Below are 68,667 nucleotides of genomic sequence, written 5' to 3'. Positions count from 1 at the left end.
GTTCTCACCCGTTGGGACTCTGCCCGATCCCGCAGCACGTGTGATCAGGAAACACGCCGTACCCTCTCTTTTGACGGGAAATGTGCGAAACACAATGTCTCCGATGTCCTGCCTTTGGAGGCCTGATCTGGGAGCCAGAGCGTGAACTACAAAGATGTCCAGGCGTACGGGTGCGTGTTTCAAGAGCCCCGGCCGTCAGTGCTTTTCAGTGAAAGTGATCGGTGAGTTATCTCTCTGTTTTCTCTACAGAGACTACTACCAAATCTGCAGGAACGAGAACTCTGGGGCCACAGGGTTGGGGCCGGGGTACGGGAGAGGAACCTCGCCTCCGCCACATGCTGCCGTGCGGTCTAATTCTTTAGTCGTGCATCTCGGAAGCGGGAAAAATACATGTGCCCGTCTCGTGGGTTTGCTGAGGGGTCGATGAGGCGATCATGTTGGGTTCGGCTCTATCTGGCACACAGCAAGGACGCAGGGGTCGTCACTATTTTTGTGCATGGACCTTTTGGAGAATCGGAGGCGGGGGGTTGCTATGCAGCCTCCGGTCCCCTTCCTGAGGAGCCCGCGGCTCGCTGTTGGGGGACTGTCTGTCCCTCGTTGCGGGAAGATGTGGCTCATCAGGAAGTCCACCCCTCCAGAGACCCTGGGTTTCTCTGCGTCTTTCTACTGGTCCCCACGGCCCCAGAACATGTAAGGGGCTGGCCTGGGACCTAGCGGGCCAGGCCGACTCTGTCCCAGGACTCTGAATTTTGGGCAGCAAAACAAGACAGGAGAAGCATCTGGAAACCATCCATCCCCACCGGTGGCAACCTGACGTTGCCCTGAGATCTCGTTCTGATGCCTACTCTGCTCTGATGCCAGGTTTTCCAGTCTGTGTTGATTACGGAGGCTCTTCCGCATCTTTCCCGCTATTTCTATTTACTACTTAACTTGGCCACAGTGGGGGTCTGCTGTCTGCAACCACGGACACAAGAACCATCAGAAAGAGCGTTGCGCGTACGGACCCTCCGGTTAGTAAACGCGGGGAACTGAGAACAGAGACCCCATCCCCACCCCGCCCGGCCGAGATCGTGAGGCCCGTAAAGCTTAAGCCACGGGTCTGTTCCAGCCTCCATCCTGGAAGGGGGTCCTGCAACGTGTTCAGGTGGCTGTCTGCGGCTATGACGGTGCCCCCGTGGCACCCAGGACACGAAGGAGGTAGGGGTGGAGGAGAAACGTAAAGGCCAGAAGCCAGTCTGTGGGGGATTCATCCAATCAGATGCGGACCATTGTAAGGGGAAGAACCCGTTCTCAGGGCTTTGAAAATTCGGCAAACCACCAGAAAAGCAGGACAGATGTCATCAGAGCGGTTGCCAAGCACTTCAGAGTTCTCAGTGGGTATGGGTTCTCTTCTCGAGTCCACCTTGTAAATGCAATGCTTCAGTGCACACGCCGACTGGGTTTTTCCTTTGAAAGAGCTGAGCACAGGGGCGCCTCGGTGGCTCAGTCGGTCAAGCGTCCGACTTCGGCTCAGGTCGTGATCTCACGGCTTGTGAGTTCGAGCCCCGCGTCGGGCTCTGTGTCTCCCTCTCTCTCTGCGTCTCCTCTGCTCGTGCTCTCTCTCTCTCTCAAAAATAAACATTACAAAAATAAAAAGCAAGATAAAATAAAGAGCTGAGCACAAGGCGGGGATGGGCTCTCCTCACAAAGCCGCTCAAGTCCTCTGCTGTGGGTACAATGACATTCTCAAGACTCCAAGCTACATTTTGGAGCTGAAAGCATGGATTGCAAACAAAAAGAAAAGATTTTTCAAATTTGGAGGCATATTTTGGAATATTTCCCCCCAAAGAGTGAGAATTTATAAACTTCTGATTTAAATGGGTAAGAAGGGGACCTTCTTTGGTTATCTCTAGTCTTGTTTATTTGTGAACAATTAAGAGAAAGTTCAGATTAAAATTAATGGACGACATGGGGCGCCCAGATGGCTCTGTTGGTTGAACGTCCAACTCTTGATTTCGGCTCAGGTCATGATCTCTTGGTCACGGGCTTGACCCCAATGACAGTCTCCGTGCAGGGTGTGGAGGCTGCTTGAGATTCTCTCCCTCTCTCTTTCAAAAATTAATTTAAAAAAAATTAACGGACTATGAGACAGAAGGGGTAAAGATAAATATTGAAGTCAACAGCCATTAGTTTGCAACTGAGAACTGAATTTAACCCAAAGTAATTCACCAAGAGGGACAGATCCTTTTGGAAAAGAAGAAATCAAGAGCCTACTGGATTTCTGATAATCCGGTTAATGATAATCTCCTAATACACTGGGAAATATTTACATTTTGTGCCGATTTAACATCAGCGACAGCAGCTGAAAGTCGTAAGTCACCACTACAGCAAGGAAAGTGAGAAGAAAACTGTCAACGAGCATCATCCATTTCAGATTAACCGCCATACAAGAAAACTGGACGTGCCCTGAAACTTTACTATCCGTGCATGAAAAACAGGACAGAAGATCTTCCCAGAGTTGATAACAGTCCTAAAAATGTGCAGAACCTTACCAAGAATGAGTTATGAAACTACAAAAAATCTCTTAACTATTAATAACACAAGACAATTTTGGGGGTCGCCTGAGTGGCTCAGGCGGTTAAGCGTCCGACTTCGGCTCAGGTCATGATCTCACCGTTCCCAATTCCCGAGTTTGAGCCCTGCGTCGTGCCCTGTGCTGACAGCTCGGAGCCTGGAGCCTGCTTCAGAATCTATGTCTCCCTCTCTCTCTGCCCCTCCCCTACTCGTGGGCACATGTGGGCAAGCTTTCTCTCTCTCTCTCTCTCAAAAATAAACATTAAAAAATAATCAAAAATATAACACAAGACAATTTTTGATCAACCATGCTAAAAAAAAAAAAACCACTGAGCTATCTCTCAGTTCTCTTTCTGGAAATCTTTCAAAACGGTGGACATATGAAAAAGCTATCGAAGAGCATGCAGCAAAAAATGGGTAGAAAAAAACAATGCATCTGTTTTTCTGTGTTTCGCATTATTTGTGGTACTTGTCGCCTTTAAAAATCGACAGTTTGCTGTGATTTCTCTTCCCGCTTGAAATACATACTCATCGTTGGATCTAACTTTGGATTTACGATTTTGTGTTCTTTCTCAGAAGGGGCGTCCCCCTGTCGTTGATAAGCTTTGGTCCCCACAAAATCTGTCCCTGGATGGAGGACAGAGGAATTCCCCAACTCCAGGACGGTGAGCAAGGGGGTGGTCACAGAGCCACTGCCAGAGACCCCCCCCCCCCACCCAGAGAGTAGATGGGAGCCCCGGGACCACAGGGCAGGGGGGCTGCTTCTGGCAGGACAGGATACCTCAGGACAATTCAAATCTCTGATTTCTTGATGTGAGATCCGGACTGAAATTTAGGGACCCTCTAGGTCAGTGCTGAAAGAAATCTTTTTTTTTTTTTTTTTGGTAGCCGGGAGGCCGAGACTGACTTGGGGGAACCACAGAAAAACAAAACTCACGATGCACCCTGGCAACTGGCTGAATCAGAACATCCGTCGGATTCACACTTCACGGGTCTGTTATTCAGCCAAAGGGCAGGTGCTGACCTCGAAAGGCCAAACTCTGTGAAACCACCCACGGGCTTCTCCCGCCAAAAGGTTTCCCTCCTCCCCCGTCTGGGGAGGCCTCCAACCTCCCCAGGCCTCTGTTGCAGGAAATCATAATCCTCCCGCCTCCCCGGCGTGGTCACCCCTGCCTTGGACCAGCCCCCGACCTGAGCCAGGCCGGGACTCCATACTCTGTATGAGTCAACTTCCGGCTGATCTGCGTAGGAATGGGTCTGGGGGAGCGCTTAACCGAGGAGGGCACAGAGCCCCTCAAGACCCAGTGGGATGTGGCCGTGCGCATGGGCCGGTGCCACACCCTGCTTCGGATGCTGTGTCTCCTTCTCTCTCTGCCCCTCCCCTGCTCGCGTTCGGTCTCTCTCTCACTCTGTCTCTCTTGCACAGATAAATCAACATTAAAAAACTTCTTCCATAAACAAAGGGAAAAGAACACTTCAGACCTACCTTCCTAGCAACTTTCAAGCTCACGATACGGTACGGTTAACTCCGTCACCACACGGGCATCACACCCCCAGGACTTACTCGTCTTGTAGCTGGACGCCTGGGCCCCTTGACCAACACCCCGCAGCCCCCAGAGCCACCAGTCTCCGCTCCGCTCCGCTCCTGGGAGTTCAACGCGTCTGGATTCCACGTGTAAGTGCGGCCACACAGCACTTGGCTTTCTGTGCCTGACTCACTTCGCACAATGTCTTCCAGGTTCGAACACGTCGCAAACGGTAGGATTTCCTTCTTTTCGTGGCCGAACAATACTCCCCATGCACCCCATTTTTAAAACGCATTCGTTGAGGCGCCCGGGGGGCTCAGTCGGTTGAGCCTCCGACTCTTGGTTTCAGCTCAGGTCATGATCTCACGGTTCCAAGGTTCAAGCCCCGCGTGGGGCTCCCCACGGCCAGTGCAGAGTCTGCTGGGGATTGTTTCTGCCTCTCTACCTGTCCCTCCCCAGCTCGCACTCTCTCTCTCTTTCTCAAAATAGATACACAAACTTCAAAAAAGTTCAAATCAAATAAGATCCGTTCATCTCCCCACGGACACCTGAGATGTTTCCACGTCTCGGCTGCTACAAATCACACGACCACGAACGTGGGTGCAGGCACCAATCTGAGATGCTGATCTCATTCCCCTCGGGCACATTCCCAGAAGTGGGCTTGCTGGATCGTAGGAAGTCCTAGGAGTTGTAATGTTTTGAGGAACCTCCTCGTGGTTTTCCTCAGTGGTGGCTCCTGATGAGTGGGCAGGCGGGGGGAGGATAATGTGGCATCTTCAGCCACGGAAGCCAGAGGGGCCCCTTCCTGCAAACACTTCACTTCCTCGCCTCACACAACTAGGGGGTGTACACATGGCCCTCACTGGGTTCAATGGTGTCCCCCCAAAAATTCACGTTCACCTAGAACCTCAAAATGCAATCTCATTTGAAAATGGGGTAAGAAGAGGTCACACCAGATCGGGATGGGCCCTAAACCCAATGACTGACGTCTTTACAAGAAGGTCGAGTGAAGAGTCACAGAGACACAGAAAGGAGAGGCAGAGCCTGGGGTGATGCGACCACAGCCAAGGACGTTGAGGACAGCTGGCGGGGGGCGGGGGGAGCCACCAGCAGCCGGGACAGAGGCTTCGAGCAGATTCTTGCCCAGGGCCTCCAGAGGGAACCACCCTTCCGTCACCTTGGTTTCAGACTTCTGGCTTCCAGAACCACAAGAAAATGAATTCCCGGCATTTAAAGCCCCGGATTTGTGGTCCTACACTGTGGCCGCCCCAGGGCACTGACACGGGACCTCAGGACGCCCAGTTAACCTCAGAGAGAAGGCCCCTTGGGCCACTCCCACCCTGCTCTCCGGGAGCCAATAATTCGGCAATTCCCTGACCTGCTTCTAATCAGTGTCTTTCTGTTTGTTTTCTCTCCTTTTTTCCTGAAGTCAGACAGGGCTGATTAGGACTATCTCTTATCCTTGTCATTGAAGTAACTGCCTAAGTAAAGACACCTGAGGCTGCGGGAACAGAACTGAAAGTCAAAATGGACAAAAGGGAAAAGCAATGTAGTGGTTCGGTATAACTAAAAACTTGAGAACATATCGTGGCTTCAGGCACGGCTGGATCCAGGTGTCATCGGGACCTCGACACACCAGCTGGGCACTTCACTCCCTGCCCACTCGTTGCTGGCATAATGGGTCTCCCTTCTCAGACCTCCCTTCTGCCTTGTCCAGCAACCCCAGAAGGAGAGACCTTTCACCACAGAACTCCCGGAACTGACCCTTCTTGGATGAATTAGATTCTAGTTCTACTGGACTGGAAAGATACCCCTCTTCCCAAAGTAACTACACGGCCAAGAGAATGGGATATGCAGACCGTCCCAGCTGGGAGAGTGTTACACTCAGAGGGACCAGATGCGAGGCCGGGGTTCCCCGCTGACAAACACCCAGATCTGGTCTTGGTGAGAGCGCTCAGACCGGGCCGGCCACACCTGGGATCCGGCGGGGCGCCAACCCCCTTAAAAGCGGGGTTGCCTTGTGGAGTATACACGGTCCATCACCTCCTGGGGTGCAAATCAAAGCCAGCTCTCGGCCCTCCCACGGACACCGCAGGCCGTGAGGCCCCACCGCTCCCCAGCTCTTGGCTTCCCCGGACCTGCATCCGGCTCGGCCCCCCATTCGCTCTTCCGGGGTGGGGCTGAGCTGAAGCTAACCTTCCCGTCGGATGTCGAAGAATGTGACTAACTGCCCAGACCATCGGTCGACGCGCTGCCCCCGAAAAATCAGGATGTCCCAGCGAGTGCAACGGCGCCCTTCACGCGCGCGAGCAGAAGGGGGTGGCCGTTCGCCCAGAGAAGGACAATGGCCGGTGGGAATTCGGTGTAGCCCTGCAGTCACCCGGGGCCACCCGCCCCCCTGCATTCCGGATTGTGGGGGGGTAGCTGCTATAAAAGTCACTGCTGTATTTATGAGTTGGCGAGTTCCCTTGGGACTTGATTTCTGTTTTCGCCGATAGGGCTCATCTGGCCTGTCCCGTCCCCAGGTCACAGCTGAGGGGACAGATGGCTCTTACAGCTGGGACAGTGCCCAGCTCCTCCGGCAGGAAGAGATCACAGAGGGACTCCCCCAGGCTTGGTAGGACTCCCGCCTCTACTGGGTTCACCGCCCACCATGGGCTCAGACCACCGGACTCTCAGCCCCCCTCAATTGCTGACCCCAAAGAGAAAGGACCTCTCTCCACACGGCTTTATTATTCCTATTTTCAGATGGTTCAGCTTCCGGGATGCTGGCTTGGCTCTTGCGGGGGCCTTCCTGGAAACGCCCAGAAGCCTCTGAAATCCTGACCTTCCCCACCCATTTTTCCAAGGCTCTGTTATGGGGTGCAATGCCCAGGTTGGAGTCCTAACCCCAGTACTTGAGAAAGGGACCACGTTTTGAGATAGGGCCTTGAAGGAGACGGCACCCTGATCAGGGCAGGGGTCCTTATGACAAGAGATCAGGACACAGACAGGCACAGACCGGCGACCCCGTGAGGACACAAAGGTGAGGACAGCCACCCACACACAGAGACGCCTCAGGAGGACCCGTGTAAACTAGACCAAGCACATCTCTTCCCCAATTAAAACCCGCAGGCCGGGGCGCCTGGGGGGCTCAGTCGGTTAAGCGTCTGACTTGGGCCAGGTCATGATCCCAAGGTTCGTGAGTTCGAGCCCCGCATTGGGCTCTGGGCGGACAGCTTGGAGCCTGGAGCCCGCCTGGGATTCTGTGTCTCCCTCTCTCTCTGCCCCTCCCCGGCTCGCGCCCTGTCTCTCTCTGTCTCAAAAATAAATAAACATTAAAAAAAAAAATTTTTTTTAAGGCTTGAAATGTACTGTCTCACGGTTCTGGAGGCCAGAAGTCTGAGGTGAGGGTGACGGCAGGACCGTGTGCCCTCCTCAGCACTAGGAACGGACCCGTCCAGCGTCTCTCTGACTTCTGGGGTCTGCCTGCACGTTTCGGTGCTCTCAGCTTGTAGGCACACCGCTTCAGCCCTCCGTGTTCACGTCGTCCTCCCTCTGGCGTGGGTGTGGCTCCAAATTTCTTCTTGGTCTAAGGACGCGGGCCACAGTGGATCAGGGCCCACCCTCATGACCTCATCTGCACTTGGTCACATCTGCAAAGACCCTATTTCCAAAAAAGGTCACATTCGGAGGTCCTGGGCGTTAGGCCTCCCAGCGTTTCTTCTTTGGGGGGGGGGACACGATTCAGCCCATAACAGACGTGCACATCTTGGGGGGCCATGATTGTGCCTCCTCCCCCCTCCCACCCCAAGGACTGTCCACCATTTGAAGGCACGAGACAGGTGCCTCTCACGGCACCACCTGGCCCGATTCTCACAGGGAAGTGACAGAACCAGGGGAGTGAGGCTCGGACCCACCTGAAGGGTGAGCCAGGGTCACTTAGCCAAAGCTAGACCAGGGGCAGAATGACACAGGGTCCCAGGGCTCTGGCTTCCAGGCTTTGGTGTGAAGGAACTTCAGAGAACCAGAAAAACCCACAGACCGGAGCCCGACAGCCTTGGTCAGCCAACGCGCACACACACACACACACACACACACACACACACACACACACGCAGGCCCCGGGCCGCAGCCCTACCGCGTCCCCGAGGGCTCAGTGCTGCACTTTCCTGGGCACAGGGACCCCCACTCTGGTCCTCCAGGCCCCCACAAAGCCAGCCTCCCCTGGGCAGGAGCTGATAGGGGCTGCAGCTCAGGGCAGGCCCGCCTCCCCGGGCCTCCAGACTGTGCACCTCGCACCCCTCTTCCCGCTTCTGGGAGGATAGGGAGCCTGGTCCCAGCGATGGGACTTCCGGGAGCATCAGGAGACCGAGCTGGTCCCCCTGGCCAGGGGAGCAGCACGGACAGCGGCTCGTGGGTGGCCGGCACCCTCGTCCGAGGACGGGACTCTGGCGGCAGCAGGGGGAGGTGGCAGGACTCAGCGGGAGGCAGGGGTGCGCGGTGGTTAGGAACCCACGGCCGGCCCGGCCTCCGCTCTGCCCTCGGCCACTCGCTCATTCCCTGGGTGACCCTGGCCGCTCCTCTGACCTTGCTTCCGTCCCTCTTCCCTTCCGCCCACGGGGACAGCCACTCGTGGCACGCCTGGGCACGGGCTGGCCCAAGCTGTCCGTGCGTGGGAGGGGCCCAAGCTGAGAGCGGACGGCCGTCCCTCCTCAGTCTGCTTCTATCTCGAAGACGCAGTAAGCTTCTGTTTATTCAAAGAAAAGACAAAATGGAGGCGGGGGGGCGGGGGGGTCTTTTCCTTCATCTGCTTCGATGGAAGGGAAAAAACGGATTAATGGGGGGGAAAAAAAGCCGATTTCAGGCAATGTTTGTTCTCCTTTTAGACTCTGCTACTTCACGAACACAAACAACGGAGGAGCTAAGATTCCTTCCACCCCACAGGCTTTCCCGAGGTGGCTGTTTGCGTTGGAAAGCGGAGAGGTGTGGAGCCGGCTTCCCAGGCCCAGCACGGGTGGGGGGCCGAGAACATTCCCCCACGGCCAGCCTCAGGGCCAGGAGGGGGGTCTCCGGGCAGGTGACCCGCAATCTGTGTCCTTCCGGTTCATCCGAGGGACGCCCTCCACGGCTTGTGTGAGGCTCTGTGCCGCTCTGACCGTGCTCTCACGGGGCAGCGGCCGCCACACAAGGCATTCCGTGGTTCACTGCGGGAGCATCGCCGTGTCAGGTTCAAGGTGAGGACGGCAGCCCAGGGCCCCAGCTGGCCCAGCCCGGATGGGGGGAATCTGCCGGCCGGGGCCGCGGGATCTGGCGTTAGCAGCAGCTAATCAGCACAGTCCGCAGATCAGAGGTGAGAGCACCCCCTATTCCCTCGGGGTGACGACTGGTGCAGAGGGGTGCACGGGCTGGATGGCACCCCCAAAAGACCTGTCCGCATCCCACGCCCCAGCTCCTGTGAACAGGCCTTATTTAGACAAAGGATCTTTGCTGCTGGAATCTAGTCAGGAATCTCACGAGGAGACTGGCCAGGATCATGGGGAGGACCCGCAACCTGGACAGGTGTCTTTCTGAGAGAGACACAGGACAGAGACCCAGAGGAGGGAAGAGACCATGTGACCACAGAGGCCCAGGCTGCAGTGACGAAGCCACAAAGCAAGGAACGCCTGGAGGCCCCAGGAGCCCCCAGGGGAAGCAGAGAGGGAAGACCCCAGAGATCTACATCCGGCCACGAGCAGCTCGCCCTCGGCTCACCGCCAGAGCCTCGGGCAGCCTCCTCCTTGCCGGGTGGGTCGCCGCTGCATGAGTCACACCGAGGCCTCCTCTGGGGTCACATTCTTCCAACGGTTCTCCCGGAGCCCTTCACCCCCAGCCCCCATTAGCCCCAAAGGGGCCAGAATGCACCCGCAGCAGCTACCTCCTCCCAGGAAATTCCTTCCCTGATTGCCTCCCCCAGTCCTCCCTCTGACCCCAGACTGCCTCATCCCCCTGAGGACCCGAGGGCGCGGCAGCCTCCGGAGTGGGGAGGGGACCCCAGGCCCCACGCGGGCATGCGGCCGGTGTGGTGGCTCGGGCCTGCACGCAGAGGACCTGTGGGGGGGCAGGGGTTTCATGCCCTGCAGCTGCCTTCTCGAAACTCGTCACGATGTTGTCTTGAATTTGTGTTTGTCAAAGGGAACTCCAATAGGACAGTGTGACGTCCGCCAGGGACGCAGGGCTGCGGCTCCAGGGGTCCTGTCTCCCACTGCCCATGGGGCCTTTCGCTCTGTTCTCTACGTCTCTTAATCCCCCTTTAAACTGTCTGCCTCACGGATCCGGCGACAGTAACACCTGGTGTCCCTCCGGGGCTTGGCTAACAAACCGAATCCTTCCGTCAGACCCCGACCAGGAACCCTTCCTGCCCTGTTTACAGATGAGGAAACCGAGGCAGGAGGGGTTCTGTGACTTCCTGCGGGGACACCAGCTAAGGAGCAGAGCCAGGGTGTAAACCCAGGTGGCTTGGCCCCGTGGTCCCCGAGGTCCCCACCTCTCTGCACTCTCACTCACCATCGGGGAGCGGTGACATTTGGTGCCAAGTGACACGGTGTTTCACGAGGACACCGGGCGACCCTCCCTCATTGTGCCCACCCAGGATTCCACGTTCACTGCCTGCCCCCTTCCTGCGTCGTTCAGGGCACATCAGGGCACAAGGCCCATCCTTGCCCATGACCACCAGCATCCAGGACCGGCATGGGGACCCTCCAACGGCTTCTCACTGTCACAGCCCAGGAAGATGATGGTTCGGCCACTGTGCCTGCCACTTGATGGCTGGAAATGTCCCCCTTTACACGTTCTGGCTCCCCTGGGCACCCCAGTCTGGAGCTCTGTGCTCGAGGGAGGGGCCCAAAGAGCAAAAATGGCAACTCATTGGTGTGTGTGTGTGTTTATTTTTGAGAGAGAGAGAGAGAATTTGCAGAAGGGGCAGAGAGAGAGGGAGACAGAATCCGAAGCAGGCTCCAGGCTCCGAGCCGTCAGCACAGAGCCCGACGCGGGGCTGGAACCCACAAGCCGTGAGATATGACCCGAGCCGAAGTCGGACGCTTAACCGACTGAGCCACCCGGGCGCGCCCCATCTTCTTGCGGAACATTCTAAAGCAAATCCCAGATACGGTATCATTTCCCTCCTCATCTGATGACTTCTATTTGAATGCACCACCTACCCCCCCCCCCGTGCTAATTCCCTCTAAGCACACAACACACAACACGCAGCTTCCCGGCCTGAGGGACAGATGGCGGGGCGCTCCCCCCGCCCCCCGTGAGGGCCACACGGCCCCTGACAACCCCCGTCCGGCTGCACGCCTTCCTCAGAGAGCCACCTGCCGCGGGCCTCCGCGCACAGAGGAGCTCACCCGCGGGGCCCGGCAGGCGCCCGGCGCCCTGGCCGCGTTCCCCTGCGTGGGTGCCATGGCGGACAAAGGCGCAGTGGCCCGGCCGCTGAGCTTCCCCGTGCAGAGGGGCGCTGCGGGCACGTCGGTCCTCCACCCGGCCGCGGCCGACCTCGTCTTCCTCGGGCCTGACCATCCTGAACGCCGGCCCCCAGGCGGCCCCCGCGAGCCACGAGGGGTGTCAGGCACCTGGCCTACGGCACACAGGCCTGAGCCCGCTGGAGTTCACCGGCACCCAGCCCTGCCTCTCAGTCCTCGTCCCCACCCGTGACAAGCACGGGGCGGGCCACCCTCCGGCTGCTGCCCCTCCTGCCGACCACGCTGGCCTTGTCCTTCCACGGCGCGCCCAGAAACGCCCACCTGTGGCAGGGCTCCGCGTGGACACCATCCTCCACGTCTTCACGCGGGGCAGCTCCGGGACCGTCACGATCCCGTCCAGCACGGTCTTCGTCGTCCAGACTCAAAGGAGCTCCTGGCAGCGACCGCGGCCCACGCCGCCGTTCGCGGTCATCCCGGCCTCTGTCCTGGTGTTCCTCACCCGCGCCCTCCCCGCCCCTCGGCATCTACTGGCTCGACCCGCCCCCCACCCCCAACCCGGCGGACGAAGACTGTGTTCCGCCACCCGGAGTGCCTGTCCTCGGCCGCGAGCCACAGCGCCCAGCCTGTCATCTACTTCCTGATGGGCGGTCCGGGCGGCGCGAGCCCGCGTGAGCTCCTGGGGACCGTGCTCCGCAGGGCGCGGAGCGGGGAGCCTGTGCTGGAGCGCGGACGCCCTCCCCCAGCACCAACCAGGTCCGAGCCGAGAGCGGGGCCTCCGGACGCCCCTGCCCCGGGGCTGCCCCTGCCCCGGGGCCGCCCGCTGACGCTGGCCATTCACAGCTCTGCCCCACGGCTCCCCGCCCGGCTCCTGCCCTTCCCCGACTCTGAGCGCCCAGTGGCCGCTTAACTGGCAAACGGCCAGTATGAGCCGGGTCCTGCGGGCGAGGGCAGGACACAGAGGAGGCGGGCAAGCCACCCAGGCACGTTTATACAGAGTAATCTTGACACCAGTCAGGTGTGGGAGGCAGGCATTCCACAGCCTTGGGCAGCCGCCGGGTGCCCACCCTTCAGATGCTGAATCTGATGTTGCGAGAGAGGTCCCGCGGGTCCTGGGCAAGAAGATGAGCAGCTAGGCCACGGCGGGGGGTGTGGGGGGAGGCCAGGAAGGGGCAAGGAAGGGGGGCGAGGAAGGGGCAAGGCATCAACCGGTTAGGAGGTGGTTCCGCATTTCAATGGCCTCAGGGCCTTACTGCGCACACAGCAGCTGAAAGCCCAGCCCGCACGGTGACCAGATAGGGCGGCCACCCCGTGCCCAGCCACATGGGCAGCACCTTCCACACTGGCAGGAGGCTGTGCGGGGCCGTGGGCCGTGGGCAAGAGAGGGTGTGGCTACAGAGTCACCAGGTAGGTGGTGCGGGACGGGCGGAGAAGGGCACCCCGGAAGACAGGACCTGATGGGAGCAGCGTTTCTAGGAGACCTGGCCCGGGCGGGAGGGTGCTGGGAGGGGAGGGGGCATCCAGGGCCACGGGATCCGTCGGGACCATGGGCCTCTGCACCAGCCCCATTCACCCAGAGACCTGCATGCCAGAACAGGGAGCAGGGGTGGGCAGAGCCCCCCAAGTGACTGCCATTCTGCTGCGTCAGTGCCCCCCAGGAGACACACCCCAACCCTGCACAGACCACGCATATGGTAGGCATTCAACATGTCTGACCCAGTGAGAATAACACTACCGGCTTGCAAGATGCGGGACACCCTCGCTTCCTTCACACTCTCCTTTGGGCCCTTTCCCACCTCCTGCACACACTCCTGGGCAGTGACAGTCATGGCCACGGCCTGCAAGGTGTCCCTGACTCAGGGACTTACTCCAGTCCACCAAGCATCCGCCTCAGGGCCTTTGCACTTGCTGTGCCCGCTGCCGAGAACACCCCTCCCCAAGCCGTGCACAGAGCTCTCTTCCTCAGTTTCCACGGGTCACTGTTTAAACATCAACTCTTCAGAGAGGCCTCTCCTGATCACCTGACATAAAACAATGTGATACATAGGGCACCTGGGTGGCTCAGTCAAGCGTTTGACTCTTGATTTCAGCTTAGGTCATGATCTCATGGTTAGTGGGTTCGAGCTCCACCTGGGGCTCTGTGCTGACAGTCTGGGTGGGGCCTGCTTGGGATTCGGGATTCTCTGTCTCCCTCTCTCACTGTCCTCCCCCACTGGCTCACACTGTCTCTCTCTCAAAAATAAATATTTTTAAAACTGTGATACACATACACTCCCAATCTGCCTCATTTCCCTGGTACGTTCACCACTGACCGATATGTTATGTGTTTACGTGTTCACCAAGAGGGCAGAGGCCATGACCATTTTGATCACTGCTGTGCTCCAGGCCTAGGATGATGCCTGGAAGACAGGGGCCCAGGACATGTTTGTGGGATGCCCACTGGTAGGCACACTGTGGGAGTCCAGACAAGGGACAGGGAGAAAGCCACAGCGGTGAGGCAGAGTGGTAATCCAGATAGCTCAAGTCCACAGTTCACCTCCCAGAGGGCCCTCCTCAAATGAAACCCCTAAGCATCCTCCCCCACACCTGGGTGGGAGGATCGTTCCTGTGGGCACACGTGTGTGACTGTGTCAATGAGAGAGGAAGGAATGTGTCTACCTGCTGGTGTTGCCATCCGTGAGCGTGAGTGTGTCTACAGTACAAAACCCACACGTTCCTCAGCTAGTGCCAGCCACTGGTCTCCAACTATTTCATGCATCTGTGATTTTTTTTTCTCCCTTCTGCAGGGCAAACTCCCCAAGAGGAGGGCCTGACTCTTCAGCCTTGCCCAAGGCTGCTGGCCAAGACTGAAGTCCATCAAAAACAAAACAAAACAAAACAAAAACACAACACCTGACTTCCAGAATGAAAAAACAAGTCCATGCATGAGCTGCTACCTAACTTTATCAATTTTGAGATGATGTTATTAGGAGCATACAGCTTTAGGAGTGTTATGTCATCCAGGGGAGTTGGTGCTTTGGTGATAAATTATGAAGTTATCATCCTCGATCCTAGTCATGTTATTCCTTACAATCTATTTTATCTGATATTAACTTGGCTCCACCAGGCTTCTTTTGGTTGGTGCTTGTTTCTTCTTGCCTCCTTTGACTTTCAACCTCTCTGTGTTCCTATCTGTTAGCTATATCACTTGTAAACCACTGGGAATTGAGTTGAGTTGCACCTTTGCACTACAGTGAGCAGGCCTGTGCCCTGGTTCTACCATCCCACCAGGAGTCAGTCATAAAGAGCTCACTGAGCTGTTGTAGTGATCGAGGGAAAGGACTGGCTTTGGCCCTGGCTCCATCACCACTGTCCTGGGTGCCCTTGGGCCCATCTTGCACCCTCTCTGAGCTGTCTTCCCATCTGTATAATGGGAACAATCCACCCTCTACCAGTCTTCAATGTGGAAAGGACACACAGGTCCTGCATCCATCCATCACTGGGCACTGAGAAGCATTATTCCAAAGGCGAAATCCTGGGCCCCTCCAATGAGGGGTCTGTAGTGGGTTATACAGCCGTCTAACCAGCCCAGCCCTGCCTGAGCCATCCCAGGCCCTCTCTATCCTGTCCCGGGTCCAGGTAGGGTCAGGTAAAAGATGTCAACCCTCCAGAAGACTTGCAGGCTCCCAGAGGATGAGCTCGCATCCCAAATAAGGCCATGACTTACTTGGCTCTTGCATGGTCTATGTGTCATTTTGTGTGGCAGGGCTGTACTCATTCTTGATTGGGAAATTCCACTTCAAACGTGGAGAGCTCAGGGCTTGCTCAGGGAGAGTAAACAGAGGGCAGTCAGGACAGCCAGAGGCACCCGGATGACCAGGAGAGGTCAAGGTGACCGAGGGAGGCCAGGATGACGGGGCAGCCAGGATGACAGTACACAACCTCCCTGCCAGTCCACTCTGTTGCCAAGATCCCCTGCCCCCAGAGGCTCCTTTCACCTCCTTTTTGCCAAAGGGAACATTTTTGCCTTTTCCAGATCTGGCGCACTGCAGTCTGACTGGGGCAGAGCCAGGAGCACGCGGAAGAGGGAAATGCAGAGAGAAAAGGACAAATGGCCTGTCATCTCACTAAGCCTTCCTCCCTCCCCAAACTCCTCTCCCTTCTCAAGCAGTGATGGGGGAGCGGGGAGAAGAAAAGAAACGGCCACTTAAGAGAGCCCCTAGACCCTGCAATGAGGACGCATAAGCATCTCGGGCCCCACGAGAGAGGCACACGGGCCGCCCGGGCACAGGGACCACCTCGCGGAGCGCCCAGCCCTCCAAGTGACCCGAGGCTGCCTCTCCCCCGGGCCAGGGTGTCGGCCCTGCACAAACAAAACCTGGTCAGAGTGAGGGACGCTGTTTACCAGCGTCCTGTGCAAACCCCACGCCTGCCACTCGGCCCCGCCCCGGCCCCGCCCAGACAAGCCCCGCCCCAATCCCAGCACCCGCCCTATCAGGTCCCTCTGTGTAAGCCACGCCCCGGGCTCCACCCGGCTCCACTCACACGCAAGCTCCAGCCCCGCCCGCCCCAAGCCCCTCCCAGCCCCACCCCCAGCCCCCACTTTGCCAAGTGGCTCCCGGAGCAAAGCCCCAAGTACACCACACCCAGGCTCCTGCTGTGCCTGGTCCCCACCCTCCGCCTCCTAAAAAGGATTCCCCAGCAGGGCTGGAGAGTCCTGTCCGGGGTAGAGACGCAGGGCTTGAAGCTGCCTCCTGCTAGAGCCCCCTTCGTGCCAACTGCCTCCAGTCACATCCCCACGCGGGATCCCCTGGCCTCTGGGCCTTGGATCCTAGGGGCGCCTGAGACCAGCCTCCCCCTTCCCAGCCTGGTCGGGGGGGGGGGGGGGGGGCGGTGTGCTCAGTAAGGCTCCAAAGCATGACGACTACAGCACTCCCCTCCCTCCCCCATCCCCAGCTGCGACACTGACCCAAGACTTCCCATTCCAGGGAATTTCTCCCAGGGAAAGATTCCACTACATCAACCCTATGGGGCCACAGGGAAAAGGACATGAGAGAAAGCAGGTGAAGGACGGCGTAATGCCAGGCACGTGAGACACTCGCCACGTGGTTGTTAAGCAGCAGTCAGGAGCCCTCACTGGGGGCCAGGGACGGTTCTAGGCACCGCCCGGTACTCAACAGCACCGGCAGGTGTTAGGAGCACCCTCCTCGTACGGCTGAGGCAGCTGGGGTGGGGGGGTGAGGGTTGAGTGGCCTGTCACCAAACCAGGGGGCGGCAGAAGTGGACTCAGAAGCCAAGAATTGGGCTCCAGAATCCATGAACTTGGCCCACGGGCTCTTCAGCCCCCAGAGGGTGGGCACCCAGGTGGGAAGGCGAGTGTGTGTTTCACACTCTTCCGCAAACTCAGAGCCCGGCACAAATTCGCACTGGTCAACAAATGCTTAGTATTCTCCATTGTAAAACCAACCAACCTCAGGTCTGTATCCAGCGACAAGGCCAAGAACAGGAATGAGGGGCCATTCTGAAAACGGAAGAAAAAGCAGAAGCACCCGCTGGTCAGAGCAGAGAGACGCCCCCCCAGCTCGCCGGGTGGATGGTTGGAGGGTTCTTTACCGTGTGTGTTAGATTCCCGGGGCTGCCGTGACTGACCACAAACTTAGTGGCTCCAAACCACACAAATGCATTGTCGTACAGTTTGGGAGGTCTGAAGTCTGAAATGGATGGGCAGGGCCGACTTCTTTCTGGGAGCTGTAGAGGAGAATCTGTGTCCTTGTCTCTTCCAGGTTCTAGTGGCCCATCTGCATTCTCTGGCTGTGGCCACTGTTCCACCTTCAAAGCCAGTAGGCTAACACCTTCAGATCACTCTCTCCGCTCACCTTTTCTGTCTCTCGCATGCCTGCCTCCCTCTTTAAGGACTTAATTAGGCCCACATGGACAATCCAGAATAATCTATGGCAAGTTCCTTAAATTAATTACATCTGCAAAGTAGCTTCTGCCATTAAGGTCACATATACACAGGCGTTGGAGATGAGGACACAAATATCTTTGGGGGGCCATTAGTCTGTCTACCATACTGTGGGAAGTGGCCTGCCCAAGAGGTAGGACCTACAGACAGTGTGTAAGGTTTTCCCAAAGAAACCAATGAGCCCTTCCCTATAAACTGATAGTGAAACCAGTAATCACTGGTGCCCCCCCCCAACAGAGTTTGCCATCAGCTCTTAGTACTGCACTCTTCGATAAAATAAAAATAGAGTCCATGATCTCCAGGGAACTTTTAAACATGAAAGACGAGGTGCCAAAACAAAATGGAGAAAGGAACTCAGAGGAAACAGATCATGCAGGGTGTTGAGGGAAGAAGCAAAACAGCAGAAGATAATGCCTTCTGATGCCAGGGTAAAAACGATCTTCAACCTAGAATCCACACTGTCAATTCAAGACTGAGACTAGATAAAGAAAAGTCCTCAAAAACAAAACAAAACCAAAAACCAACTACCTCCCATTCACTCTTTCTCAGGAAAGTCACTAATACCAAAAACCAAGAAAGAGGGGTTTTTAGTTTTGTGAGAATGTCTGAGGATGAATTTGTGAAAAGTACATAGAAAATTAAGCAAATGAGAAAAACAAGGCAATGAATAACTAGTAAAAACAAAGAGCTGTCCAAGAAGGAAATGTAGTCAGAGTTTACCATATTTCTTTCTTCTACCCTGATTTGTCCTCCTGCATGAGCCCATCCCATCCCATGCCTTAAATGCATTGTGGAGTCAGTGACTCCCCCTCCCCTATTGTATCCCATCACCCACCTCCCTACTGAGCTTCAAACTCTGCTATCGACCTGACTTCTTAAAAAATCTCTCCTTGGGTGTCTAATAGGCTCCACAGACCTAGCATACCATCAGCAGAGTCCCTGCAGTCCTGCAGATCCTGGCTCCAAAACTTCATTCCTCTCCCAATCTGCCCTGTCTCAGGAATTATAACCCCATCCACCCAGCTGCCCAAGCCAAAACCCGAGGAGGTGTCTTAACCCCTCTCTTCAACCCCTCATCTCCCACATCCTTTCAGCAATCCTGTAAGTTCCAACCTCTAAAATATCCTCCACACACCCAATTCTCTCCATCAACCCTGCACTCTCTCTGACCCTGCAACCTGTTTTCTACAAGCCCTGGGGGCCTGCCAAGGACCCTCACACAGGGTGGCTCTAAGTAAAATCCAAGCTCCCTTCCATGGCCTCTGAGGTCCCGCCCCACCTGGACCATCCAATCGCTCTCTGTCCCACTCACACTCACCTCCTACTGGCTCAACAGTGTCCACCTTGTTCCTATTTCAGAGTATTTCCTCTTATTCTTTTTTTGCCCCAGTTTGAGAAACAATTGACAAACATCACTCTATAAGCTTAAGGCATACAGTGCAATGATTTGATTTACATATGTTGCAAAATGGTTACCCCAATCGGTTCAGCTAATATTGCCTTCACTATTCTCTTGACCCAGAATGTCCTTCTCCATGGTCTTTGCATGGCTGCTCCTTCCTAACATTCAGATCTCAGTTCTAACAACACCTCCTGGGTGTCACCTCCTTGGAGAGGACTTCCCAGACCCCATGAGCTTCCCCTGGCCACTCTCTGAGACAATCTTATTTCACTGTCCCTCTCCTCACCCCACCCAACATCACTTCCAGAACATTCCAGCCCTGAGGGCTCAAGAACCCTGCATGCTCTGTTCATTCTATGTCCCACTGTACCCCAAAGCTTAGATAGCACCTGCCACCTAAAAAAGCACAGAACCAAGGGGCGCCTGGGTAGCTCAGTCGGTTAAGCATCCGACTTCGGCTCAGGTCATGATCTCGCGGTCCATGAGTTTGAGCCCCATGTTGGGCTCTGTGCTGGCAGCTCAGAGCCTGGAGCCTGCTTTGGATTCGGTGTCTCCCTTTCTCTCTGCACCTCCCCTGCTCGCATTCTGTGTCTGTCTCTCTCTTTTAAAAAAATAAAATAAACATTAAAAAAAAAAATTTTTTTTAAGTGCAGAACCAAAAAAAAAAAAAAAACCTGTAAATAATCTTAATCAGGAGTGAGCAAACATTTTCCTGTCAAGGACTGATAGGAAACATTTTAGTCTTTGAGGATGACATGGTCCCCACACAGCTACTGGATTCTGCCATTTCAGTCAAAAGCAACTATAGACAACAGTAAACAAGTAGGCGAGGCTGTGTTCCAATAAAACTTTACTAACAGACACTAAAGTGTGCGTTTTATACCATTATCATAGATCTTCTTTTGAATTAAAAAAAAAATTTATGTTTTATTTTATATTTGAGAGAGAGAGAGAGAGCAGGGGAGGGGCAGAGAGAGAGGGAGACACAGAATCCGAAGCAGGCTCCAGGCTCCGTCCGATCTGTCAGCCCAGAGCCCGACGTGGGGCTCGAACCCATGAACCGTGAGATCATGACCTGAGCCAAAGTCAGACGCTTAACTGACTGAGCCACCCAGGTGCCCCTGGATTTTTTTTTTTTTTCAACCGTTAAAAATGGAAAACCTGGGGCACCTGGGTGGCTCAGTCGGTTAAGCGTCTGACTCTTGATTTCGGCTCAGGTCATGATCTCATGGTTCTCGAGTTCGAGCCCTGCGTCAGGCTCTGCACTGGCAGTGTGGACCCTGCTTGGGATTCTTTCTCTCTGCCCCTCCCCTACTCACACGCTCTCTCTGGCGCTCTCCCTCCCTCTCTCTCTCTCTCAAAAATAAATAAACGTAAAACATAAAATAAAATAAAAATGGAAAACCCCTTCTTAGCTTGTGGGCCATACAAAACAGGTGCTGGGCCAGACTGGGCCTGCGGGCTATACTTGCCAATTCCTGATCTGAAGAACAAACATTAGGGGGATGGTTTACTAAATTATGGAGAGCCCCATGATGCGAGACTGTGAGACTCTTTAAAACGACAGTTGTGACAAAGGCAAAAAACACGGGAAATGTTTGTGACTCGTTCAGTGAAAAACAGCACAACACACAAGGGGATGAACAGCTTGATGGCGACTATGCAAAATTATGCAAAAGCATGTGGAGGGCGGTCTGCCCAACACTGAAACAGCCGGGCTGAGTCAGCAAATCACGAGGGGCGCAGGGGTGCTCATCATTCTTTCTACACGTTTTTCTTCAAGAACCAATACAACAATTCTTGGCTCCTGGCATAAAACGAAACTTCGGAGGCCGGGGGACGCGGCACGGCCAGCGACTAAAGTAACTTCTGGGGGCATCAGGCGGTGAAGCGTCCGACTTCGGCTCAGGTTGCGATCTCGCGGTTCGTGAGTTCGGGCCCCGCGTCCGGCTCTGTGCCGCCAGCTCGGCCAGCAAGTGTCCCGCGGGCGCCCCTCGCAGGCCCGGCCCGGTCCACACAGGCTCGAGACGAGCTCCTCTGTCCGAGGGACGTGGCCTCGGAGCCACAGGGCAGAGGCGCGGAGGCCAGACCCGCCTTCTCACTGCCCTGTGCCTCCGTGTCCTCGCTGGAAAAATGCAGCTGGCCAGCACGCCTCCGTCACAGAGGACAGTCAGGGCCAAAGGACCGGAGAGTTCTAAAGAGCCCGGCTGAGAGGGCAGGCAGGAAGTTCCGTGTGCGTTTCAAGAAGTCTGGGGGACACGGAGTGACCCCATGAGCCAGCACTTACGCTCCCAGGCACATGCCCAAGCCGCGAAAATACGTTCATGTCAAATCTCGTCCCGCGGCGCCTGGCTGGCTCTGTCGGCGGAGCACGCGGCTCTTGGTCTCGGGGCTCCGAGTTTGAGCCCCACGTTGGGTGTGGAGCTCACTTAGGAAAATAAAACAAAATCTTTAAAAAAAAATACAAAAGAAATAAAACCTGTGCACAAATGCTCATAGCCGCACGATTCACGACAGCCAAAAAGTGGAAAAAACCCAAATGTCTACCAACTGGATGGGTAATTCATTACGAATGGATAAATACGGTGTCGTCTAGCCATACAAAATAGTATTCAGCCCTCAAAAGGGATAAAATCCTGACGCGTGGAGGAAGCTCGAAAACATTCTGCTCAGCGAAGGAAGCCAGGCACAAAAGGCCACACGCTGGGTGATTCCATTTATACGAAATGTCCAGAATAGGGAAGCCATAGAGACAAACGGGTCTGTAGGGACTGGGGGGCGGGGCGGGGGGGCCGCTAACGGATGCGTACAGGGCGGAGGGAGGGAGAAATGGGGGAGGGTGTCAGCGTCTCGCGGGGACAGTTTCCATCTGTCACAGCCACACAACAGTGCGTGTGCAGTAAATGCCACCGAGTCGTCCCTTTTAAAAGGATTCGAATGGCAAACCGTATTGTCGTTTATCTTACCACCAAAAAAAGAAGGAGCGGGAATCAGGTCCTCTGACCGCTGTGCCCCTCAGTGAAGGCTCCGACCCAGTCTCGGCGAGGACTAAACACAGGTCTTGTCTGCACAGCAGGTAAAACAGGGGATGCTCCTCGGGGCCCGGGGTGCAGTGGGGCGGGGGCTCCCACACAAAGAGAAGGACATCCAAGGGCGCCTGGGAGGCTCAGGCCGTTAAGCATCCAACTCTTAATATCAGCTCAGGTCATGATCTCTCGGCTCGTGGGTTCAAGCCCCGCGTCGGGCTCTGAGCTGACAGTGTGGGGCCTGCTTGGGATCCTCTCTCTCTCCCTCTCCCCGACTCGCACGTATGCTTTCTCTCAAAATAAATAAAATAACCTTTAAAATAAAGGGGGGGGGGGGCGGTGCCCGGGTGGCTCAGTCACTTATGGGTCCAACTTCAGCTCAGGTCATGATCTCACCATTCGTGGGTTCGAGCCCTGCGTCGGGCTCTTTGCCGACAGCTCAGAGCCTGCTTCAGATTCTGTCTCCTTCTGCCCCTCCCCTGCTTGCACGCGCGCTCTCTCTCCCAAAATAAATAAATAAGCTTCAGAAAAAAATATTTCATGCAAAAGACCAAGAGATAGAAACGGAAGAGGACAGAAGAACTAGAACCTGGGCCCAGACCTGCCACACGCCTGGGAGGTGTTCCGGGAAGGGGACAGAGAGAAACCACACAGAGGACAGCAATCAGGAAAACAGTTTTGGAAAACTCCCCTGGGCAGAAGCAGGGAAACGCACTGCGCTAACCACAGAGGGAAGGACCTGAGCCACCGTCCCAGGGACCACCGTCAGCCCTGGGAGGACAAAAGGGACACAGAGGGTGTCCAGAACGCAGCAGCTCACGGGGCGGGCCCCACAGAACAGGGGGCACCGTGTGGCCTCTGAGATCAGGCAAGAGGCTGGTTTTGGAAGGACCAGAAGAAGTCTGGGCAGGAGACAGCTGCCACCGCTGGGGGGGCAGGGAACACTCGGAGGGCCGGGGAAGAACAGGACCCCAGTCCCTCGTCCCAACTCCATGGGAACAGCCAGTGGCCCCGGGGTGAAGACAGGGGAACAATGAGGGGGCAGCGCCGGGACCCAGGGGGCAGGTAAGCACCTGCTGAAGGCCTAGCAAAGAGGAGCTGCTGGCAGACGGGTGTGGAGTGTGGGAGAAAGAGGGGGGACAGGATGACTGCAAGAATTTGGGGGATCTGGAGGATGAAGTTCCAGATCTGGAGGCCGTGTGAGTGTCCTGGGGCAGCTGTACTGGGAGGCTGAAAACAACAGTAATTCCTTTGTTCCTGGCTTCCGCAATCCAAAGGTGTGGGCACGCCCCCTCCAAAGGCTCTGCAGGGGGCTGGGGGGTGTCCTTCCTGCCTTTTCCAGCTTCTGGGGACCCTGCCTTCAACTTCACACGGTCATCCCCTCCTCTCGTGTGTCTGTCCTCTGTGCATCTCTTACAAGGACACCTGTCGCTGGGTCGAGGGCCCACCGGCCTCCAGGATGATCTCTCGAGATCCTTCATTACCCCTGCAGACCCTTTCTCCAGGTAAGATCACATCCCCAGGTTCTGGGTATTAGGACGTGGACGTATCTTTCAGGGGTCACCATTCAGCCCACCACCGAGGGGCTGACAGATGAGGCCGCACGGATTCGGACACGCTGGGTTCGAGATGCGTCTTGAACATCCAAGGGAAGATGTGAGTAGTTCATCGCTCGGCATTGGGGGCAGACAGCAAAGCCGATCGTCAGCGGGGAGCCCCGAGGCTGTGCGCACAGCGGCTCAGGCCCAGTTTGCGGGACACGAGCCCGAGACGGAACTCCAGGGCGTGGGGTTTATTGGGAGAGGCCACTGGGGAGAAGACGGAGGGGAAGCAGGGAGGGCTCAGGGGGAGCTGGCTGGAGACCAGGGCCGTCAGCCTGACCCCGCGGCAGCTCTGGGGGACAGACTGTCCCTCCAGTTGTCCCCCCGGAGGCGAAGGGCTAGTCAATCTGCCGGCGCCCCAGAACCCACGAGCGTGGTAACTGGTTGTTTCATACGACAGTTTCGGGTCAATGTATTACGCGGCCACAGTAAGGGGAACAGCCTTTCTTCCTGTGATGAATCGGGGAGTCCCGTCCCGGCTGCCAGGTTCAGTGTGTGAACCTGGCTCCGATCCCGGCTCAGAATCGGCCCTTTTGCGGTCCCTGTCACCCACGGCAAAGCGCCTCCTGCTTCTCGCCACACCAGGTACCTCGCGGGCCCACAGCGTCCACGCCGCTGACCGCCCTGCTCGGGGTCTGGAAAAAACACGGATGTTTATCTTCTTTCGAGTGTGGCTCTGTGTTTTTAAAACTTTCTCCACCGGCTCAGAGACAGGGGTGGGGGGCGGTGCCTCTCGGCATAAACCAGCCATGTCACCTCGGCCTCCTGCAACGCCGGCCGCCCTCTGTGATGGGGCTGGGGGCGCCCCCGGCGAGGCCTGAGAGCCCCGCTGCCCCACCGATAGAGTCCTTGGTGGAGGCCTCGCCCGGAGCACAGCTGAGCGGCCGCACGGTGGGAGCAAGGGGCAGGACCACTGCGGCTCCCAGGACCCTGCCCCACGACACGCTGGCCGCCCACATCAAGGCGTTTTCCCAAACATTTAGAGAGCGAGCTCGCACTCTGGACGGGGTCTGCCAGGGCGGGTCTAAGAGCAGGGAGCAGGGGAGGAAGGCGGGAAGGAGGAAGCCACAGGCTCTGTCCTCTCCACGCGAGGAAAGAGTGCGAAAGACACGAGGACAGACCAGAAATTCCCTGTGCAGGGTCGGCGGTGTGATCCCAGCCCGGCACCCGCACCCCTGCCCACAGCCAGGGCCGCCAGCAGCCTCCATGGCAGCGCTGTGCGAACCGGGAGCTGGCACCCCTTCCTCCGAGGGGCGACAGCCCGTGTACATGACTTGACCGGCAGGCACGAGAGCTGCAGCCCCCAACTCGCCCCTAAAGCCCACCCTGCACGGCCTTACGTGGGGGCCCGCTGCCGTCTACCCCAAGAGGTGACAGGCCAGCCGGGCCGGGACCACCCTGCCTGCTGATGCTGCGCTCCGGGTGAGGGCTAACGTGAGGGGCATCACAACGGAGGACGGTCTGGGCGCTGCGTTCCGTGGGGGGACCCTTCGGCGCGTCTGTGCCTCCGGTCCCGACTTCTCTGTCTCATTTCGCAAAAAGAACCCAACCGTGGCTGCCCCATAGAAGGAGAGTCACTTGTGATCTGGAGCAGGTCCCAAAATGGTAGTTTCCAAATATTCCTTGGTCACCTACCCCTCTCGACAACACAGACATAAACTAAACACCGTGGCCAGGTGGAATTTATCCAGGAGTTCAAGGCTGATCTGACACAAAAATCAACTAATGCCACAGGCCATATTCATACAACCGAGGACAAACCCCATCTCAACGGGCACAGAAAAAGCATACGATGAAGTCCCATGTCTATTCATGATTTAAAAAATAAAAAAATGTATAAACGTGGGGCGCCCGGGTGGCTCAGTCGGTTGAGCGTCCGACTTCGGCTCAGGTCGCGATCTCGCGGTCCGTGAGTTTGAGCCCCGCGTCAGGCTCTGGGCTGACAGCGCGGAGCCTGGAGCCCGCTTCCGATTCTGTGTCTCCCTCTCTCTCTGCCCCTCCCCCATTCATGCTCTGTCTCTGTCTCAAAAATAAACGTTAAAAAAAAAATTAAAAAAAAATGTCAATATTTAGGGACGCCTGGGTGGCTCAGTCGGTTGAGCGTCCGACTTCGGCTCAGGTCACGATCTCGCAGTCCGTGAGTTCGAGCCCCGCGTCGGGCTCTGTGCTGATGGCTCAGAGCCCGGAGCCTGCTTCCGATTCTGTGTCCCCCTCTCTCTCTGACCCTCCCCCGCTGGCACTCTCCCAAAAATAAAACATTTTTTTTTACAATTTCATAAACAAGCAAATAAACAAAAACTCTCAGCAAACTAAGGCCAGAGGGGAACTTCCGGGCCTGATAACTACAAACAGGTACGAGGGAGTTGAGTGGGGTGTCGGCTGGCAGAGTTCACGTTCACGGCGTGACCATCACACCTTCAATAAAGCCGCACAGCAGGACAGCTCGCTGGCCGCTGAGGGCAGGGCCGGGCAGCCAGGCGGCCACCAACAGAAGGATCCTCGGACCGGACGCCCCATCCCCAGCACAATTAAAAATCTGCCCGCCCGGATGAGAAGTCTGCTTACTTAGCCCGCTTTTCCTCCAAGCAAAGAAGTTTCCAGACCAAATAAGGCTGCAGGTCTTGCAGTGCTCCTGGCACAGGACACAGTTCCTTTTAAGTGCCAGGTTATAGCTTGGGCCTGAAAGGTCCCAAAGCAGCACGGTGCCCGTCAGCCCACTGGTCCCTCCGGGCAACGCTCCAAACAACCCGGGTAAACACAGAGTGGGCAGCCTGGGCCGCCGGCAGGGGGCGAGGCTGAGCCCTGCTGTTCCGAAGGAAGCCTGGCGTGCCCGCGCGGAGGGCCAGGGCTCGCTGCACCCACACCTTCTGCCGGCAGCTGACCGGCGCCTGGGGCCCTGGGCGCCCTCGCCTCGGCCCTGAGCGGAGGGCTGTGTGTTTCACCTCACCTTTGCCGCAGCTCTGCGAGACGACAAGGACAGCAGGCGCCCCCTGAGCACTGAAGCACCAGGCACCATTCTGGGGGCCTGGTGACTTTCAAGCAACTCATCTTTGCAGCAACCCTGGGAGACGGGTCCTGTCATTTACCCACTTTACAGATGAGGAAACAGAGGCATGAGCCACACAAGGGGGGAATCTAGAATGAACCACCCCCCCCCCGCCCCGGGGCTGACACACTCCGAGCAGGGGCTCCGTTTCGTGCCGTGGTGCCCCCTCCCCCCAAAAGAAAAGGCAGGGCTCCCGGCTGGGTGCCTCGGAGGAGAGGAAGCACGCCCACCCGGAAGGGACCCCTCCGCTCCAGGCTGCTCCCCCAGGAAGGGCTGCAGCCTGCGGGTTACCGGCAGACCGCACTCACTGGCTAAGATGTCAGGCTTGGCACGTTGTTTCCTGTCTGGGGGGCTAATGTAGGACATTGTCCCAACAAGGTCTCTCTGGGGCGACAAACGGCAGCTTTACGCGTTGCAATGGTCAACTCTGATATTTTAACGATGCGTCAGGACCAGCTTGAATGGAGGTCGGCGGTGGAGGGTGAAGGCTCTGGGGGGGGGGTGGCGCGTGGGGGCCACAGCGAACCCCGTGCCGGGCCACCGCCGCGGAGCCTGCTAACCCACACCCAGGTCTTGCAACACGTGACGCTGCCCGTCGATCATTCTGTGGGCCTGTCGGCACGGCTGGCGAGGCGAAGACGGTTCTCAACCCCGTGAGCTCATCGCCGAGGAGCGGACAGGCTCAGGGAGGCGGGGACTCGCGGAGGCCTCCCACGACCCCAGCCCAAGCCCCGCGGCCTTTCTTTGAGCTCTTCCTGGCAGGATGGCTCACGGGAAGACCACGTGGGTGAAGGTACAAGACCCGCTCCCTCTCTAAGGAGCAGAGGAGTCCTGATTCGGTACCGCCTCCCTGCTGGGGCCGGGTACACCCAATGGGATACACAAAGGCACGACGGGACCGGCAAAGGTCATTCTAGCTGCGAGTGACAGAACCTCAGGACAGACTGTTTTCAGCTGAGAAAGGAGACTAGTTCAGGACACTGGGAAGAATGGGGTGGGGGTCAGGTGCGGCTGGATCCAGGCGCTCAAACAGTGTGATCGTGTTCTTTCCCTCCCCCAGTTTTTGGCTGTTTCTGTGTCGGCCTCCTCCCCTCCTGCAGACAGGCTTCCTGCAGGTGGAAGGTTGGCTACCAGCCACACCCTCAGGAAGAACGGCCAACATCTTTCTCAGCATCTGCGTGCGGAGCGCAGGCCAGAACCCTGATGCTCCCTGGCCGGACTCTGGCCCGTCCCTGAACCTGGCCTTGCCGTGGCCGTGGCCACAAAGACAGGAAGAGCGAGCGAGCGTCCTCAGCAGCCAGGAGAGCGCCTCTGTGCCCGTCAACAACGGTGAAGCAGCCGGTCGTGTGCACGGAACTCCCCACCTTGCGGTCATCTCCTTGCCTGCCGCCGGCCACGGGCTGCTGGGGGCGGTGAGGACTGCACCCGACCGTCCTGCGTGTGGGAATGGGCTGTCCCCACGAGACGGTGGCCCAGCACCGGCAAAGCAGAGTGGCCCACGTACGCGGGCCTGGCGCCGAAGACACAGGCAATAAACGTGCTGAATAAACGGCGTTGGGGGGGGCAGCGGCACGGGGATAAGGCCTAGGAGGCCCCCGAGGACGACACAGACATCTCGAACGCCCGGTCAGGGAGGCCGAGACACGAACGGCACGCAGGGCCAGAGAACGCGAGGTCTGCACGAGGGGGGCCGGGAGGGCTGGTGGAAGGAAGGCAGAGGACGTCGCGAGTCGGGCGAGAGCAGGCGGGTGGACGTGAGGGGGAGGGCAGACCCCCGGGCCCCCAGGGAGGCAGCATCTCTGGCACCTCCCTCTTTCTTCCCTCGGGGGGCAGCCGCTCTGCCACGGTATTGCCACGGAGCCCGGCCTGGTTCTCCGACCTTGCCGATTTCAAACGTTCGTCCCAACCGGTAGAAAGGCAAGTAGGACGGGGATTTTTTTCCTCCTCTTGTCATCTGTTAACGGGACAAGCTCCCCCCCCCCCCCCGCAGTGGCCCTGCGCGTCCCCCTCCTCGCTCAGAGTGTAGTTCATGCCTTCTGGAGGCCAAGAGCTGAGAGCAAACGTCAGCTCACCCTGAGCTCAGGGCCCTCACTCCACGAAAGAGACGCTGAGCAAACGGGACAGCACGTTCCCCGTGAACACATAACAAACACCAGGTGATGTGCATATGTCTTTATTGTTTTCTCAAATAATTTCTACCCCGTTTACACAAATAACACCCTGGGACTAAAACAGGACGTGCCTCTGAGGCTCTCTTCAATAAGGCAGCTGGCAGAGACCTCCACCCACACAGGGCCCGCACGGGCCACACGCGACGGGCCCTCCAGACCTCGCAGGTGCAGCCCGAGCTGTGCCTGCCGCCCGCGGGACAGGGTGGCTCACGGCAGCCACAGGGGACAGGAGACGGACGGACGGACGAGGGTGAGCCAGCTGCAGGGGGACGTGCGGGAGGAGCGCCCCAGAGAACACTCTCAGAGCCCATCTCAGGCGCGCTGAGTTCTCGGGTGCTCTCCCTCACTCTGATGGGCCGAAAGCCGGCCGGGCCCTGACAGGATTTACTTTCACAAAGTCTGAGGGGGCATCGGACCTGGGCAGGGGACACAGAGGCACGTCTCCAACGGAACTTACTGACCCTCATGGCAACACCCCAAGATTCAGACGGGGGGGGGGGGGGGGGGTTCGGTTCTGACCGGGAAGGAGAGAATGCACCGGGCGATGGTCCTGGCAGTGACGGGGAGGAGGTAGGGTGTGGGCGTGCCCGGGGAGAGGGCTACCTGGCCTTGACCACATGCCCAGGCACCCTCCCGTCAGGTTAGAAGAGCCCACCCTTTCTCCCCCAGACGCCGAGCCCCACATGGCCGTGGCACAGGCAGGTGGGTCGGGTTGCACGCTGTCACGGGGAGCAGCCACAAGGAAGCAGAAGGCAGCCATGCTCGCCCTCACCCGTTCTTTCAAAGACACAAGCCCGTCACGTCTCCTTTTCCTTCCGTTTACTCTTCCTCTGGCTGGTCAGCTCATCCAGCTTCTTATCCAGCCTCCTCTGGAGCTGGGCCCTCTTGGCTGGGTCCAGGGACCTGTCCTTGGTCCCGCTGCCGGCGTAGAGGACTCCTTCCCGGCTGATCCTCTGCCGGGCGTGGGCGCGAGCTCTCTCCCCACAGCCGTGGATCTGGGGGGCACACAGCAGTCGGTGCTGAGCCAAGTGGGGACAAAGGCCCCGCGACTCTGCCTGCTGCCCCCGGACGAGGTCCTGGAGGGCTCCTTACCCTTCCTGCACCCGGATCCTGCACGTTCAGGGCTGGGGGGGCCGGAGGGAGCACCCGCACCCAGCCTCCAGCCCCGCCCTCGGCTTAGCCACGCCGTCCTCTGACAGGGGGACATCACACCTGTGTGTGCCACCAGCAGTGGCATTTGAAAGCAGAGCGCGAGCCCCCGCGAGCCACACCGCCTTTCACGAGCACGCAGCCAAAGCACGAGCAGGCTGCTCCGGGCGACAGGCCGTTTCTCTAACCGGACCCCAGTGCTAGGCCCGTCCCAGGAGCTCCGAAACGTGCATCAGCTAATGACGTGCCCCGGCGGTTCGAGGACGCTCTGACATGACCCCTTCTGTTCTTGAAAGGAGAAGGAAGACAGAAGGAAGACAGAAGGAGCCCCCTGAGCATTTCCCCAGCGCCGGGCACCGAGGCCACGGTGCCACGTGTGCGAGTCACGGCTTCTTCTGGAAAGCCTGGGCTTCCCCGTTGCACAAATGAAGGCTGCCTCCTTGGGAACTGCCGGGTGGGACCCAGTTTGGACTCAGCAAGGCCCCAGAAGAGACAGCTCAGCGGCTCACCCAGCCCGCTGTGCACAGCCCACCACACCCCTGTGCCGCGCCCGTCCCCTCCCCACTCGGCGGGCATCCCCTTCTCCTGCCCCTTCCGGGTGGCCCTCCTCCTCCACACCCAGCACCGGCCTGCTGCTCCTCCCGGCACCTCGGTGAGGGCTGAGGGGAAGTGAATTTGCCCACGTCACAAAGGGAGCAGGTGACAGAGCGGGTTCTGAGGCCAGGTCCCTGCCACCCAGCCCTGGGCCTCATCCCGCAGAGCAGCTCAGAGCAGACAGACTCGCGGCCCGGCCCGCAGCGGCATCCGTGCTCAGGCGGGCTATTCCACGGACGGCACGGGGACCGCACGGTCCACTCGCCCCTGCGGGCTCCCACCGCCCGGCACCAGGGACCAGCACAGGCCGTGCCAGTAACGCACACTGGCCTCCCAAACCTGGCATCTGGCCATTTCTAAACATTCTGGATGAAAATCTTTCTAGAACACCATACGCTTTGTCAACAGGCATCGAAAGACTGCACACCTGTGTGTGGAGAAAGTGTGCATGTGCCGGGGGGGAGGGGGGGAGGCGAAGGGGAGGAAGGGTGTGAGGGAGAGGAAAAGAATGAGGGAGGAGGTGAGGGGAAGAGAAGAAGGAGAGGGGAGGGGGGAGGGGGGAAGGGAGAGAGGGGGAGGGGGGAGGGGAAGGGGGAGGAAAAGAAAAGGGGGGAGGGGAAGAGAAAGGGGGGGGAGGAAGAGAGGAAGGGAGGGAAGGGAGAGTGAGAAGGAGAGGAAGTAGGGGAGAAGGGGAGGGGGAGGGTGGGAGAAGAGGGGGAGAGGGGGGAGAAGGAGAGGGAAAGATGAGGAAGGAAAGAGAGAGAGGTGTGGAGGGGGTAGAGAAAGGGAGAGAGGGTGAAGGAGGAGAAGAGGTGAGGAGGTGGGAGAGAGCAGGGGAGGGGAGAGAAGGGGGGAGAGAGGGGAAAAGAGGGAGGGAGAGGGGAGGGAGGAGACCCTTTCCAGGGTCGGAGGCAGCAGAGCTCCCTGCGGGCAAGCACTACAACCCCTGACCCAGAGCGTAGGGACACCGTGAGGACCCCCACGTAGGTGGCCCAGGACGGTGACGCCCCAGGTGCCACGATCCCTCCCCTGTGCCTGCCCCTCCCTCTCCCTCCGAGAGCCCCACTGCCTTCCTCCCACGGCCCAAACCAGAAACCCCAGGGCCACCGTGCACCCTCCTTCCCCTTCTCATCATCACCTACAACCACTTCAGGGGCCCAGGGGCCCCCTCCACGCTCCCCACTGCCCGCCCCAGGGGAGGCCCCAGGACCTCCCAGCCTTGCCGGCGGCCTCCTCCGCACCCCGGCCAGGTCTCCAACGCTCCCCGCAGCTTCCAGAGCCAGGCCCTCTCAGCCTCCACCCCTGACCCCCTGCCCCCTGCTCTGCTCCCAGCTGCGTGCATGCGCCCCCTCCCCGGGGGCCTGCCCACATGCCCTCCCCAGCCCGGCTCCCCACCCCTGCTGCCAGAGGCCCTCCCTCCACACACTCGGCACCCGACACCATCCACCGCTCTCACACCCAGGTCCCCACTGCCCGTGCCCCCCGGGCGGAGATCCCAGCCATTCCTGCTCAAGGAACGAATGAAGCAGCAGCCAGGCAGCCAGCCCGTTTCAGACCGTGGGCCAGAGGCCCCAGCTCCCCTCTACTATGCCACCGAAAGACCCCAAACGCGCTTAAACAAGATCCTCTCTGCCCGGAACCCCCACCGGCTGGGTTTGTAATGTGACGCGTCAGAAACCAAGCCCAGGTCTGTGTCCGCCTTAAAAGACTCCGTGCTCGTGACCCGCTACCCTTTCTGTCAGGAGCGCATCTGGCCAGGACCGAGCCCCGGAGACACGGCCCCACCGTCCCCCCGCCCAGCGCCCCGAGCCCCAGGAGGGCCAGCGCACCTCCGGCAGGTGGTGGCTGAGGCAGAAGCGGCGGCCACAGTGCAGGCAGAGCTGACCCAGGGTCGCGACGCTGGCTGTGCACTTAGCAAGGCCGCAGGTGTTATCGGCCTTCACGGCGGCCGAGACCAGGGCGTCGAAGTCCTCCTCGCCGGGCAAGTCTATGGCCACGTGTCCTAGGGGAAGAAAAGCGTCACTCACGCGGGGGGGAAGGACACAGAAGCAGGACGAGAACCCCCCGCTGGACCCACCTTCACCCCCACGGAGCCGCTCTGCCCAGCTTCCTGCCTTCGGGCTCAGTGAACAGGCAATGACCCTCCGTCCGGCCCGGTGTCCGTCCAGCCCGGGGCGGCCCTTCCTCAGCGAGCTAGTAACCGTCACCGCCAGGAGGTGCGAGCACCGTGCGGACTCCTCGGAAGGAGTGGCGGCCCACGGAGAGCGCCTCTGGAAAGCACATCCTCTTCCGCTGAGCACACGTTTAAAGACAAGAACGCGCCTCACGCCATCGACTGCACAAACGAAACCCAACGGACACTGCCGTACCCGGGACGGCCAGGTGAACCACGGCGTAGTCACGGGCCCCAGCGCCAGGGGGCCATAAGCTTCCTGACCAGGCGCGCACAAGTCCTGGAAAGTTCCTGCGGAACGCTCACGGGTGGAAAAGAACACGAGGTCACACGCACTCGTAACTCTGTGGGACACACGCCCCCACCACAAACGCACACGCAGACACAGACACGCAGGGAACACGGCGGGGGGGGGGGGGGCACCAGCCAGGTGGCTCTCGTCAGTTACGCGGCTGACGGGCACGGACAAGGCGAGGCGGCCGTTTCCCCGAGCAGATTCTCTACGAGAGGCGCACCGCAGGGCCAGGTACACGGGCCAGGTCAGCCTCGGAGGGGACGGGGCGGGGGGGGGGGGGGGCAGCCGGTACACCACAGGGCCTCCCAGTGCCCCCGCTGCAGCCACTGCCGCCCTTCCGGGCAGGGCCACCTGCGAAGGGGGACGTGCCCCTCCCCGTCCCCCCGGACGGGCTGTGGTAGAAGGCGAGCTCTACGGAGGGCAAGGCGGGCCAGATGTGCTGATGCCCCAGGAGCAGCACCAGGGGAGCTCGGAGAAGGCCCGAGAAGGTGCTGGCTGCTCACTGGCAACCTCGGGAAAGGGACACGCCGCAGGGACCAGGCAGACGGCGTTCGGGCCCCAACCGGAAAATGAGATCTCATCGACAGAGCGCTGACCGCTTCTACCATGGGCCTGAGCACCTGTCATTCCCCCAGCCCTCCAGAGGGACAGGCAGCCCTTGATCACTCAGTGGCACCCTTCCCCGCGGGGGCCCCCAGCCGTGGCCCGAGGGGCCCGCTCAGACTGGCCTCTGCTTCTCAGCTGCTGGGACCTCGGCACAGCCTCTGGGGACCTGTCCTGCTGGGTCACGCTCTGACCTGAGCGGCAAGGCGAAATCGGGAGGCGGCTTGAAGGAACGCTTCAAAACTAAGCAATGCTACCGTCCCCTACATGGGGCAAAGTCTCTCCAGGATGCTCTGTCCTCAACTGACCACCCCACACACCTTCTCCCAGGTCCTCCTGTCATCTCGTCCCAGCATCTGCCCTCACTCAGCTGCACGGCACTCAGCACCTTCTTGGTGTGGTTTAAGGAGGCACCTGACATTTCCACCCTCTGCCAGAACACCCATTCCTGGGCGGCAGGGCTGACCTCGCTCCCCAGCACACGGCCGGGCGCCTAGAGGCCACTAAGTCCCCCAGAATGACATCGGCTGCACCCCCGCTCTGCGGTGCTTTCACAGACCAGGAATCACGCTTGTGATTCCCACGCGGCTTTGCTCCCAGGAATTCAGTGAAAGAAGGAAACGCTCGGTGGCCCTGCTCAGAGGACAACAGCGGGAGTACGACTTTACCCAGAGTCTGCAGGAAATCCACGTCATGCCCGTGGATGCCCCACCACTGCGCGGGACGGGGGCAGAGCAAACAGCCCCACAGGGCAGCACAGGACGCAGGCGGCCCCCTTCCTGGGATGGGGACCCGGGACGGCGGACGTGCGAGCTGGGCTGTGAGCGAACGAGGCTGCCGCCCGCACGGGGGTCCGTAACTGCCCGAGGGCTCCTGCACGCAGTCCTCGCCCCCTCCTCCTGGCTCTTGCACCCCGACGGCTGCCTACCTGCCAGGCCCCACCTGAGGAGCCGGGGGGGGCAGAGGCCACTGTGGCCAATCGCCGCCCTCGGGGAGCTCACACCTAACTGATTAAAAACAAGGCGTGGGACGCGGAATCAGGGCCGTGGCACCAAGAGAAAGTCCCAATTCTGGGGGAGGGGGTGGGGGACTTCAAACGGGGCAAACGCCCCCGTTAAGGGGACACCGAGCTTGCGCTCTCCTCCGGTAAACTCGCTTACCTTTTGCTTCTTTTTTCTTTTTCTTCTCCGGTAACTTGCGCGGCCCTGAGCGCGAGGCCCGCTGCCCCTGCTCGGCCTGCGGCTCCCGCCGGCTCTTCTCCCTCTGCAGCCTTTCCAGGTGCAGAGCCTTCAGATCCGGGGGGTCCCGGCCGCTCTGCTCCCCGGGAGGGGGCTCCGCCTCCGTGGGGCCGGGGGCCGTGGGGCCGCCCGCTGGAGGCGGCGGGGCAGGCGGGGCCCTCTTGCTCACGGTTATGAACCTCTTCTTCCCTTCGCCGGTGCTGTCGTGCCTCAGCCCGTGCTCCTCCGCTATCTGGTGGATCCACATCCTGTCGTGTGAGTTCAGGGACGCGGGAAACTCCAGCCGCGTGTTCTCACTCGCCACAAACTCCGCTATCTCGGCCCTGAAGCGGTCCGCGCGGTCTCCGCCGTCCGCGGCCTCCGGGCAGAGGCCGCCTCCGTTGAGGCTGGGCTGAGACCCAACCTCAGGGCCCGAGGGCTTTCCGCCAGGCGTCTTCCGCTGCAGCCCGGCGGCCGCCAGGGCCTCCTGGACCCCCTCCCGCGGCCGGCTTCCAGGCTTCCCGGCAGCCGCGGCCGGGCCCCGGGGCCTCGCACCAGCTTGGCCGTGGCCCTGGGAACTCTCGTGGGAGTAGTTTTCAGGGACGATGTCATCGAGATACTCAAAGGCCGTGCGCACCTCGCCGTGCTCCGTGAAGTGATCCACCAGGGTCTTCAGAAAGGCGTGGTTGTTAACGGTGCGCGAATCACACACGACCGCCACGTGGCGCCGAGCGCGGGTGACGGCCACGTTGATCCGCCGGTCCTCGGCGAGGAAGCCCACTTCGCCTGCGAACGAGGCCGCGGTGAGTGGCCGAGCAGACCCGAGACCGAGGAACAGGAAATCAGCGCTTCTGCCCACCGCGGGGACCAGCCGACCCCCCCTCCGGCGACCGCCGGGACATCAGGCCTGCGCAGACTCCCCGCTGCCCGACCCCGGCTTCCCAGGTCTGGCTCCACGGCAGCCGGTCCGGGTGTGGGACCCCCAAACCGTCGGTCACTTCCAAGTACGGGCTCCTCCCTCCGCCCAGCCCGGGGGGTGGCTGCAGCCGAGACCCGGGAAAGCGAGGGGGATGCTCCAGTGGCTTCTCCCCCGTCCCCGACCCCCGTCTACCCACCTCTCTTGTCTGCCTTCAACCTTCCACTCAAAGCGCCTTACGAAGCCCAGACAAGCCCTTTCAGGGTCCCACACGCCCTCCACACGGAGGACCCACAAGCCCCAGTGAAAGAAACACCAGGCCCTGAGGCCAACTTCACCTCGAGGCCAAAAGCCAGGCTCTGTGCCTCAGCCCCGCCGCCCGCGCCCGGGGCAGGATGCCAGGTGGTCCAAGCATACCCGCACCTGCACGCTGCTCAGCCTCCAGCTCTGCCCCCCCCCCCACACACCCCCCACAACACCCAGCTCACAGGCAGCCCCTCGGGATCCTCCCGGCCCCGGCGGCTCCGGTCAGGGCCTCACTGCACCCCACGCCTGCCGGCTCCCTCGCCCGCCTCTCACCCGATGCTGAGCTCACGGAGGCCACACTCGCACCGCCCTGCACAGCCCGGAGCAGAAATCGGGTACACACCCCCCGGATGACCCTCCTCTGTGCTTCCCCAGAGGAGTCTGCTGAGCCCCACGTACCTTTCCTATTGGATCTGACGAAGGACAGGACCACAGCCTCCTTCTCTCGGCCTTGGAAGCCATCGACCGACTTAATTTCAAGCTCGGGGTGCCTGTGAGCGAGGCTCTGCCTGAGCAGGTCCACCTGGAACACCAAGCAAGGCCGCGTCCCCATCGCAGCTCAGGCTGGGGCGGCCCCGACACTCCGCCCTTGGACTCCGCCGAGGGCCTCAGCCTGCAGAACCAAAACCACTGCACGGAAGCCCTGCAGAGCCCCGGAGCCGCTGTCCGACAGGTGTCCGTGAACACACAAGGCAGCACGTGAACAGGTCGGACGTGACCCGCGCCCCAGCACTGACATCACACCAGCTCTTCTGGCTCACGACAGCCACCTGCCTCAGACGCCCCTTGGTGTGGTGTCCACACGCCGGGAAGGGGTGGCAGCCCGCCCACGGACCCCACGACACCCTGCCGTGGCCGCGTCTTTCCCACCAAAGAAGACGGGGCTTTGCTGATAAGCCCATAGGCGCCGAGAGAGAAGACGTGAGCAGAAAAGAAAAGAGTGAGCACGGGTCGTTCTGCTGGCCCACCCCCACCCCTCCTCCAGGCGGCACCCCGATCTTCCTGTCCACCCACGCTCGTCCCAGGAAGCACAGCCAGCGCCCCCGCCCAGAGGTGGGCAAGGACCCCGCACCAGCCACGGCAACCAGCTCAGGGATGGGGACCCGAGCCCGACACAGAAGATCCAAAGCTGAGACCCTGTGGGAGATGCCGTGGAGGGTCAGGCGGTCCCCGGGGCCGCCCCGTAAGGACAGCATCCCCAGACAGGGCTACCAGGAAGCTGGCCAGGAAACAAAGCCAACCAGGGAAGCAGGTTGACATCAGGGCGGGGCAGACACGTTAGAGCAAGTAAAACGGACGGACAGACGGACAGAGGCTCTTGCTGAGGTCACGTGAGCCCCGGATCCGGTCGTGAGGTGGTCGATTCCACCTGGAGTTTGCAGTCAGAGGAGACCGTGAATCATCCCTTTCCCGTCAGCCGCAGCCCGCGGACACCGGCAGAGGGGGCCCTCTCGCACCTGGAGGTTGTACGGTGTGATGACGGCAATGTCGCTCGCTCGGACGCCAGCCTCCACCAAGGCCTGGACGTGCAGGCTGACGAGACGCACCTCGCCTGGGGAGCAAGCAGGCCGCGGGTCCAGGTCACGCCCTCGTTGGTGCCGGTTTCTTCAGGACTCCGCCCGCCCCGGCCAGCGGACCCAGCGTCGGCCTGGGGCACTGCCGGGTCGCAGGCCGGCCGGCCGGCTGGAGCCGGCAAGGACGTGGGCCCCGTGGCGTTGGGTGCAAGCCGGCGGGCTGGGACCTCGGGGGAGCAGGGACCACCCCGTTCACCCTCCCAGGCCGGCTCCTTCGCCGAAGCAGCGCCACCCGCCGAGAAGGGCACCGCGCACTCCCGTCCGGCCGGAACCCCGCAGCTCACCGGGGGAGCCCCCCCTCCTCCCCGCTAAGGTCCACAATCGCAGGCCCTCTGCTGTCCACACAGAGGAGCTCAGGGTCCGTCCAAACCCAAAGGCTGGCCCTGCCCAAGCAGGCTCACCAGGGTTCCCCTTAGACTGGTCGTCCTCCTCTTCGAGTTCAAAGAGCCCGCAGCCGGCCGTGTCCACGAGCAGCAGGGGGATGCCCGTCTCCTCCGTGGCGGCCACCCCGGGGAGGTCCCTGCACCGCGGGCGGACACTGAACACGTGAGGCCAGGGCAACGAAGCAGAGCCGGGGCCCTCCCGACAGGACTGACGCTTCCCTTCGCCCCGTCTGGTGCGGGCCCTTCCCTCTGGAGGACGAGGAGCCCCGGGAGCACCGGAGACCGAGCGCCCCCCCGCTGGAGCTCCCCAGGGCCAGGCCCCTCCCCCCTCCCCCCTCCCGGAAACCGGCCTCGGGGGCGACTCTGAAGTCTTCACAGCGCGTGGTTCGGGGGACACAGGGGACTCCGGGGCACGAGGACCCGGCAGGGCGGGCCGGGGAGGGCACGAGCGGGTCACTCACCGCAGGAGGTGGCCCGCCACGGAAGGGTGGGCGGTGAGCCGCCCGTGGTACAGGGCCTCCGAGGCCCACTGCATGATGGCCCGGTGCATGCGGTACTGCACCGTCAGCGTCCGCACCACGCCCGCGCCCCGCTCCGCCGCCAGGCGCTCCATCAGGCTGCGCGCCAGGCCCGCCGCCGCAGCCCTGCCCCGAGAGAGGAACCGGGAAGGGGCGCCTGGGTTCCCCCCGTCCCACCTGACACCGGCCCCCAAACCTCGGGACCCGGCTCCGCCCCAGTCCCCGCCTAAAGTGAAGGGCGTGCTCGGCTGAACACCGGCCCCCAGAGAAGCCCGGGTCCCGAGCCTGGGACCTGCGAACGTGTGACCCTCCGAGCGCGAAGCTAAGGTGGGCCCGGGGCCGCCACGGGCTCCTCCTCAGAGGGTCAGGGCAGAGAAGACGGGACCGGAGGGCGGGAGTCGCTGCCGGGGGCTCCGCAGGGGCCCCGAGGGAAGGGGGCGGCCCCTCTGCCGGCTGGAAGAGGCCGACAAGTGAATCCTCCCCCGCAGCTTCCAGAAGGAACCCGTCCCTGCCCACGCTTGGATTTGAACCCACCGAGGAAGCCTTCGGACTTTTGCTTTCCAGAACCGCGGAACGACGAACCCGCGCAAACCTACCTCGTCCGCGTCTGTGATGATCTAGCGCAGCGGCAACAGCGAGCTGCTACGGGTAAACTTTTCCACAGCCGGTACCCTCGGCCGCAAGTAATCCCTTGCTAAGCACAACCGCAGCTTAACGTGCTGGGCGCTTCCTGCGTCCCGGGTGCCGCTCTGCACCTGATACTTGTCAACCTAACGCCCACAAAACCTGAGGCGGGGGTCACCGCTGCGCTTGCCCCTTCCCTAGGAGGAGAGTGCGACCAGAGAGGTGAAGGGAGCAGCTCAAGGCCGCCCAGCCAGCGATCTCCGGAGTCGCCGTCTTAACCACAGCTCTCGCCGCGTGGGTGACACTAAAACCAGGGGACGCTTGCTCATTCTAGCTCGGGGGCCCTTCCCCGGAAGCTCGTAAGATCTCGCGCTTAACCTTTTGTGATAAAGGCGTCCACCAAAAACAACGCCAGAGACGCGAGTGAAGAGGTTACCGGTCCCAACGGCAAACACGGAAGCACCCAGCACGTGTCCCCCTGACACTCTGCCCCCCAGACACAGAGGGTCCCTGCTCCCAAGGGCACAGCTCCAGACGTCCTCCCCACAAAGGCCTGTGGAGGACAACGCGGTCTTTCAAGGACCCCCGGGACCCCGGAACAGACCGCTCCTGTCCTGCAGTCTGCACGCTGACTCCCACCGCGGGGGCCGTTCCCCGTCCAGGACCAACTTCCCAAACGCAGTCCCCGGTTGCCAGCCACACCGCGTGGATGGGACGCCCTCTCTCTCTGAGGGATCCTGACCTGACGCCCCCCCCGCTCTGGGGGCCGCACCCCCCTCCGTCAAGGCTCCACCCGACAGATGTGGTGCGGGCACATCCCCCACATCTCCGAGGGCTGCTGGACCTCAGAACAAGTAGGGAGCGTCCCGCGGTCAAGCGCGGCCCGTCCACACTCACCCCGAAGGAGAGGCCGGGCTCAGGCAGCAGGGGGACAAGAAGAAAGCCCCCTGCGTGCAGGGAGAGCCCCGGCGCCGGGCTCTGGGAGTCTCCTGTCCCCCCGCCTCGGGGGTGGCTGGAGCGGCCACGGTCCCGGGCGCACTTAGAGACGCGCTTGGGTCAGAGATACCCACGTGCTGGCTGTGGTCCCGGCTGCACACGACTTCCATTCTAGGTGGACCAGCCAGGAAACGGACAGAGAGACACGCACCACTGCCAGAGCGCGCTCAGGAACGCGCAGCTGTAACAAGGGACCCACAGGGGGTGGGGACGCGCTGAGGCGGGGTGGTCACGGGAGCCCGCGAAGAGGGCTCATCTGAGAAAGTACTGAGTGGAGGGAGGGCATGGCCACCCAGGGTCCGGGAAGGAGCCGTCCGGACGGGGACAGCAAGGACAGAGGCCGGTGTGGCCGAAGAGGTGCGGGAGGGGTGGCAAGACCAGTGCAGCTCGGCAACGGCAGGGACCGCTGTGTCTCTACAGAGACCCCCCCTGTGGCCCAGGTCAAAGGACGCGCCTACAGGTCAGGACTGGAAGAACCCGTGCCAGGCCGTGCGCCAACGAACCCGGAGGCCAGCCGGCCCGCCCACAGGGGCGCCTCCCTCGGCTCAGGAAGGCTCGCCTGGCGGGAACGGGCACATCAGCCCGCCGGCCTCGCCAGAGAAGCTCCGTGCCACCAGCATGACCGGCCACGGCGCCGGGTGCTGACGCTACGGACAGGCGTGTGGCGGCCACGACCCCCGACCTCAGGAGCACACGGTGGGATCGCCTGACCTCTAAACAAGTACGCGCAATAAAACGGGTGCTAGGGCTTGGGGCGCCCGGGTGGCTCAGTGGGTTAAGCGTCCGACTTCGGCTCAGGTCATCATCTCCCAGCTCATGAGTTCGAGCCCCACGTCGGGCTCTGTGCTGACGGCTCAGAGCCTGGAGCCGGCTTCGGATTCGATGTCTCCCTGTCTCTCTGCCCCGCCCCTGCTCACTCACGCGCGCACTCTCTTTCTCAAAAATAAACACTAAAAAAAAACGGGCGCGAGGGGCTGTCATCAGGAACGTGCAGGAGGGCACGTCAGGGCCGCTGCGCCCAAGGAGAGACGGAAGGGGTGGCGGGTGAGGGCCGAGGAGCGCCGCGGGCAGGGGTCTTACTTGGGGGACACGATGGTGGGCGGCAGCTGTTTGTGATCTCCGGCCAGGATGCACTTCCCGGCCTTCAGCAGGGGGATCCAGCAGCTGGCTTCGAGGGCCTGGGCGCACTCGTCGATGACCACCACGTCGAAGTGGCCGTCGGGCAGCAGCTTCAGAGGGCCGTCGGAAGAAGCGCCTGGTGGAAATCGGAACCGTGAGCCCTCACAGAAGGTGCCAGAGGCCGCACCCACGCCGGACGAGGCCGCGACGGGCCGGGGGTTTCAGAACCCAGCCTGGCATGAAGACTGTGTGAGAAGCACTGGGCGTCTTAGAATAAAAACGGGGAAGGTCACGAGAAACCTCCCGTTCCGGCCCACCTGCGTCTAAGTGTGAGCACTGGGCCCCTGGCCAAGGGCCACTCCCACAGTCCAATCGCCAGAATCGATCTCCCCCTTGGGTCTGGGCCCAAGTCCCCGGAAGGGTGTCTCTTTTCTAAGTATTATTCCTGTATCATTTTCTGAATTTCGAGCTTAATTAATTCCCCTCTCTGCTGCTCTCCCAGACGTACCGAACAGTAAACTGAACGTCCATCCAGGGGGAAGCCTCCGTGTGTCTGACGGCACGAAAGCACAGCCCCGGCTCCTCCTCGGAACAGCAGTGCCGTGGCAAGAGCTCACGTGTGAGGATGACCCGGGCCCCGCGCCAACCCCCACAGACAGCAGTGAGCCCGGGCAGGGCCCCCAACCCTGAACCTCTCTCATCTACAAACGTGGGCACCGCCTGTATCGCACAGGACGGCTCCCGAGACCAGACGCTCAACCAGCTGAGTCACCCAGTGGCTACTAAACCAACTAAACCCTGTGTTAGTTAGGTTCTCCACAGAAACACAGAAGCAGAGGCAGACTCTGAGCTGTCAGCCCAGAGCCCGACATGGGGCAACCATAAGATCACGACCTGAGCTGAAGTCAGGCGCTCAACCCACCACGAAACACAACCTATAGGATATTATACGTATACCTTAATATAACATAACGATTTTTTGTAAGGAATTTGCTCCTGCAATTATGGAGACTGACAAGTGCTTGGGGCTCGAACTCACTGACCGCGAGATCATGACCTGAGCCGAAGTCAGTCGCTTAACCGACTGACTGAGCCACCCAGGCGCCCCTGGAGGCACTTGACTCTACGGTACTTGCTGGAAGGCAGGTTCGGGCCTGCACGCCCCTGCTAATCACTGTCCTGACAAAGTGTCAAATTACCGACACCAGGAAGGAAACAAGTGAGGTGGCCCGAGATGCTACACACTGTCAAAGAAGGGGAAAGAGTGAACGCTAGACCTACAAATGCAATCACGTAGACTCAACGAACAGATTCCTTGGAAGACGCCAGCTGGCTCCACGAGCGGGAACGTGGGCGCCCCCGTACCGATTCGAGAAACGTCCTTACAGGAAGACCGCAGGCCCGAAGCCTTCCCTGGGAACCCTACCCGACACCGACGGCCGGTTTTATGCAAACCCGCCCCCCGCAGCCCGTGGGAGGGACCGCGCCTCCGTCGAGGGGGCCCCCCGGAAGCGGGGCGCACGCCCCTCTCACCTGTGTTCGTTGCCAGGACCACGGCTGCCGACCTGAGGCTCTCCAGCATGGCGGCCTCCTCCCTCTCCTTCAGCTCTTTCCGTAACAGCTTGATTTCGTTCCAGAAACTACTCTTCTCTCTCTTATCCTGGGTCTGCCTGTTCTTCAACTACAAAGGAAAGCCAAGAAAACGTAAGTATTTGGACATGACTTTGCACCTGCTTAGCTCTTTCTCGCTCCCAAAGCGCTTCTGTTTACAACCAGCGGGTCCACCGCGTGAAGTTCCTTGAGGGGCACTAAGATGTCAAAAACCTTTCTCGACGGAGCAAACAGATACACGCAGGTGACCGAGCACCTGACGCCCTCTGGGGCCTTACAGCTGCTGTCACCTGCACCGGCAGAGGCAGAGAGACAAAGGCCAGGTCCTCGAAGCAGATGGTGTCTTGAACTGTAAGCTCACACAAAACCAGAAATTGGGCCCTGCCCGACCCTGCACGGAATTGCCACACACGCCCGTGCAACGAAGAGCACCTGCCAGCCCAGGATTTGGGTTTTTCGCTGCTTACAGAGGAGAGGCTGCACGCCAGTTTCCACTCCACATCTGCCAAGGGAGTAACAGCTCTTCCCGGGCCTATAAAATGCTTAGCTAAGCCCCAACTTCCTGCAATACTAAAAAAGACATCCTTCCTTATCTGTGGTTCCTGCTTTGGAGCACAGGGTTTCCAGGGCTGGCAGAGGGGTTTTACTGCGCCTCCCTTACGGAGAAGATCCCGAGAGCACTGATTAAACAGGAACAAGAAGTGAAATCATCCGCATTTGCAACGGAGGAAATACCATCGCTGCACATTCCCACGCCACCTGTACCCTTGAATGACATGTTTTCAACTCGTCACCACCTCTGCTGGGCCCACGCTGGCATCCCGTGCGCCATCCCACTATCCCGCAGGCCCGCGGGAAGGTTGACTCACAGCCCTGTGGGGCGGGGACACGGAGGAGGCCACGCCAACGTGAGGCCGTGAGGCCGGCTGACAGTGAGCAAACCGAGCGGACGTTAAGTCACAGGACCACGGAGTTCCAGAGCCCCAACTGCAAGAAGAAACACGTCTCCGCCTGACCCACTGCCTGCTGCGTCTCTTCCACAGGGAGGGTGTAAAATGGACCAGAGACTGGGAGGATGAATATTTTTTGAATTTTTATTCTCAGGCCGCTGGGTATTTTCTTGCCGACGTGACCCAGCCAGCAAGATGCGATGAGGTCCTCTTGAAGACGACCCCCCCACCTACTCACGCAACTACCTTGACAACAGTCAAGTCCCTACGAGATGCCGAGTACAAGTCTCTACCAAAAACAGGCAGCCCTTCCTTTCTTAGTAAAACTTGGGGGAAAAATTTTTTAATGGGCCATCCTGATATCTGAAATTTTTTTTAAATGTTCATTTTTGAAAGAGAGAGAGAGAGAGAGAGAGAGGGAGTGCACGAGCTGGGGAAGGACAGAGAGAGAAGGAGACACAAAATTCGAGGCAAGTACCAGGCTCCGAGCCGTCAGCACAGAGCCCAATGCGGGGCTTGAACCCATGAAGCCATGAGATCATCACCTGAGCCGAAGTCGGACGCTTAACCGACCGAGCCGCCCAGGCGCCCCCTAATGTTTGAAATTCTCAGAGGAGCTGACGGAGGCCAAAAAAAAGCGAGAGAAACACAGACAGAAATGTCTCCCGGGAGAGACCTCAGATGAGAAGCCACACAGAGGGACGTACGAAGGCCTGATCGATGTCCTTTCTGATGTCTGCGACGATCTGGGCGCTGTCGCTGCGTGCCAACACGGCGTCGAGGGAGTGCTGCTGAATGCAGTCCAGCAGCCGGGCGGGGTGCCCGAGGCGCAGGACCTTCTGCTGACACCGCGCCAGCCGCTCTGCCAGGTTATCCACGGCGACGTTAGAGGGGGCACAGCACAGCACCTGGGGAAGCAAGGCTCGCGTTCGGTGACTTCTTTAACCACTCAAGTTCCCGCTAAAACGGACCAAGACCGAGGGAGGAGGATCGGAGCGTGTACAAGAGGTCGTGTCAACGCGTAAACACGCAGACGCAAGCGTGAGTGGACACGCCCCACAGGACGCGTGCTACAGGGGCGTCTGGTGGTTCAGCCAGGGGAGCGTCTAACCCTCGATTTTTGGCTCAGGTAATGACCTCACAGTTTGGGAGTTCGAGCCCTGAGTCAGGCCCTGTGATGGCAGCACAGGGCCTGCTTGGGATTCTCTCCTTCCTCTCTGCCCCTCCCCCGCCCACACACACGTGCGCACACACTCTCGCAGGCAAAATAAGCATTTAAAAATATGTATTTTTTTTTTTAAAAAGAACACATGACCGCAGACTGACACAGTATCTGGAACTTTGGTCTTAAGAACTATTGAGGGGCACCTGGGGGGCTCGGTCGGTTTAAGCCTCCGACTTCGGCTCAGGTCACGATCTCATGGTTCGTTGGGTTCAAACCACAGGACGGGCTGTGTGCTGACAGCTCAGAGCCTGGAGCCTACTTCGGATTCTGCCTCTGTCTCTCTGTCCCTCCCTGCTCACGTTCTCTTTCTCTCTCAAATATAAAATAAAATATTAAAAAAAAAAAAAGTTTTTCTAAATAACAACTACCAGTGACCAAAATACCAAAAATGTTAAATAATTGGCAACTGGGGGAAAAAAAGGACTCAAAGATTAAAGTGTGCTCTGAAATTATCAGGTTTGAAGCATCCAGCTTCTTACCAATGAAATCACTTTATCAACTCACAAAGTGGTACGAGGGAAAAATCTTTCTGATGGGCTCAATCTTGCGTCTAGAACTCTCCTGTAGTGCCTTCCATCAGCAAAGAAAAACCTGAAGTTCCACCATGAAACACAGGTGGCGGGGGCTCCTGGGGGACTCAGGAGGTCGAGCGTCCGACCCTTAATTTCAGCTCAGGTCACGATCTTACGGTTCGTGAGTTCCAGCCCCGCATCGGGCTCTGCACTGACAGTGAGAAGCCTTCCGGGGTTCTCTCCCTCTGCCCCTCCCCTTCACGGGCACGCACGCACTCTCTCTCTCTCTCTCTCTCTCAAAATAAATAAACTTTAAAAACAAAAAGCAGCACGTGGCAGCTGGCAGAGGAGGTGGAGAGGAGGGCCCCCCCGCACACACACAAGCCTCGGTGGCAGGCGCCCCCCCCACCCCCACCCCATCGCCTTAACCCCCACCGGGGGCCCGAGCGTGAGCACGAGCATGTCCTGTTTCACCGTTTATGGAAACGGAAGGCATCCGATCAAACCACCAGACCTGCTTCCCACCAGCGAATGGTCATTCATCCAGTTTTCAAGTGCCACTCACCTGGTGGAAGCCACCGGACAGCCCCGTGACCAAGTGACAGACCTCCCTACGCTCTCGACGGCAGCTCTGCCTTGCGGAGAAGCGTGAGGTACGGAGCAAAGGCTCTGGGGAGCGTGTCTGCCGAGTTCCAATCCTGGCCCTGCCACGCACTGTGACCGGGGCACAGGACCTCAGTGCCTGCTTTCCTCTGGGACCTGGGGGTGCCAACGGTCCCCAGCACCCAGGGTTGCCCCGACCTGAGCGAACACGCAGAGAGCGCTCAGGAGAACTGCGTCGTAAAAAGTCAAACGTTGACCATCATCGCTCTAATTCTCATCACCATCTGACGTGTCTAAACGAGAAAGACTTTCCAAAGTCTTCCACGGGCTCAGAACCCACGAGGACTCACGTGGATGCACACGAGGACAAAAGACCCCGTCGGGACCACTGAAAACGTGCGTGAATAACAGCATACAATCACCCCGTTCCACATCTCGGGAAATCAGTCATCTGGGCACCACACACGGGCAGCGCGCCCGTTAACGGCAACACGTCTGTCTCCCCCGACCAACCGCAGAGCTCCTGAGGGCACGGACAGACCTGCGCACAGCGCGGGCACAGCAGGCGCGCCGAGCAGGACCCTGCGGACCGATGCTCCCGAGCGTGTGCCCTTCCCAGGCGCCCTGCAGCTGTCGGAGATCCGCCAGGGCCCAGCCCCACGCCCAGTCAGTCCACGCTCAGGAACGTTCCTGACCAACCCCAGAGCGCAGGCGAGGACACTGCTGAGCACCCGCGAGCCGGGCGCGCGGAACCCCTTCGCCCTGTCGGGGCTCTGGCGCCCACGCCCACCTTTAAGCCCCGTCTCACAGCCTGAAGGATGATCTCGACCACAGTGGTGGTCTTCCCAGTGCCGGGAGGCCCGTGGATGATGGCAAGTTCCTTCTGGGACAGCGCAAAGGAGACGGCTTCCTTCTGGGAGGCGTCCAGGGAGGTGTTACAGAACGGCGGCGGCTCTGCGGGAGGGGCAACACGGTCAGGCTGGGGCCCCGCACCCCCCGGCGCTTCCTCCTTGCGGACGGCGCGGGTGGAAGGAAGCGCGCACCAGCCTCCTGGGTCTCCCCGGGCATCAGCCCGTCAACACAGAACCCACCTGCTTTGTCTCCAAAAGCTTCCTCCCAGAACAGGAAGCGGCAGGCTGTGGACCACGGGCCCCAGCCAGCCTGCTGCCCGCTTTCGGCCGTCCGGTCTCACCGGAACCCAGCCACGCCCGTTCACTTACACGCGGCCTCTGGCCACCGCCAAGTATCTCCCTCGTGTGCCGTGTGCTCCGAAAGCGGGCCCTGGGCGTCCAGCTCTGCCCCCAGCGCCCGCCGCAGGGCACCCGACCCCTGAGTGAGCACAGCTCCCGGGCACGGCGCCCTGGTCGAGGCAGGCCAGACTGAAACCAGCTTGGCAAGCAGCAGCGATCACCTGACCCGAAGTCCCAGCGCGCCCCACCTCTTGGAACCGCATCCCTTTTCCTCAGGGACACCTGCCATAACCACCACGTAGCCTGCTCCTTAAAACACGGCAAATAGGGGCGCCTGGGTGGCGCAGTCGGTTAAGCGTCCGACTTCAGCCAGGTCACGATCTCGCGGTCCGTGAGTTCGAGCCCCGCGTCAGGCTCTGGGCTGATGGCTCGGAGCCTGGAGCCTGTTTCCGATTCTGTGTCTCCCTCTCTCTCTGCCCCTCCCCCGTTCATGCTCTGTCTCTCTCTGTCCCAAAAATAAAATAAAAAACATTGAAAAAAAAAATTTAAAAAAAAAAAAAAAAAAAAAACACGGCAAATAAACTTCTAATTCAGTTTTTCCCGCGCATAGCAGCCTCTCGATAAATAGGTGACAGAATAAAACGTTGAGACGTGAGTGCTTTCAGAATCTGGAGAAGTACCATATGGCAGCCACATCTGTAAAGGCTACTGGCACGGCATCACGAGGGCGTGAACGAGCCCCGCCACCCCAGGCGGCAGGGACAGACCGAGCGCTGCCGAGTCAGGAGATGGACGAGGGTGACATCACGGGCGGTGCTTGGGGAGGCAACAAGCCCCCTCAAAACTGAGGCTCTTCAAGACCACTGAGGGGTATGCGAAAGTGCAGGCGAGGAAGGGGGGCGTGAGCGTGTACGTGTGTCTGTACGTAGAAAAGACCAGAACACGTGCAGCTTGAAAGATGCCGAAGAAGGAACAAAACGCACTTAGGACGGAGACTTTTCAAACAAACAAACAGAAAATACTACTGGGCAAACGCTGTACCCAGCCATCACGTATTTTCGTGGATCACTGAGCTAGAACATCCTCACATTTTAAAACAATGTATTTAGGAACACTCGGAAGAACGTTGGAAAGTCGATGGAACGAGCTGCTTCTTGGCACCGAGTGCTGGACAGTCCGGTTCACGTGAGTCACTCAAAGAAATTTAAAACAAGACACAGAGATTCCCTCCAACTGTACATCCTCAACCTCTTGCTGAAACACCCCAGCTCACTCTGCTCTCAGTATTTCCGGAGTGATCTCGTCGACCGGGGAAGAAAAGGCTCTTACGTGTTTCACTGGCAGGACTGGGGGGTGATCCACCGAAGACGACCTCTATGAGGGAGGTCGCGGGGCCAGAATGATACTTCTTTAGGGTAATGAGAGCTCTGCCCAGGGAGAAAAACGAGAATTAGGAGCTGGGTGAAAACCAGCCACTGATTCAGTGCCCGAGCCCCTGTCCCAGCACAGCCACCTGCAGCCACCACCCCCTGGGAGGGGCACCCAACGACTCCAGACTCAACTCGACTGCACTCCTTTCCACCACAGGACAGGCGGCCAGGGTGAGTGAGCCACGTTAAAGGAAAAAAGAACATGTGATTCCCAGGCTCACTCGCCCTTACTTTTTCAGCCGCTTATAAGTGACGTCATTGGCGAGTTTTAACAGTCTGTAGGCACGCTCTCGGTCTAAGCTCAGCTGGAAATCATGGGACTCATCAAAGGCTACTGTGACCGATCTCTGCATGATCCGGGTCAGGATCCCCGTGGCCAGCTGACCGCCTTCGTCATACAGACCCACTATATCTCCTGCAGGAACAGAGACTCCGGTTATACAAACACTGAGCCAAGTTAAACGGTGAATTATTTTCTATGATAAATTCCAGCATTATTTCAAATACCCTGTTAACTTTCTTTAGAAATGAAATCAATAGCAGTAAAAAAGTTTAACTGACATCTAAATTACGTACAAAAGTTGACTTGAGATCAATGAACTATTTAAAGCAGACACGCCAGGGACAACACCTGGGTGGCTCAGTGAGTTAAGTGTCCAACTTCAGCCCAGGTCATGATCTCATAGTTCATGAGTTCGAGCCCCGTATCAGGCTCTCTGCTGTAAGCACCAGGCTCACTTCGGATCCTATGTCCCCCTCTCTCTCAATCTCTCTCTCAAAAATAAATATTTTAAAAAAATTTTTAACAAAAAAATTAGGACAAACGTGCCAGTCAATAAAACCTTTTGAAGTGCCTACTCTGTGCTAGGCACTGTTCTAGGCGCTGGTCCAATTAGAAATAAGACACACGTATCAGCACTGGAGGTTTCAAGGTATTATGCAGCCCAGGAGGGGATGGAGAGGGACGGGGGTGTCATTTTATTTATTTTTAATTTTTTTATTTTCAAAGAGAGAAAGAGAGAGGTGGCATGCACAAGTGAGAGAGGGGCAGAGAGTGAGGGAGAGAGAGAATCTCAAGCAGGCTCCGCCACGTCAGCACAGAGCCCGACGCGGGGCTCAAACTCATGAACTGTGAGATCATGACCTGAGCGGAAATCAAAAGTTGTATGCATAACCGACTGAGCCACTCGGGCGCCCCAGCGTGTCATTTTAGAAACAGGGTATGGCAAGGGCCCCTGAGTGGCCACAGGTAAGCAGGATGGGCCCTGAACGAAGCGGGGGCCACGAGCACATCTAGAGGAGAACATTCCAGGCAGAACAGGAGCATCGATGGGGGGACAGAGGTCATCTGCTGCCCACCCAAGTACGGACTTCCCCACTTCCCACAGTAACTGTCGGGTGACTCGCCCATCCGCCGGGTGACCCTGAGGGGCTTCCCTGATGCCAGGGACGGAGCACACAACCTACACCTCAGCCAATCACTGCTGCCACGTCCCTGGCCACAGTGACTGCTCAGAGATGAGCCCCCTGAACACGGTGAGACTATTGCTTGCACCTGGCAAAAAGGCCCTCCCTCTGTCCAGCTGGACCAGAACCCTGAGGGCACACGGGGGCTATAACTGCGATCCTGTGTCGCCTGAGAAGGAAGCCACCCCAGGACAGGGCAAAGCCAAGAAACGGAGAGAAGTCCGAGCGACCTCCCGTGGGCCCTGAAGCCAACCTTCTAGCATCACAACCAACGCAATCTTTCTCGCCCAAGCCAGCGTGGCCTGGGTTTTCATCACCTGGAAGGGGAGACATTCCGACCAAAACAGACTCCACTCTGAGATAAAGCCAGAGCCACCCACACGCTTACATCCCATTCATTCCGTGTCTGAAAGTGTGTGCCCCAGGTCAACCAGGCACCAGACGCACTGACCCTGCGCTGTTTTTCTTCAAGCAATGAGCTTCACCCGCACCTTAAACCTTTTCTCTGTGTTCTCCCCAACTTTATAAAGACAGACAGCAGGTGGCAACAATCCCCCAGGGGCAGAGCCCAGTTCTGTCTGTGCGCCCATGGGGCTGAACACAGAGGACCCCGTCCCTACCGTGACCTCCCCACTAGTGCCCTGAATAGGATCCGTCTCAGAATTTACATTTCTAGGGACGCCTGAGTGGCTCAGTCGGTTAAGCGTCTGACTTCGACTCAGGTCACGATCTCGTAGTTTACAAGTTCGAGCCCCACGTCGGGCCCTGTGCTAACAGCTCAGAGCCTGGAGCTGCTTTGGATTCTGTGTCTCCTCCTCTCTCTGCCCTTCCCCTGCTCACACGCTGTCTCTCTCTCTCCCCCCCACCTCTCTCTCTCAAAAATAAATAAAAACATTAAAACAATTTTTTAATTAAAAAAAAAAAAAAAAAAAAGGAGTTTACATTTCTAAGCTGAGCCTTAAAACTGCTCTTCCGAAGACGAGAAACTAACAGCTCCACCCGGGTCTGGCCCACAGCCTCGGCCACGCGGCAGATTCTCAGCCGGATCCTTTCGCGCCCAACTGCCACTCCCTGACTCCCATTTCCGAACCATTCGCCAACCTCGTGGATCCCACTCCGTGATGCCTGCTAACCGTATACGCCACTGGATGCGTTTTCACTTTTGGTTTTCAGAGTTTACAACCCCCCGCATGGACATTCAACCCTGACGGCCAGGAGGAAATGTGCCAAGGCGCCCCCAGGCCCGTCGGCAGCGGGCAGGCAGTGGTGAGCTCTAGCTCGCTTAACAAGAACACGGGAGACCGGACTGCAGCCAGCAGCCCCCCTTGTCCCCCCATCTCCAAATCCAGCCACCACTCCAACAACCGCGGGCAGGAGTCTGGGAAACCCGAATATGAAATCAAAAGCCCGTCGCCACCAAAACAAGGCGGACTCTTCTAGAGCAAGTCCGGCTCCTCCCGGCCGCTGCTCCTCTCGGGCAGGGCCGGCACAAGGGTGCCCCGAACACGCTCGGCATGAGAGGCTGTGGGAATACAGAAGGAGACGTGCTGTACCCCAGCTGCCCAAGACACGCACGGCGACGGTCACGCGTAATTCTGCCCTTTCTAGTAGCCGTGAAAAAAATAATCTTCAGGAAACAAGTCAACTTATTTTAATGATGATCTACTTCATCCGATATATGACAGACACCGTTTCAACAAGTAGTCAGGTTTCCAAAAGATTACTCTTCCGGGGCGCCTGGGGGGCTCAGTCGGTTAAGCATCTGACTTGGGCTCAGGTCACGATCTCACGTTTCATGAGTTCGAGCCCCGCGTCAGGCTCTGGGCTGACAGCTCGGAGCCTGGAGCTGCTTCAGATTCTGGGTCTCCCTCTCTCTCTGCCGCTCCCCCGCTCACGCTCTGCCTCTCTCTCTCAAAAATAAACAATAAAATATTAAAAAAAAAAAAAAAAAGGTTACTCTTCAGATAGCCTAGACATCTGTGTACTCAATCTCCAACCGGGTGTGCACGGTATGCCTGCGGCAATCGCGACCCACGTCTCAAGTGTTCGATGACCAAGTGTGGCCAGTGGCTGCCGTCTGGACGGTGCTGACCTAGACTGCCAAAAAGCCACGTGACTGGCGAATATCTAACTAAAGGGCCTTCACCGCAATGCTGTATTCCCCAATCAGCCATGCGTAACCCAGCCTTTACAGAGCGAAAGTCGCAGTCGGGAGGCGAGCAATAAACAACATATGCCTACGTCACAGACGCACGGACCGGAAGTAAAGCTGTTGCTGGGAAGGGCCGTGGCAGACGCACATCTCCTGGGCTCGAAGGTGACCAGCAGCCGCCCGTACAGCCCGGTCCGCTGGCTGGACACCTGCAGCTTCAGCAAACAGACCCCTCGGCTCTGGAGCTCTTTCAGAGAGATGTTTTCCTGCCAGGACCTGGAAGATACCCAACACTGAGAGTTCAATACTTACGCCCCACCAGCTTATATTTCCCCCCATACGGGAGGAAGGAAAAAGGGAGAGAGACACAAAGATCTGTGCATAGGCACCAAGTAAGACCCCAAGTAAGCCCCTCAGATCGGGCTCCCCCACATCCTCCTGCCGGTAGAGCTACGCGCTGGCCCTGCTCTGCTCTGACTGCATATCCTGGTTCCCACCTGTCACTAAGTCCATCGTACACCCCCCCCTGCCATCTGCACCCTCACGAATCCGCCTCTGCCTCCATCCTCCCCACCATAACCCTGGTTCAACCCACACCAACTACATCGTCTGGACTAGACAGAGCCTCCTAACTGCCTCACCTCTGGGGCTTGCCCTGTCCGGTCCCCAGCAGCAGCACCCAAGCAATCCACCCAAAACACGAATCTATTCACCCACCTCCCCTCCCCCCACCCGTGAAAACGAAGAGGAAACCTCACTGAAATGCAGCGGGGAGGCCAGAAGGGGGAGCTGCACCTACAGATGTCAGCGACCAGAACTGTCAGTGACAGACCCCCCACAGCAAAGGGGCCAGACCATCCCACAACAGGAATGATGCACCCTGCAACTCCTACAAGAAATCCACTACCCCTGGACGCAGCCAGCGAGAAGCGGCCGTCTTCCCGAACTCGTGCCCCTTCTGTAACGGACTTCAGTTCGAAACGACCCCTCCCAACTCCTTCCTCCACAAAATAAAGGTCCTCCCCTTCCCTGGTTGCACTAGCCTAGAGCTTAGGCCACAGATTCCATGTCCAGAACTGCAATCCTCTGCTGTTATGAATAAACCCATCTTGCTAGGAGAGGAACTGGCTGTTTTATTTCTAAGGTGAACACCCCACCCTCTTACCTGTGCGGAGAGCCGGCCTCTGCATACGGAATATAACACAAGCTCACCCTCAAGACCCTTCTCGATCTGACCGATGCCTACCCTTCTGTGGGTGCTCACTGCGCCCGGCACTGAGCTGGGCGCCTGACAGCAGGCCATCTTGTGCTCACAGCAAACCCATGAGGTGGGAATAATCCCACTTTACAGGCGAAGTGGCTCTAAGGCTCAGAGACGTAGCCTGCAAAGTCACACAGCCACACACAAAGCAAAGCCCATCGATGTCTGCAGTGCAGACCTTGGCATCAGACTCCTAGCCTCCGATCCTGACTCCACCTGTTACCCTGAGCAAGTGACTGAACCGCTCTGTCACAGCCTCCTCGGGCACCAAATGAGAAGAACACTGAGGTTTGAAGGAACGAGGGTCTGGAAAGAGCATTTACAGTGAGCCTCCATAAGCCCTGGCTGTTACTTCTTCAGCTAAGTGAATATTCGCGTTGAGAAGCAAGCCGGGCTCTCTAAGGCATGCACCCTCAGGTGCAAGGCTGCCCTCCCATCTCATCCAGGAAGGCTCCTCAAGGCTCCTCTCCTTCCTCTTCTATCCAGGAAACCTTCACTCCTGTTTTTCTGCTCAGGCACCACCTGTCCCCAGAGCCAGCCTTAGCCTCACCCTCCCCAGGGGGAGCTGGTCTCCATCCGAGCTTGCACAGCCCTTTCCGCACACACAGCATGAGTGTGCCCAGCTGGAAGTAACGGTCCAGGCAAGCCCACCTCCTGCCCAGGCCCAGGCCCAGGCCCACTCCCTGCCCAAGGCCAGGCCCACCTCCCCCACCTCCCCCACCGCCCCCACCTCCCCCACCCCCACCCCCCCATCCCCCGCCCAGGCCCAGGTCCAGGCCCACTCCGTGCCCAAAGCCAGGCCCACCTCCCCCACCCCTCCACCACCCCCCACTCCCCACCCAGGCCCAGGCCCACCCCCTGCCCAAAGCCAGGCCCACCTCCCCCACCCCCTCACCCCCCGCCCAAAGCCAGGCCCGTCCCCTACCCAGACCAGGGCCCAGGAGGCCGCATCGTCGCGCTTTCCCACCCGCCCGGCCCCGAAAGAGAGAAGGGCTGAGGACGCGCTGGGGGCAGGGACAAGGCCTGGGACTGGAAGTTCGGGGGTGGGGGCTCCAGGCCAAGAAGAAAGGGCTTCCTGAAGGCCCCAAACCGGTACGGCCGCCCGGGAGGCGACAGGGTCGCATCTCCAGAGGCGGCCGAGCCCCCCCCCCCCCCGCAAACACACACACACACACACACACACACACACACACACAGCTCCGCGGGCGGGACTCAGGGGGCAGAAGGGCAAATCCCGGCCGGCCCACCCAGTACCTGCGCTCCTCGACCTCCGCGTCTCTCTCGAGCTCCAGCAGGTCCAACTGCTTGCTCACGAAGCTCTCCACAGCCGCCGAGGCCATGACCGCCGCCCGGCCCGGGCCCGCGGCGGCAGAGGTCCCGCTGCGGCGCGCGGCGGCGTTCCCGGCCGGGCCCGGTGCGTCGACGCACAAGGTTCGCGCCGCTGCCGCTTCCGCTTCCGGCCGAAGCCGCGGGAAGATGGCGGCGGCCATGGCCGCGCGGGCCGTGTGGGTCGGCCTCGGGCGGCTGGCGTCCGCCTGCAGCCGCAGCGTCCTGAGCGCGTCGGGGCCGGGAGCGGGTGAGACCCGGGCGGCGGGGTGAGAGGAGGGGTCGGGGCGCGCGTGTCTGTGTCCGCCCCGGTGCCTTCGGTGTTGACCGCTGTCCCTGATGCGGCGAATATAGCACCGGCCCTGCGGTGGGTGAAACCAGGGTTCGGATCCCGGGTCCTTTAGGAGCTTAGCTGCTGACCGCAGCCCTTCAACTTCTCTGCAGGCCCGGTGTTACCCGGGGGGGGGGGGGGGGGGGGGCAACCTGAGGCTCGGTTCAGAGAGCTTAGGTAACTTGCCCAGGGTCACACGGCGGGGAGGTGGGGGGAAGAGAGATACAGACCTCCAGGCGCCTGTGCTTTACCATCGCCCCCGGGCTACGAGCCCCTCTTCCAACCTTCCCTGTCCCCGTCTGGAAAATGGTGAAGGTCCTTGCCGAATCTTAACCCGTTCAGCAAAAGCAATGGCTGCATTTTAGGCCCTGGGTTTTTATGAGGCTAAAAAAAAGTTGCATTCGTCAAAAACACTGTATTTTTGCCTGAAATGATTGGAGTGTGTATTTGGGGGGGGGGGTGTTTAAACATGTTTTAAAATTAGATAAAATGCGCATTTGACGGTATTAAATAATTGTTCCCTTTTTTAGATGTGGTGATGCGGGTTTGTTTGGTTTTTTTTAACTGTTTGTTGATGAAAGAGTGCAAGCGGGGTTGGGGCAGAGAGAGGGGATCCGATGTGGGCTCTGTGCTGACAAGCAGACAGCAGCAAGCCGCGAGTGGGGCTCCAACTCACCCACCGTGAGATCATGACCTGAGCCACCCAGGTGCCCTGGTGAAAGTTGGCTTTAAGTTGGCAGGAACATTTTTACAAAAGCACTGGAAACCACTGCTTTCTACCTCCACATAAAACCACCCCTGGAATGCCGTGTTCAAGTCCGGACGCCCACTTTAAGAAACACAGACAAAGTGGAGCCTGCTTAGGATTCTCCCTCTCTCCCTCTCTGCCTCTCTGCCTCTCTCTCTCTCTCTCTCCCCCCACCCCCTCTCTCCCTCTCCCCCTCCCCCTCTCCCCTTCCCCCTCTCCCCCTCCCCCTTCCCCTCTCCCCCTCCTGCCTGCTTCTCCCCGCTCCTTCTCTCTGTCTCCCTCCCTCTCTCCCGCCCTCCCCCCCCCCCACCAGCCCAACCCCACTTGGACACTCTGTCTGTCAAGAAAATAAACTTTAAGAATATTTTTTAAATACACACATTACATAGTGTGCTGGAAGCTGATAAGTCTTACAGAGAAAAAGAAAGCGTAGGTTGGGAGGGAGGGGATCAGTTTTAAATAGGATGGTCAAGGAAGCCTCTCTACTGAGATAGTGTTTGAGCAGAGACCCAGAGAAAAGAAGGGAATTAGCCTTGTGGATTGCGGGGGAGGGAGGTTCTAGGGGAAGAACAGTCAAGGAACACAGGTTTTGAGGTGGGCATGTGCTTGGCATGGGCCTGGCATGTTATGGGAATAGGCAGGCAGCCTGAGCGGCGGGTGCAGAATGAACAACGAGATGGGCTCAGAGAGACAGGGGATCACGCTGCCCGTGCCCTGCAGGCCACTGCAAGGGCTTTGGCTTTCTCTCTGAATGAAATAGGAAGCTCGTGGAGAGTTTCAGCACAATAGTGACAGGATCTGACCTAGGTTTTAGCAGGATCACTCTAGTTGCTGTGCAGAGAAGGGAGGTAATGGGGAGAGCAGGACATTAGTGGTAGTTCAGGCGGGAGGTGGGGGTGGGTTGGAGACCGTAGGTGGTCAGAACCCGGATCTCTTGAAGAGGAGAACCAGGAGGAACTGCCAATAGCTGTGAAGGCAGGAGAGAGAAGGGTCCGAAATGATGGAGACTTTTGGCCTGAGCACCGGGAGAGATGAAGTTGTGGTCACGTGAGATGGGGAGGAGAAGCAGGCACTCGGGGGAACCTGGAGCCTTTGTAGGTTTCGAGATGCCTATTAGACTCGCAAGTGGTGATGGCAGATGGTCAAGTGGGGAGTCAGGTCCAGGCTGCACCTTAAGCATACTGGTGGTCCTCAAATCCATCCAGCTAAGTGCAGTCACCAGGCGAGTGGGCGTAGATAAAGGAGAGAGAAGGTCCAAGATCTAAACCCCAGGCGCAGCGAGGTAGCAGAGGAGAGGAGGAAACCAACCCAAGAGACCCATAGTTGGGAACACCTGCTAACAGGTAGCTACGAAAGGGTGAATCTTATGGGATGTCAATTATAGCTCAAAAAAAAAAAAAAAAAAAAAGGTGTCAATAGATACAGGAAATATTTGACAAAGGCCAACGTGTGTTCATAACAAAAACAGAAAAAAAGATACAAAGGAAACTTTTTTTTTTTTAATTTAAGTAGGCTTCATGCCGAACATGGGGCTCAAACTCACAACCCTGAGATCAAGAGTTGTCTGCTCTGATGCAAGGAAGTGGTTCCATCAGGTAAGCATCCGAGTCTTGAGTTCATCTCAGGTCACGATCTCACGGTTTGTGGGACCCAGCCCCGAATCAGGCTCTGGGCTGACAGCGTGCAGCCTGCTTGGGATTCTCTCTCTCCCTTTCTCCGCCCCTCCCCCACGTGCACTGTCTCTGTCTCTCTCAAAATAAAAATAAAACTTTAAAAAAAAAAAAAAAAACGTTGGGTCCCCTGGGTGGCTCAGTCGGTTGAGTATCTGACTCTTGGTTTCAGCTCAGGTCATTATCTCAAGTTCGAGAGTTCAAGCCCTGCATTGAGCTCTGTGCTGACAGCGGGGAGCCTGCTTGGGATATTCTCTCTCTCTCTCTCTCTCTCTCTCTCTCTCTCTCTCTCTCTCTGTCTCTCCCTCCCCGCCCCTTCCCTGCTCACTCTCTCTCTCTCAAAATAAATAAACTTTAAAAACGTTTTTTAAAAAAGCATCCGATGCTTGATTTCCGTTCAGGTCACGATCTCACAGTTCGTGGGTTTGACCCGCGTCAGGCTCTGCATGGAGCGTGCAGCCTGCCTGGGATTCTCCCTCTCCTCCCCTTGCCAGCTCGTGCTCTCCCTCCCTCTTGCAAAATAAGTGAATAAACATTTAAATTTAAAAAAAAAAAAAAAAGTCAGACGCTCTACCAACTGAGCCAGCCAGACACCCCCGCAAAAGAACTTTAATAACAGAACATCTTCAGAGATAAATGAATAAATAAACCCTCAACGGCCACTGAGTCGCTGCTCTTTTCTTTTTGCTCCTAAGCTCTGCATCTGATTTCCAGGCTCTTGACTCAGTAGGGGGTGACTGCCTTTGTCCCTTGGTGTATTGGTCACCTGCTGCATAACAAGTTACTCCAAAACCCAGCAGCTAAAGACGACTAACTTTATGTCATACCGTTTCGGATGGTCAGGAGTGCGGGAGCAGTTTTGCTGGGTGGTTCTGGCTCTCATTAGATGGCAATGGCTGGGGCTAGACGATCGTTTCTTTTTTTTTCTTTTCTTTTTTTTTTTTTTTTAATGTTTGTTTATTTTTGAGAGAGAGGGAGAGAGACACAGAATCCGAAGCAGGCTCCAGGCTCTGAGCTGTCAGCACAGAGCCCGACACGGGGCTCGAACCCACGGACCGTGAGATCGTGAACTGACGCTCAAACAACTGAGCCACCACCCGGGCACCCCAAGGACAGTCCATTTCCAATCCCACTCCTTGCCTGTCGGCAGGAGCCCTCAGTTCCAGTCTTTTATAACCTAATCTCAGAAGTTCTGCGACATCACTTATGCCATGTGCCATCGGTCACAGAGACCGGCTCCATCTGAGAGGGACAGTACAGGGGTGAGAGTAGCCCCTCGGGCCGTCTTGGAGGCCCAGAACAGCGTCTGAACCTGCTGGGCACCTGGTGGTCGAGGAGTGGATTCGTGGGTGAGGGATTCCGATTTGGGGCTCTTTTCAATGATGCGGTCAGGGGCACGCGGCTGGCTCCGTCAGAAAGAGACTTGTGGGGCGCCTGGGTGGCGCAGTCGGTTAAGCGTCCGACTTCAGCCAGGTCACGATCTCGCGGTCCGTGAGTTCAAGCCCCGCGTCGGGCTCTGGGCTGATGGCTCGGAGCCTGGAGCCTGTTTCCGATTCTGCGTCTCCCTCTCTCTCTGACCCTCCCCCGTTCATGCTCTGTCTCTCTCTGTCCCAAAAATAAATTAAAAACGTTGAAAAAAAAAATTTAAAAAAAAAAAAGAAAGAGACTTGTGACTCTTGATCTCGGGGTCGTGAATTTGAGCCCCACATCGAGTGTAGAGATTGCTTGAAAACTTCCGATGGTGTGAGGAGCACATCTCAACACACACAAGCAGTAACTAAGTGACGTTCTTTTAGCTTCGGTGACCTAGATTATTCCACAGGCACGTGATAGTGTGGTGGTCTGACTCGGTCACCAGCAAGAGCGTTGTGTGTTTTAGCTTTGTGAAGAACTGTGGCATTTCATACCAGTAACTACCCCTTTTTCTTGTCCCCTCAGCTTCCCTGGGGTCGGCTTCCCGAAGGTTCGGTTCACAGAGCACTTCAGTTCCACAAGGGTAATGTCCAAATATGGGTTCGGGCGACCCTTCGTTTGTGGGACTGTCGTTCTAAAGCCAAAACTGCACGTGCGTGTGTTTTCGAGAAGATGTAACTTTTTTGATAGTGTTTTTCTAAAACCTTCGACGTAAGTGTGGATGGGGTCGTCGAGAAACCCGAAGACGAGTGTGCTCCCGGGCCTTACGCAGCTGTGTTTTATTAAGCAAAGTTTTTAACTCCGAGTTAGAGACTTCCAACTGGGAGTATGGAAGGTTGTATCAGAATTTCTAGGAACAGCTTAAATACCACTGGGAAGAGTGTATTCAGTATTAAAGCATCACGCTTTGGGGAAAACTACAGGAAGTGAATCTGACAAAGTCACACCCTAGTAGCAGTTAAAATCGAGGAAGCCCCGCCTCCTATCCCGGCCCCGCCCCTCGCAGCCTGGGGCAGGTCCCTGGGCGGGTGGTCCACTCTGAGCTTCGTTTCCTCTTCTGCAAGATGGGAGTGATGTACGTGTCCATCTCGGTGGAGTCCTGTGAGCACTCAGTAAATTTCCACGTCTAAAGAGCTTAGGGCAGTGCCTGTCGGACGGGAAGTTGTCCCAGAGTGTCAGCTGCCCTGCGTCACAGGATCTCAGAAATGGAGTCATTCAGGGCTCTCTTACGTTGAGAAGAAGTCGAAAGACAGAATCCGCTTACAGAGAGAGCCCCTGAAGGGGGATTGTAGTTAATTTGCCTGATTCTTCCTATTTCCCCACGGGCCTCCAGCTCGCCAGTCTGCAGTGGGGTGCCGCCCGACCCGGCCGGGGGGCCAGGGCTCCCGCGCACAGACTCCGCGCCTCCGGGTCCATCAGAGGTCATTGCCTGGCTGCAGAGCCGGGACGTGTCTCTGGGAGCTCCAAGGTCAGCACAACGGACGAGCCCGGTTTAATTTTGTGGCCAGCGGACCCCGTCCCGGGGAGCGTTTGACTCGCGGGTCTGTGTCGAGCACCTGCTGACCGCCGGTGACATGGGTCCTGCTGCGCGGTCGGCGGCTCTGCCTGTCGAGTGGCCTTTTCTCCTTGCTGGAGCTCTGCAGCAGAAACGCCGACCTGTCACCGTCTGGCAGCAAAGGGACAGAAGCTCTAAGACGCTTCTGATAATTCAGTTTGGGCTCTCCCGAGCTCTCCCCTCTTTGCAGGCGACAGTAGTTGGAGGCAGAAGTAGATTGGGAAGTCAGAAAGACCCTGCGGCCCTCTTTTGCCTCCAGGCTCCCGGCCCGGTGCTCCCGGCTCCTGTGCCACAGGCAGACGCCTGGCTGTGGCACAGGACAGACGCGCGACGGCACTGCCCCTGCTCCTGAGCGCGTCCCCACTGCCCAGCCTTCCGGGCACACTGACCCTCCTGACCCTGCCCAGCCCCGGGGTGGGGGGAGGGGCTTTTATTCCCATTTGCTCAGTGAGACAAACCGGCCCGCAGGCTAGTGAGACGCTTGCCAGGGTCGCGTTACTCTGGCGGCAGAGCTGGGCTTCAGACGCAGGCCTGCCTGGCTCCTGTCCCCCCATGAAGGCCGAGCAGGCCCCTGCCGGGTGGGAGTTAGAGGTTCGGGTTGGCGGGGAAGGGGGAGAGCACGGGAAACGGTCCTGACGTTGGAGTCCTGCCCTCAGGGCCCTCGAGTGCCAAAGATGAGACACAGGACCCCAGTGGGCTGGGGGGGGAGGCGCTGAGAGCTTCTTATCTTCTTGTGGAGTGTTGGGGGGAGGGGAGCACAGCGCCGCAGCCCATACCTCCGAGCATGTGTGCCCTGGGGACACTGAGAGGGCCCGGCTTCCTTGGATGGGCCACTGGCCCAGGGCGTGGTTATTCCAAGGAGGGGATCTTCTGGAATAAGATGGTCGGAATTCCATTTTAATTACAAGTGATTAGTGGTTATTCCAAGGAGGGGATCTTCTGGAATAAGATGGTCGGAATTCCATTTTAATTACAAGTGATTAGTGGGTGTTCCTTGGATCCCTGCTCCTTCCAGGAAGCTGTGCGGGAGCCTGTCCTCGGTCGTCTCGTGGCAGCACGGCCGTGAGTTTGCACTTGCCGTGCCCCCCCCTCCGCCCCCGGGCTTGGGAGCACAGCCCCGTCTCACAGATTCTGAACGGTGACACACACTTGTGAAAACGTTTTACAGGTACGTTCCTGAAACGTCGCTGAGTTCACCGCCTTGGCCAGAAATTGTTCTGCCAGACCCAGCTGAGGAGACCAGACAGCACGCAGGTAACGGGGGCAGAAGCTGGAGGGCGGTGCCCCCCTCCCTGACAGAGGCGGTCACCTGGCCGCAGACAGGACGTCACGTCGCCGGGCGCTCTGAGGCCCAGTGTGAATGCTCAGGCCCATTTTCGCCACCGAGCACAAAAAGTTAAACCGTCATTCACTTAGCAAATACTCCTGAGCACCGAGCACGTTCAGGGCAGGCTGCGTAAGTGAGGGAGGGGCCCCAGGGCCATCCGTGCTTCCCGTCGCTGGTAGGAGCACGGGGTCAGGGACAGATCTGTCCGCGATCAGAACAGGGTGCACGGCGGACAGCGGGAGCCCGTGCCGTCCTGGGCGTTGGAGAAACCGTCGGGGTGTCGGGACGGGTGTCCGCCCGGGGCTTGTGGCCGTGAGGAGGGACGGTGTGGCCGGCCGCCGTGGCTGCCATGAGGGGACGCGGCACCCTCGGTGTCTTTTACAGAGCTAGACACGCAGGGTAGCGGGTGGCGTCTTTGAGATGCCGCGCCAGCTAAACAGCGTCCTGCCCTTCCTCGGTGCGGCTTCCGGCCTGGACTCCGCTTTCAGGGCAGAAAGGATGTCTTCCTCCCCCGCGCACCCAGCCCCGCACAGGCTGGTGGGTCAGGGCTCCGCAGGGGCTGTGACCCGAGCCGGGGCGGCGGAAGCAGGGAGCTGTGTGGGCAGAAGCTTCCAGGTAGACCCCGACGCTATGCGGCATAATTCTAGGTTTTCCTTATCTGCAAAACGGCCTCTCCTTTCGCTTTGCCAGTCCTCTGGCCTTTTCTTAATAAAGACGGGGAATCGAACAGGGTGAAGGTTTGTCCTCCCCAGAGTCAGAGAGACAGTGCTCAGGCCAGAGCGGGGTATCGTGTGGGGTTGGGGACTCGGTCTGGAAAAGCCCCATGTGCCCCGAGTGCCTGTGCTCCTGGGAATAGTGGGCTGACACTGCCCGTAGCAGGGAGAGGAAGCAGCCCCCGGCTGTGAGCTCCCCTTTCGAGGGTGCCAGCTGCCGGGGAAGCTTCCTGTCCCGCTGAGAGCGAGCAGGGGCCACGTGGTCCTGTACCACGGTCACAGCGGCTGGGGTGGAGCGGCTGCCGTCCCGGTCATGAGTAGCTGACCGACCCGGCCGGGTCCTGACTCTCCCTCTCCCCTCCCCCCCCCCAGAGGTTGTGGGGAAGGTGAACGAGCTGATCGCCACCGGCCAGTACGGCAGGCTCTTCGCCGTGGTGCACTTTGCCAGCCACCAGTGGAAGGTGACCTCCGAGGACCTGATTTTAATTGACAATGAATTAGACGTTGCGTGTGGGGAGAGGATCCGGCTGGAGAAGGTGAGACCATCAGTGACAGTCACCACACGTGCCATCCCACTCCCCGGGTGCATCCCTGGGGAGGCTCCCTCGGGTCGGCGGGGGAAGGCAAGCATCCCCATGGGGCAGGAGAGCAGCATCCTCCCCGGGGGTGGCAGGCAGGGAGGGGCGGGCGGCTGCCCCCCCCCCACCCCCACCCAGGAGACCCTGTCACAGGGAGGCAGGCAGCACGTTCCGCAGAGGAAAGTACGTGTGCTCATTCGTCTCCCGTCTCCGTAACGTGCTCCCACAGAACATAATGGGCGTCCAGGTGAACACGTAGACTTTCAACCCCATGTTACGGGAGAAATGTTTCAGCTGGAACACCACTCTGGCCTTCGAATCGATGGCTGCTGCTTTTTTTTTCTTTTTTTTTTTTTTTTTAATATTTGAGAGAGAGAGACAGCACGTGCATAAGCAGGGGAGAGAGGGAGAGAGAGAATCCCAAGCAGGCTCCACACTGTCAGCACAGAGCCCGACGTGGGGCTCGATCTCACAAACCATGACATCACGACCTGAGCCAAAATCCAGAGTCAGATGCTGAACAGACTGAGCCCCCCAGGCACCCCTGATGGCTTTTAAACAGAGAGGACTGGATTCAGAGGCATTTCCCTGGGACTGATTGATCTTACTGGCCGTTCTACACTGCTCTGTCTGTGAAGTTAGTGTTTCTACTCATCACTTAGGATTCTGTTTGCTGTTTTGGGCGGCTCTATTTGTTTTTGGCCTGTTCTATTTATAAAAGTATATAAAATTTAAGTTCTCTGCACTAGATCATTTTTGTAGGATAGGTTTAACTGTTAGCGTAATGTGCCATAACACGTGTGGTTTTTTCATTAAGACTTCTTCCTTTGTGATTGCAGGCTCTTTATGTGTTACACCAAGCAGAGCATTAAATTCTGTTTCTAAGAAGTTCTTCTCCCAGCCTGTGATCTGAGCCCAGAGCTGGACTAATTAACTGTTTTGGACATCAGCAACCCTCAGAACTCTCCTCTCCTTAATGACACGGTGGCCGGTCATGAGCTCGTGAGCACGAGCGGCTTTACTCTGTGATGTCTAAAGTAACGGGAGCCTTTAAGAGTGTATCTATGAAGGCTTCTAAAAAGGCTTTTTGCTTTGTTTTGTTTTTTTAACAATCTCTATACATGGGACTCGAACTCGCAACCCTGAGATCAAGACTCACACACTTGACCGACGGAGCTGGCCAGGCACCTCCCAAAGACATTGTTCTCAAACATCACGTTAACATAGATGAAAGCCTCACCTAACGCGGGTTGTTTATTCCTAACTTAGGAAATCTAGACTCTAGGAGCAGGAAACACGTCCTTGAAGTAACTGTGAAAGTTTTTTGATTGTCATCGTTTGGCATAAAGAGCCCTTTTACACTGCTACAAAAGACGCTTTTTGCCTTTAGATGTTTAAGTTTCATACGCTCAGGTATTTTTCTTACCAGTCAAACTTCAGATGGTTCTCCAACTTCAATAAAAACCCCTGCCCTTGCAGCACAAAGAGGTCTTCCTGGGAGGCCACACTTGGCCGTGCCGAGAAAGGCTGCTGGATGGGATTCCGCAGTCCTCAGAAAATACACTTGAACCTGAGTGCGCAGGGTTAGCATTACGAGCTGCTTCAAAAGATGCCACAGAACGAGGCCCCCGCTGGGCTCAGTCGGTTAAGCATCCGACTCTTGATTTCAGCTCCCGGTTCGTAAGTTCGAGCCCCACGTGGGGTTCCTTGATGGCAGTGTGGAACCCACAGGGGATTCTCTCTCCCTGTCCCCCCTCTGCCCCTCCCTTGCTTGCTCTGCACTCTCTTAAATAAAGAAGTAAACTTAAAAAAAAAAAAGTACCCCAGTATGATTTGTGCATTTTTCTCCTTGTCTATGTCATAACTTCCAATAAAAAGTTAAATTTTTTTTTTAACGTTTTATTTTATTTATTTTTGAGACAGAGAGAGACAGAGCATGAACAGGGGAGGGGCAGAGGGAGAGGGAGACACAGAATCCGAAACAGGCTTCAGGCTCTGAGCTGTCAGCACAGAGCCCGACGTGGGGCTCGAACCCACGGACCGCGAGATCACGACCTGAGCCGAAGTCGGCTGCTGAACTGACCAAGCCACCCAGGCGCCCCCCAATAAAAAGTTAAAAAGGAAAAAAAAAAAGAAAAGAGCCACCGTTTGCACAGATGGCAAACACTGCCCGGGGTGCACAATCACCAGGTTGAGGGCTCGGTTTTTCCTGCCCCGGCTGCCGCTCGCCAGCTCCTGAGCGGCTCCCGTCCCAGGCACCGACTCATGAGGTAGCCTGGTCGGCGGCATGCCATCGGCACACTGTCTTGTTCTCCAGGGTGTTTGTGTCGCCGCCTGATCGACGAGCTCGTGTCACTTGCCGGTAACGTGTCTGTTTCGCTCCGCAGGTGCTGTTGGTGGGAGCCGACAACTTCACGTTACTTGGCAAGCCGCTCCTCGGGTAACACGCTCGCTCACGTTGGCTTTGTCCAGGACCCACGCGGGCCACCGCAGGGTCGCCAGGCAGAGGATCCCCGGACCACACCATTGTCCCGTTACTAACTTATTACAGCATAGGCCCTTACGATTTGTTGCCGGACTATGCTGCGATCTTCTTGCTGGTTTTGTTTTGTTTTAATGTTTGTTTATTTTGAGAAAGAGAAAGAGGGAGACAGGGTGCACGCATGCGTGCAAGCAGCGGGAGGGGCAGAGAGAGGGAGACGATCCCAAGCAGGCCCCTTGCTGTCGGCTCAGAGCCCGACGCGGGGCTCGAACTCACAAACCGTGAGATCATGGCCTGAGCCAAAATCAAGAGTCGGGCGCTTAACCTGCTAGGCCACCCAGGTGCCCCTGTTGTCTTTTTTTCTTTTTGTTTTTTTTTTTTAAGTAAACTCTACCGAATGTGGGGCTCGAACTCACAACCCCAACATGAAGAGCCATGTGCTCCACTGACTGAGCCGGCCAGGCACCCTGATGCTGTTCTTTTTTTATGGTGTTGAATTGTATAATTCACATACGACACGGCGTTCGTTTTAGGTGTATGGTACCTCCATACGTTGCAGAGTGCACGCCCCCCACGGGCCTGGTCACCGTTTGTCACCACACGAAGCGATTACAGCATTATTGACCGTATTCTCTGCTGTAGTCACGTCCCCATGACTGATTTATTTCATCACTGGGAGTTTATCCCTCTTCACGTATTTTGCCAGTCCCCCCAGCCCTGTCCTTTCTGCACTGAGCTTGATCAGGCTGCTATGTGCTTTTCAAAATATCTGCAGGGAAAAGGACGTATCACTTTTATAACACATACACACACACAACAGTAAAACTTCATTTTGGAAATTCTTACATAAAGCGTTAGTAAGCTTGAAAAATAATCAAAAGGGTATTTTCTGTCTTCTAGGAAGGATCTCGTTCGGGTAGAAGCCACAGTCATTGAAAAGACAGAATCATGGCCAAAAATCAATATGAAATTTCAGAGAAGGAAAAACTACAGGAGGAAGAAAGGTAAGTTAGAGAAAGTGTGGCTGGCACCTTGTTCGTGCTCCGCCGGGGGTACAGCGGCCACACCCCGGGGAGGGAGCTCTGCCCGGCCTCACAGGTCTGACGGGGACGGACAGGCGGAGGGGTGCAGGGGTGAGGTCAGAGGTCGGAGAGGGAAGAAGCAAAGCCCACCGTGGACCAGGGGGAGCTGCGTGATGACGGTTCGGGCAGCTTGCAGCGTGAGGACGACGGGACAAGGCAGGGCCTGAGCCGCGCAGGGAGGAGGCACCCTGGCGCGGTCGGGGAGACCCAGGGTGGGGTTGGGAGCAGCGAGTCTGAGGGGTGACTTCACAGCAGAGGCCTCACTCGTGCGTGTCACCTGTGCGTGTCCCCCGCGTGGGTGCACAGGCAGGGGCTCGTGAGCAGCACGTGAGGGAACAGAGGGGCCGTGGGGTGGGCTCAGCGGCCAGTGAGCGGGAAGGGGAGAGGAGGCCTCATCCCGGGGCGTTTTGGAGCGCGCTGCAGGAGTGTTGCAGAGGGTGCGATGCGAGGGGTCAGGAAGGCGAGAGCGTCCCCTGAGCAAGGGCAGGAGGCCGGCTTTCCCCGCCCAGCCTCTTGGTGTGGGTGCCGGGCTCCACGCATCCAGGGTAGAGGGCACCGGGGCACCTGGGCTCACAGGGAGGAGGCCCCAGGCGGGTCTCAGTCCAGCTGGCACTACCCACTCTCTGCCCCCCCGTCCTGGGGGAGCGCCCAGCCGAGGCGTGGCCCGTGCCGCCCCGTTCTTTTTGACCCCCACACGTCACCCTTCTTTGCCCCAGTCCACGGCCACCTTCCGTTGCCCGGTTAACTGACAGGGTGGGGGCTCCTCGTGGCTGGGACGCGCGGGCTATGGAATCCTGCCTCCGGGAGCGCATAGCGCCCACGGTCCTTGGTGATGCCGTAAGGGCTGCCTAAGCTGTTCATAGTCGGGAGTCGCTAAAATATCCCGAACCAGTAGGCCGGCCTCCCCGCAGGTCAGGCCAGGAGGAGCCTCTCCTACACTCTGCCGCCATCAGGTAGCCCCAGGTTCGGGCAGACGGGCCGTCCGCCCCCAGGCCAGGACGCTCCTGGCCTCCCCGCCCTGGTGTTGCTGTGTCTGATGGTGCCCGTGGGCCGTGTGGGCAGAGAGGAAAGCACCCGCCGTGACGCGCTCACGGCAGGTGGCCGGCGGGGCCCACACGTGCCTGCCGCCCGGGGAGAGCCGGTGTGAGGCCAACCCCATGGAAAGTTCGGGTGGCCCAGCAGCAGGGTTTCACTATAGCTCGCGAACAGCGGCAGAATCCGTGGCCGAGCGGTGACCCTGTTGTCTGTCTTTTCCAGTTATCGTGAACCCACAGACTGTCCTCCGGGTGAACACCGTTGAGATCGCTCCGTGTTTGTGCTGATCGCGAAGCCACTATTTACAGAGTATAAAAATAAACTCCCGTTTTCCGGAGACCGGGTTTCTGAGTTGTGACGTAAAATCTCCACGTGCCCGTGACAGGCCATTGTAGCTTGAACCCCCGTCTGTGAGCATAGTTTTTTAAGCAGCCAGCCTCCCGGAGCCAGAGAAGCCTGGAATTCGGGAAGAATTACAAGCACGGCCCTCCCGGGGCTGCAGCCTGGAGGCTTGTGCAAGGGACACCATGGTTCTCTTGGCTGTCCTCCACCGCAGCGCAGGCGGTGGGGCCCGAGGGTGTGGAGGGGGGCGCAGCCGGGACCCGGGAGCCCACGCCAAGAGAAACAGTCCGGCTTCCACTTCTGGGCAAGATGAGTGGACAGAAAGCGAGTGGACCCCATCTCCGAGTATACCTGTGTCTAGTGATTGGGTTTTTCAAGAAGCTGGGGTTCGAACCTTCTGGGCCCAGAGTCCCTGTTCTTGTCCTTTGCTTTCGGTCCAGCAGGAAAGGAGGGTTGCGGTGCAGGGGGGTGGCGCTCTCACCAAGGGCG

General features: G+C 58.5%; 2 protein-coding genes across 6 annotated transcripts; one reads left to right on the top strand and one right to left on the bottom strand.

Moving 5' to 3' along the window:
• Window positions 1-28,694: 28,694 nt before the first annotated feature.
• IGHMBP2 (immunoglobulin mu DNA binding protein 2) lies at window positions 28,695-54,977 on the bottom strand. 5 transcript variants are annotated; one of them, XM_042957415.1, is made up of 16 exons: window positions 54,831-54,977; window positions 52,422-52,591; window positions 48,928-49,111; window positions 48,596-48,693; window positions 46,867-47,030; window positions 44,444-44,644; window positions 42,709-42,856; window positions 41,137-41,311; window positions 38,380-38,562; window positions 37,937-38,055; window positions 37,419-37,513; window positions 36,361-36,484; window positions 34,683-35,525; window positions 32,529-32,915; window positions 32,281-32,453; window positions 28,695-29,703 (listed from the first exon to the last, which is right to left on the bottom strand). In XM_042957415.1, exons 1-16 carry the CDS (start codon window positions 54,914-54,916, stop codon window positions 29,506-29,508), a joined length of 3,348 nt encoding a protein of 1,115 aa, XP_042813349.1. In that variant the 5' UTR covers window positions 54,917-54,977; the 3' UTR covers window positions 28,695-29,505. The 5 variants fall into 5 exon arrangements, with proteins under 5 accessions (XP_042813349.1, XP_042813350.1, XP_042813352.1 ...); XM_042957416.1 differs by lacking the exon at window positions 32,529-32,915; XM_042957418.1 differs by lacking the exon at window positions 52,422-52,591 and having other exon boundaries at window positions 54,831-54,900.
• Window positions 54,978-55,030: 53 nt separating this feature from the next.
• MRPL21 (mitochondrial ribosomal protein L21) lies at window positions 55,031-68,173 on the top strand. Its single transcript, XM_042957425.1, has 7 exons — window positions 55,031-55,152; window positions 59,590-59,647; window positions 61,788-61,873; window positions 63,032-63,195; window positions 65,625-65,677; window positions 66,620-66,723; window positions 68,059-68,173. The coding sequence occupies exons 1-7, from the start codon at window positions 55,053-55,055 to the stop codon at window positions 68,121-68,123; spliced, it is 630 nt and encodes a 209-aa protein (XP_042813359.1). The 5' UTR covers window positions 55,031-55,052; the 3' UTR covers window positions 68,124-68,173.
• Window positions 68,174-68,667: the final 494 nt, after the last annotated feature.

Source organism: Panthera tigris, chromosome D1 (genome assembly GCF_018350195.1).
Source record: "Panthera tigris isolate Pti1 chromosome D1, P.tigris_Pti1_mat1.1, whole genome shotgun sequence".
Classification (NCBI taxonomy): Eukaryota; Metazoa; Chordata; class Mammalia; order Carnivora; family Felidae; genus Panthera; species Panthera tigris.
This window is presented reverse-complemented; position numbering and strand designations above follow the sequence as displayed.

Bases quoted from the DNA above. Each gene is read 5' to 3' on its own strand.
- MRPL21 (XM_042957425.1), top strand. From the start codon at position 55,053: ATGGCGGCGGCCATGGCCGCGCGGGCCGTGTGGGTCGGCCTCGGGCGG. The intron at 61,874-63,031 runs GTAACGGGGGCA...CCCCCCCCCCAG, and splicing joins GGAGACCAGACAGCACGCAG to AGGTTGTGGGGAAGGTGAAC. The intron at 66,724-68,058 runs GTAAGTTAGAGA...TGTCTTTTCCAG, and splicing joins AAACTACAGGAGGAAGAAAG to TTATCGTGAACCCACAGACT.
- IGHMBP2 (XM_042957415.1), bottom strand. From the start codon at position 54,916: ATGGCCTCGGCGGCTGTGGAGAGCTTCGTGAGCAAGCAGTTGGACCTG. The intron at 44,645-46,866 runs GTGGGCGTGGGC...TTGCTTCCCCAG, and splicing joins CTGTGAGACGGGGCTTAAAG to GTGCTGTGCTGTGCCCCCTC. The intron at 29,704-32,280 runs GTGCGCTGGCCC...TGTGCCCCCCAG, and splicing joins TCAGCCACCACCTGCCGGAG to ATCCACGGCTGTGGGGAGAG.